We start from the raw sequence: 72089 nt of genomic DNA, 5'->3' as shown, positions 1-72089 counted from the left end.
ATCCTCTCGCACGTGCGCCCAGAGGCCAGACAGCAAAACGGCTCTGTCTTATCCAGCCAATACTTGACCGAGGTGCAACCGTTGCCACAGACGATGTTGGCAGCTTTAAAGCTGATTCACGTGAACCTGGGGAGCGTGACCAACGACACCGGTCTGTTGAGACAGTACGCGAACCAGTACGGAAAGTACGGCGTGTACGTCGGCAGTGCACTGATACAGCACGGGAAGTCCGCGATCGGAAATATCACAGAGTACGTGAATGGAACCAACCTCGACACTATGAGCAAATACATCCGTGTCAGCGTTGCGCTCGATCCCCTCAAGAAGGCGTACGACTCCGTCCGTCGCGTTTTCCTTCCCGGCAGCCACGGGTCCCCGCCAGTCGGGGTAAGCGCCCAGGATGTGAAGTATCTCGAAGAACTGGGCGCTGCCGGTAATTTCTCGAAGGTCACTTCAAGCAAAATTGGCAGTTCTAATGGACTTTCGGAGCCATCTTCGACCGAGGCACCTCTCGTTAGCCCGGGGCACGTCACGCCACGTCCAACTGTCAACTTTTCCCGCCACACAACTCCAAGGAAACCCCAGATCGAAAGTTATCAGACACAGTTCGATCGGGCACCGAGTGCTGATCCCATCGTTATACGGCCAGCGAGCCATGTTTCAAGACCGCTTTCCAAGCTGGCCGCCGTTCAAGCTCGACCAGGATACCACGCTCCAGCTCCGCCGAGAAGGCAGGCTGATGCTGGCCAGAAAGTCAAGCTAACCACCGCAACACCGCTTCTCAGCAAGCAGCGTGTTTCAATTTCACCCGGTGACCGCATCACCGCTGACGAAGTAGCCCGCGCCATCACCCAGTCGCCGCCTTTGAGCGAGCCCGCTGCCGTTCCCTCCTATAAGAAGCCACCACAGGTGAGACCAATTCCGCGCCCAGAGGTGAAGCAAGCGAGCTCGTCCCAACATGATTATGCGAAGTTCTACGAGCAGCTTTACAAAGACATGAACCGAGACAGACCAGCGTCGCAGAACTTCGGCCAGCTTCCCGGCCTATCCCTGAGCTACGGTTACCAGCCGGTGATGAGCTGCTGCGGGCCCGATCATCCCATGATGATGACTGACTTTGATGACATGCGGTACGCTCACCCATGGGTCCCCCCCTTCGGCCAGTTTTGAAGCATCGCATCTCCCAGAAGAGTAGAAAACATGACTCTCCTAATTTCAAAGTTTAATCAATTGCCTCTCTTATAGATAGAATCAGGAGCGCGTGTTTACCGTTCCCGTCTGTTGCGTTTGTATATGCTTTGTGTACTTTTGCTGTCAGGCAATGGCATGCATTTTTTCCATGGTCCACCCACCCATGAGCAGTGGATTAAAATAAGGTTTATTGGGTATTACGGGACATTAATATTAGTTCAAAACAAACAAAACAGTCTAGGTGTGAACTTGTACTGTCGAAAATAAAAACAAAACAGAAATCTTTCAGCCTTTCCATTCTAGCGAAGAAGGAAGAGCAGCAAAGCTGTACTGTGTGCCGCCGTCGCTCATAGATGGCGGTAGCTGTCCAGAGGATTGTGTCGAGATTTATTTGTCCACGGACACGAAAATGGAAAACTTTAACAAATCCGCCATAAAAAAAGAAAAAAGAAAAAGAGACGAAGTTTTTTTATTTTATTTTATAATTGTTTCTAAACGTTTTACTCGGGAGATCCTTAATCTTCAAGTATTTTTCGAGTGCAACCTGTTTCAGCCGTGTAAGATGTATACTTGAAGAAAACAATGTGTGTGATCTTTTTTTATCAAAGGGCGCTTGAAACCCCGCGAGTGTTTGTAACCTGTCTGCTCTTCAGACTCACTTTTTTTTTTTTAATATGAATAGTCGCAAGTTAGCAGATGAAACCCGTCATACGGGCACGTTAAAGTCCTTCATAACAGACTCATTTAAAGAATCGGCGAACCAGCTGGTGATTTTTGCGCCTGTCAATGCAGGGGCAATAAACCACCTTGTGCTATAGTCTATTGATGGTCATGTTTAAATATATTGGCTCTAAGCATTCAAAGAAAAGAAAACAACTACATTACAAATGGGTATCAAAGATCGATAACCTCGGAACTATTACGAACACTAGAGTGCGCCGTCGAACGAGAAGTAAGGAGAAGGGCTTCTCGTCTCACGGCGCCCTCAAATGCCTGCGATGGTTCCGAGGTAAGCGATCTTTGATATCCATTTTAATAGCGAAATCAGTCACGCATGAATGTAATGTTTGTTTCTTTAGAATGCTTAGAACCGATAGATTGAGTTATGACCGTTTGCTATCGCAGAAAGTGGTTTAGTGCTCCTTTGACGGGTGTATAACAATGCTACATCGCATAGTTAAAAAAAAAAAAAAAATCGTTCAAAGTTATTTTACTTGTAAGCGTTTACACTTGGTGGCACCGATTATCCCTCCTTTTGTTAGTTGAGCCAACATTATGTACAAAAAGGAGTTCCACGTTACTTTAGCCAAACTTTAAAAATATTTTGGTGCATCTGAGGAAGACGATACCAAAGGAAAAAGGTTGTTGATTCTTTGGAGCAAGTCAGGCTATTTTTGTATTTTCTCAATTAACTAATTAATTAGTTAATTAACTTTTGTAATATTCAAATTACAGCAAACGTTTCAAGGACAAAGTTGTAAAGCGTGCTCAGGAACATCAAATTCAGTAAACGCGAATTGAAAAATAAAAAAATAGGATGACAAAAAAAAAAAAAGAAAAAAGAAAAAAAACGTGAATTTGTCAACAGTGCTCTATTCAGCATGTGGGCCTAGTTTATTCGAGCCACGGCTGAGAGCGCTGCAATCGCAAAGTCACGCGTTTTCTTTGTTTTTTGTTGTTTTTTTTTTCTTAATTGGCAGGCTTTTTTTGAAGTCCAGAAAAAAAGAACTGTGGTAAGGTTTCTTGATAAAAACCGCTGAATTGGATGTTTCTGAGGACGCTCTACAACTTTGTCATTATAACGTTTGCTCTAAATTGAATATTTCAAAAGTTCATTAATAAATATTAATCAGTTAATTCGGCAAACTACAAAAAAAATAGCCTGACTTATTCCAAACAATGAGCAAAGTTATTAATTTGGTTTATTTGGTTTCGTCTCTCTAAAATACACCGAAATTGTTTTAAAGCTTGGCTACTGTTAAGTGGAACACCCTGTATATACCCTTAAATGAGCAAACATGAAGGGATGATTTCAATTAGAATCCTGCTGAGTATCATAATCTTGTTAAGAGTTATAGAGATAAAAAGAGAGATGATGGGCCTCCTCTAAAGTCGCCGCTCGGCTTGGGAGGGGGGAAAAGCCAAAGGCGTCTAAAAGGAACATGTACGAAGCTTCGGCAGAAGTGGGGTGCACTTTCAACGTATTGCGGCTTGAGGTAAGTTAGAGAAGACGGGCAAATACCCCATTCACTCGGGCAGCCTAAAGGACCTGTAGCTTAGGTCCCTTAGATAAAGGTACTTGTATCAAAAGGCGTTCGGGATCATACGCCGAATAAACGGGCGGTTTAGGGTTGATGTTTATTGCACCGGGCATAATCCGGCTAAACTGAGAGGCGAACGAGCAATATATTATTTTTTTTTTTATTGTAACCAGGCTTGAGACACATTCTTTACTTCATTAGAAGTGAAATATGTCGTTTTAAAGCGAATTAATAATTGTTTTATTTAATTTATTGCATGGTGCAAGTAAAAAATCAGCTTTTCCTTAGAATGTCTCACTGGTGTGGCCAAATTGCCCGCACTGTTATCTAATCCGAGGGAGCACTGGCAGAGATCAGTGGTGCGAAACATGATCGACAACTTTCCGTGTTTCCCCGAGTTTGCTTTGCTACTCCTTTGTGTCTGCCTCCAGGTCTTTTCAATAGAGAGCCCCTCAAGACCGAGGCGAATCGTCTTGTTCACTCCAGCGTTCCTCCTTCGTCGCAGGAGTTCGCCGATGCATGCATGTTGTCCTCCCAGAGACGAATTAGTGACCATGTCTCCGCCTCGGACCAGTGAACCCGAGGGGCTTTCTTACTGGTGCCGCTAGTGCTGGCACCCGAGTTCACAGGTCCACCAGGCGAAATCATGGTCACAAAAATGTTCTGGGCAGGTGAAGCGGACGAGTCGTCGTCGCTACTCAAAGTAGGGTATACTCACTACTCAAAGCATGTATACAGCCACCATTGCGTTCGGGAAACCGCTGCTGCCAGCTTTCGCGAGTATAAATTATCTCTCTTCCATCTAGTTTGTGCTCACATTTACTTTATAATCTTTGCCTCGCAAATATTCTTTTTATAACAGCGCAATAAACAAAGCAGAAGCATATATGCTAGATTTTTATTTGGAATTCATGGGTCCGCGGGCAGCCGTGAAGGTAGGTCTGCGAGCTCCGTTTATTCTAAACCCTCCTTTAGCGAAAGGGACCTTTGTGCGCCGTGTGAATACGAATTCCATTTCTCTTTACGATAGGGACCTATGCTGAAGGTACCTTCCTGTATCCGCCAAAGTCCATGAGGTCCTCACAAATTCCGGGTTCGCCGTCGTGGACGGTGCATCTGGGATGAGGGAAGCTCTGGAAAAGTGGAACAGCGATGTGATGAGGCGAGGCCTCGTGATGTATAACATAGGTGGTATTCACTGAGCCTGCAGGTTCGAGTTTGCCAGGGAGCGCCACCGTCAATCCGCCATCTTCGAGGTCGCGGTTTGTCTTGCTTGGGTAGCTTGGGTACGCGGTCGTCCGTTGGTAGTGTGTGTCAATTTCATACCGTTGAAAAAGCTTCCTCGATCAGGAGGAAAAAAAGTTTATCTCGGGGGCGGGCAGTTTTAATTTCCTTGTTGCCGCCGAGTACCGTGTGTAAAGGCTGATGAACCGCATGTAAGCGATTTAGCGAGCGACGAGGCGAGACGAGCGACGGCGACCCGCTTCACTGTCGCTCGGTCACCCGCGTGGCGAGGCAAACTGCATGAAAGCGACGGGAGCAAACGACCAAGGCGATGAGCGACGATTTCTAGAAATCCGAAAATCGAGAGACGCGACGAGCGACCGTGAGAAATCTCCGTCGCTCATCGCTTACCCCCGTCACTGTCGCCGTCGCTCGCTAAATCGCTTACATGCGGTTCACCCTTCACTGTCGCTCATCGCGTAGCTCAGGTTTTGGATTTCTAGGAAACTTATCTCATCGTCTTGGTCGTTTGCTCCCGTCGCTTTCATGCGGTTTGCCTCGTCGCACGAGCGACCGAGCGAGAGCGAAGCGGGTCGCCGTCGCTTGTTTCGTCGTGTGTTCTAACCACAAGTAGAAAAAGCGTTTTGACGAAACCTTTGCGAAAGTGATCTTGTTTCTCTCCCCAAACGTGGTGACTAACCAGAGTGAGAGGACGGCAGCTTCATAACTTCGAAGAGGCACCGCGGGAACAGCTGACGACCTCCTGCGCATGTTGCAGTGGTTGCAGGAGTACGCGCAGTGCAGATCGCTTCCGGTCACAACGGACGCAGTCGCTGTGACCGCTAGAAACATACCGTGCGGCTCAACGAGCCGCACGGTATGTTTCTGCACAGGAACGAACACCGAAGGCACGATGTACGACACGGAGGCGATGGAGCTACACGGTTACACGGCCGGCCGTGCTAAAAAAAAAAAAAAAAGGTTAGTCAAACAAGACAAAAAGCAATCACACCGTGCTACAAAAGCACCAAAGTAGAAAAATCTCAGTTTTTGCTAGATCTACCGCCGGGGGTACGGCGCACGACACGGAGCGCTGCATGGAGGCGACGAAGCAACGCGGTCGCGGTGGACAACTCCGATAGCGACAAAAACGAACTAAGAAACACACACACAAATATTCCTCTGACGCTTGCAAAGCACCAAAGTATAAAAATAACCCCTAGTTTCGACCCTAAAAGATCTTTTAAAGTAGTAAAATGCTGCTAAACCACGCTGAAAGGTCCGGCCAGACGACACCTGACACCTACGTGGGATAGGAAGAGACCTCGAAGATAACGACCGTGGTGGCCGATGCCAGCACAACTAGAGAGTGACGTCAAGTGAATGTCACCTATATGACATACGCTATAACAAACTTCTTTTCTTTTTTTATTTATGTTCCACACTTCATATGGCCCACATTGAGAGACGCATTATCTTCCGAATAAATAAATCAATAAAATACGAGAAGCCCGTGATCGATGCCTTCTCGTTCTCCGTCACATGGCCCATTGGAGTTCGCGCGCAGCAGATCTTCCGTTCGCGCTGTTTTAAAAGGCACTTTACATAGAAGTAACTCATACACTCCATTTCACAAGTCTGAGCGAAGCGGACTTTACTATCAACTGGAGTCAATCAGGCAACGCCAGAAGTGCATCGTCACGCTGCTCGTCATTTTTGCGCCTTGGATAGATGAAGGGGCGGTAGCTTGCGCCACCTAACCAAAGCCTATAAAGACAAACGCACGATTCCTCCCACCCTTCTAATCCCCTCCTCCCTCCCCCACCAATCACCAGGCAGTGTGAGATATCACAAGAATAACCTTTGTGAAATCGGACAAAAAAAAAGCACATTTAGTCTTTTTATTTATTTTTTTTCCGGTTAACACAGTTTACAACCAAGCCCGCGTTTGCCCACACCGGGTATGGGAACTGCGCGAGTGCTGAAACCAGATTCGCCCATCTGCGCATGCGCAGTGCCGACATGCACGTCACCGCTAACGCCGTAAAGTCCAAACACGGGCGCCGTGACGATGCACTTTTGGTGCGGCTTGATGGGCTCCAACGGAGAGTAGCATCGGCCGTACTCGAACTTAAAATATGTACTGACAGGGTATTTATATGCTCGCCAAGGTTTTCGTTTGTATGTAGTACATGACGTTTTTGCCACTCGAAATTCGTTCTCTTTCCGCACGAAAACCGCCGATCGAGAACTGGCCTGTTTGGGTCACGCTCATTCTCTTCTCCGTAGTCACGTGCAGTTCTCTATGGTTTAGACACAACCATCAAATATACGACGAACGTCATTCTTGTCCAGCTCGCTTGCACCTTTGCATTAATTGCACTATCACCAAATATAATCGAAGTCCTGGGTCATCGAAGGCACACACTCAATATTAAAAATAGAAGAAAAAAAAACCCACATGATATCTATTTTTGTAGCTTCTGCACATACGCTGATTGAAAAAAAAAAAAAAAGTTGAGCAGAGAATTGGAAGCATTCTGTGCATTCTCTCCGTAATTCTCAACATGGCGTCGTATTGCGGGAGTCGCGGGCTAGACGACTGAACGAAGCTGACAAAGCGATGGCAGCGGACGACGGGCGTGGGACTTCTACTTCAGAACTGTTGTTAGCGCTACCGGCTAATCTGTCTAGTTTCGAGAGAAAAATTATTCTGTACGACAGGTTCGACCACCGAGCTGATTCGCACGAAGACGTCGCTGAGTCGTTGTCCCTTCTACTGGCTGAAGACATCGCTCGTCTTACGAACACAAATTAACCTTTTTCCAGTAAGCTTCTGCGCATGCGTACACTCCCGCTGTCACCATTTTAGCAGGATACCGGGACGCGGTGCCCTGCGAAAATGGCGACCGCAACGTTATCTTCGCGCGTATTTAGTCTATTTTGACGCTTTGTTTTTAGTATCGGCAGTATGGGATATAAAAAGCACTGAAAACCGATTCAACGGCACAATGCCAACGTGTTTTCACGGGCGGAGGCATGTTGGGCTGCTCTTCTATTATAGTTCGCAGACAACGCCCCAGACGGCGCTTTTTACTCGAAAAAGGCCCATTGGTAAAGTCTCATTCAATAATAATAACTTTATTTTCCGAATGAATTGGAGGAACAAAAGGGAAAAAGCCTCCAGTGGAGGCTTGACGAGTCCGAAGCCCCATACGCTGACAAGCGCAGCAGTACAAGAAAAAAAAAAAAAAAAAAAAGAGAGAAGCGCACACAAGCATATACATAAAAAAGACAAAAAAAGAATATCAGAACTATTATAAACACTACACAGTAGACACTGTTATAGCCCTAAAAATAACCTTATACAGTTCAAACAAACAAGTAGATAATAGGTAACATAGTAGGCATCGATGAAGAATCACAAGCGCAATTAGAATGAACGCAAATCTTTATTTGATATGGAGTCTATACAAGTTTTGTTGCTGGCGAGGTAGTTGAGCAATATAGGTATAGTGTAACGTAGAGTTTGAGTAGCATAGTTTGTCTTACTGCCGGTAACCTTCCAATATTCCATGTGTCGGGTTAAATAGACGTGATCGTTCGGCACTAACTCGGATAACTCAGATAAGAAACGCGTTTTTTTTCTTTCTCGAGTTGTAAGCTGATGCTTAATTTATAGTCATGGAGGTTAAGAATTTTTAGCATTCTGAACTTTCGAAACAAACCCTCACTATGGTAATCATAAGGCACATTACAAATAATTCTCAATATTCGTTATTGCAATAAATGTAGTTTCTGCAAGTTTGTGAACTGCCCCATTTTCACACTGCTCCATTTTCTTACGTTAAGTTACGTTACATGTAAATCACTAAAACATTCGTGTCTCGAATGTCGCGTGTCATGCTTTCTCCTTGAACTTGTAGCCTCGCTTAATATGAAACACGGAGGTCCCGGTGACTTCAACGTCCATATTCCGTAACTTAACGTAACTTAATTGGGGCAGTGTGAACCAGCCTTAAAATGGCACTGAAGTCGATTCTGGGGAGGTCGTTCTTTTGTGGTGACAACTCAATTTAGACGCTCTAAGCATCCCAACAAACCCGAAATCACAATCGTGCGTAGCTTAATTCCTCGTTAAAAACGTGTTCAAAGATCGCGACACGCCCTTTTAGGAAAGAATTTTCTTCCGAGTGAAGTGGTCGACGAAGGGCGCTTGTCGGCGAGTTGCAAGCGATGGCTTCGCCTGTGTAGAAAAAGAGGAGTCTTATCCGAATGTGTACCTATCAAACTCTCTTCGAAACGAGTTATAATAAAATCATTCGGAATCTGCGCGTACTGTAGGGTTTTCTTTGGTGCGCACAATGTAGTCCGCAAGAAAAAACGAGTCCACATGTTTTTCTATTGGACTGATATGAATAGGCAGTTTTGTAATATAGGCGACTTGGTATATGTGGAAACTAGCACATTTTTAACAATATAAGATCAAAAACGACATTTTTCAAAAATGACTTTAGTGCCCCTTTAAGAGCTTGAAAAACGCGCAAACGTCAAAAGCACTTGGTGCTTGACTTTGGCGTTTTTCATGCGGTGTGCTAATTATTTGTCTGCCTCACCCGACCAAAACAAAATCGCGGTTTGGCAAGTTGCGTCACTTCCGGAAACTCTCTGCTCCTCAACATTTCTTCCTCCCCAGTCCAGTTTCGGTTTCGAGCAGTTGCGCTTTTTACTTCATTAAAAATATACGTGACGCTGTAGCAAAATATTGATTGGGTAGTCTTCTGACAACATAATATCTCGCCTAACAAAAAATAACAAACACATTTTTTTTTTGGGGGGGGGGGGAGGGGGGGGGAAGGGGGGGAGGGGGTGTCAGTGTTTTTTTAAGGGTGAAATTGAGTATAAAAATATTTTAGGCGCGTATAGAGTTTTTCTGTCTACCAGTGGTATGGGAAAACCGGCTCGAATCGAACAGCACTGCGTCATTCATAACATTTATAATGGAAGGGAAAGCCACGACAACCGTTTTTAATTCTTAACAGTGTTAATGTAGAATAACACTCCCCACCACCACTACCACCACCACCACCACCACCCCCCCCCCCCCCCCCAAAAAAAAAAAGAATCTCAATGCGCAATTGTGGTTTTGGTTTTTGGAAACGCAATTAATGGCACGTAGCTTTAGATATAGTCAGCGGTCAAGAGGACACTGAAACCACCGCAGAGTGTTCAAATTTGGCACTTTTCGGGAGGCGTTAAGAAACTGCACGTGTCCTAAAGCCCGAGGATGCCCTGCAAGGCTGTAACTGAAACTATTTCTCCCGAAAAACCCAGAACAAATTTTCGCTGTCTAGATCCTATCTGAATATTAGGTATATTAAAACTATTTCTCTGCCTGCGATCTGGATTTCAGGTTTAAGCCGGGGTCACACTGCTTATATTCACGTTAGGAAGCTCACTAGGGACGCTTCTGTTTTCCTCACTATGGGCAGTGCATGTGCAACCAACGCGGCTATGTCTTAATTTTCATAGTGCATAGCAGCTTGGCATTGCACGGACTTGCACCAGCAGAGGAAGTGGAAGTATCCTCACTCTGGGTTGTGAAAAAAACCACTAGGCGGCGATACCTAAACGTCTCGCCGCGCATTCATCATCCAAAAGAGAGTCTGCATACAGATTCGAACGCGAGTCGCCGCGAGATCGGTGCTTCGAATACCGCATGGGAATGAGTTCAAGGAGAAGCTTGGAACGCATCATTCCAACCACGAACGGATATTGTGCTGACTCGTGTTTGCAGACTGTTTGCCGAGTCCCACTAGAGCGACAGACAGAAACAAACGAAAACGACAAGCTTTAAACCAGTGTCTTTTGCGATTCGAAAGGCTTTGTAGAATAAAGAAGGCTATGCTCAAACACGAGCATCAGGCAAGCGAGGGTGTCTTTGGCAGGCTTGCAATCACTCGTGCTTACTTCGTGAGTACCGAACGACTAAACGCCTGCCAAAGATACCATCGCGAGCATACTGCATGGGTTGGAGGCTAGTCGCTGTCGTTTGTTTCTGTTTGTCGCTCTAGTAGGGACTTGGGCAGTTCCATAATCCCGATAGTGAAAATTTATACTGCGTTTTTCGGTAGGGATATTACTATCTCAGCTAAATTAGACGTTAAATTAGAGGAAAGAGAACAGGGACTTTGGCTAATGTCCAATTTGTATCGTATTTTTTGGAAACACTGAATCACAGCGAGATCCGTGCTTCGAAGTTCGAATGCTGCATGGCAATGGGTTCAAAACCATGGATATTGATGTGGCTCGTGTTTGCAGATTATCTTTTATATGATGTATAAGCAGTGTGACCCCGGCTTTAGATCACGGGTCAGACGACGGTAACCGCATCGTAGCGCAAATGTTCCTCGAACTGACAAAATGACAGTGGTAGAAGTTCCGACAAACGAACCAGAGCGTAGCGTCTATTTAAACCTTCGAACAATATTTAAGCGAGAAAATTGATCACTTTCCAAGAATCGCCGAGAATAACGTTCATTTGCTCATTGGAAGCCGCGTATTCAACGAGGCGTTTCCGAAAGTAGTCATAATAAGCACGCTTGACCGAACCGGCCAAGTGCGCCTTTTTCTCCACACAGTCGCGATCCGAAGAAAGTGAAAAAGCTCAATCGCCTTTCTCTTCACTTAGGTTGGGTGGGCAACCCGGAAAGATATAAGGCCGGCCCTTGCGTCACACTTGCTCCGTGAATTGCGTTCCGCGGAGGGGATGACTGGCCAAGCGTGGCGCCGTCGCCACCAGACTCCTTCGCGGAAACGCGCCCAATGTTTCCTTAATCACCAGAGGCCTCCGAGCGAAATTCGGTCGCTTGACCACGTCGGCTCTCCAAGGGCACACGTGTTGATGTTGGGGGCCGGCCTTGCCTCCAGGCTTCTCCTGGTGCATCTTTTCCCCTCCTCCGATTATTCACGCACACTTTGACGTCAAAGAGGGAGAAAGATAGAGAGGGTGATGGAGGGAACCGGTCTGCGAGCGGGCCGCGGTGGTGGTGTCGAGCCCGCGCAGTTCGGTCGGTGTTCAGTCGTTCTCCCGATCACGAGAAGAAGCAGAAGTCACACCATGCGTGTCCTGGCGCTTGCATTCCTGGCCGCCGGGGTGGCCGTCGCTCTCGGAGCTCCCGCCGCCGAAGAAGGGCCCGTCCCCGAGTCCTCGCCGAGGCACCTGGGCAGGAAGCCATTCGACCTGGGCATCGACATTCCGCGCATCTTCAACATGAAGCTGCTCACAGGGGCCGGAGGCACGGGTCTGGGCATCAACATCCCGGCCATCTTGGACCTTCGCCTGGACCGGCGCAGTCAGCTGCCAGGCAGTCTTCTAATCGACCTGTTCGGCGGCTCCGGACGCAGAGGACCCGGGGTCATCAGGCCGCCTCCCAGGGACGACGAAGACAACGTCGTCGAGAGGCCCTAGGAACCACTCGGTCTGCGACCGTCAGCTCCGGGAGACAACGACAGCCGTACCGTCCGGTTGACTACGAGACACGCCGACCTCTGCGATGCGACTGCCGCTAGTTGTAAAGCGCAACATGCACGTGAGGCTCGTAGATGTGTTCGATCACTCGCGCTCGCGGTGCATGGCATCGTACGACGGACGGCTCCTCTTAGTCGGTTTATGAGAACACTTGGCTGCGTTCTTCCGCTCGAGCCACTTAGTACTAACTTAATTTTTCGATGGAACCGTACTGGTATTTTTCTGGCAACTCGTACGGAATAGAATTTTATTTTCCCCCCTTTTGGGGTTAGTGAAATCTGTTTAGGATTCCCGTAATTTGATACTCATGCGACCCTTGTATATCTTACGAGACGCTCGGTTTTGTTCTTGACGAAATAAATTGGATTTTTCAATCACCGGAGACTTGTTCACCAACTTACTATAGTCAATGACAGCTAAGAATCGCGGAGCGTGGTGAGTCCCGGTTATCTTATTGTCTCTCTGCAGCCGATGAGATAACGGGAGTAGGAGATCAAAATGCCGAAGGGTGAATCACCGTAGCAAGACGCGCTAAATAATAAATCACGCCCCGCGTTTTTTAACCTGTCGGCGACTACAGCGTAAAAGTAGACGAGTCTTCCAATGCAGACCGCTTAACAAATATCGATGTTGTAACGGATAACAATCACGTGATAATTAGATGTGTCGCCCTCTCACGCGAGTCAATTATTTCACGTGGAAAGGCTGCAGGTGAGCTTCCAAATTGGATCAATTTAAAACGATCACGGTTGGAGCGGCCAAAACCTAAGCACCGATTGCTAGCGAATGTTTGCGCTGCTCTACAGCCCTCAGTTCGACGAGTTACGGTACCTTACGCGTGCTAATTGAATGCGCCTCAAATGCGCATTTTATATTTTCTTTCGGCTTTTGCCCCGTGTGCAACACGGAAGCCGAAATCAGGGTGGCAGCAGCTTCCATAATTGGTTTCCGTAGTCGGAAACCGAGTTCCATTTCCTACGGAAGAGTGCGGGCGAACCGTTGCGAGTCACGCCGCTTGAAGCCCAACAATCTGTACAATTATGAGAGAGGGCGACGATACTTTGAACTCACAATGAACAATGAGCGGTTGTACTGGCGTGTTTTATCTACAGCTTGAGACAAGCCAGACGCCCACTGAGGCGGACAAACTTCCGGCTGTAGAAGCATACACGCAACATTATTATTAACTTAATTATGTGCTGTCCTTTCGTGCTTTTTCTTCAGTACGGGTGTTCATTAAAGCATTCGGGATTTGACCGGTAGAAGTGTGTCAAATAAACTCTTACGTTCTGTCATCGTCAAGCTCAAAAGCGCGCTTCCCAGCGGTTTTGCCACATAATTGCACTTTGGCAGTGGATTAGAAGTCCAATCACACCAAGAAAACACTCGCACGAATCGGAAATTTTCCGAGCTAGATAAGCCCGTCATCGGGGATTCCCACCCTACCCCTTCTATGTCGCCCACAGATAGCCCGTGGGGCAGCTTACTCGCCGGGGTAGCCCCGATATACGCTGAAAAAGAAGGTAAGGCGATTCCAAAAGCGGTGGCCTGAGCAGGTTCGCGAGAAAGAAGCCTGGCCACCTGCCTGGCTGTACGAGTGACTGAAAGCAGCAACAAGTAGACAAAAAAGCGAAATTACCTGTGTCCCAGAAGTTTAGCCGGCTTGCTAAAAATAGCGTAGACTGGGGGAAAAAAGGCACTGCCAAAGCCAGCGCACGAGCTGAGCGAGACACAAACCGCGTCTCAAGACGCTCGCGCGCCCCAGCCTTTGCAGTGCTTTCTTTCACCCAGTCTCAGCTGAGACGCTGTTCTATACTCTTTCACCTTGTGTTGTACCGCAGGAGAGGCTACAAGCGCGAGCTCCTTGCTCTGGGGTAGATCTCGGCGGCACAAGCTCTCGTGCATCAAGGGCAGCTGTTAACGCTATGAGCTCGCGCTTCCAGCCTTCGCTGCGGTACAACATAAGGTGAAACGGAGTATAGACAACGTTACTATAAAAAAAAAAAAAAAAATCTCTGTTTCATTCTTATTGTGCAACGCTGTCAAAGCTTTTGGCGCGAGCATGGGGCTTATTATTGACCTGGTTGATCATTTGCACGCGTTCTCGCGCAAACAAAACCATAGATGAAGCCACGCGCTCGCGCCAGTAGCTTTGACAGCGTTGCACGCTAAGTATGAAACGTAGTATAGAATTACTCATTTGGGAAATTGCCATGGAGACGGCTTTGAAAAAGTAGCACCAATCTGTACTCGAGAACCGAGCTAATGGCGATCGCCACGCCGCCCTTTCTCCCGCAGCGGCCACTCAGGGAAGTGCTCCCAAACTAACAAAACTGGGACGCGCCCAGGTCGGGATGCGCTACCTGAAACCATCGGTGAGATATGGTTGTTTAAAAACAGTATTAATTGTGCCGCAAGATCTTGGAAACTAAGGATTTTAGAGGACATTCCGCACCTGCCATTACGCACTAATCTTCAATAAACGTTCCTACTGAAAGAGCCCTTTCCGTTTGTTTTTACGCAAAAATATGCTTTCTAAAAGCTCACGGTGACCATAGCAAAGAAACAAGATTGAGCCGCCGTCTGGGCACCTCGAGCCTGGAGTTTCGGAACTTTGCGAACATTCAGTGACTCTAGCAGGTTTCAACTCGTCGCTAAAGGGCTGCGCTGTTATCGTATTTAGCTCGGTATCGGTGGACGCCAGCGGCCCAGGTCTCAAGCAACGTTGGTTCTAGAAAGCCGGCCTTAGAATCTCCAGGCGTCCAAACTAAAGTCCCTCCATGTTTCAAAAGTAGCGCAAGGTTCGTCGATGCACAAGGCACGTGCAACGTGCAGCCCTTGGAAATATCATGGCGGCACAACGCAGCACCGAGCTAAATTTCAGAGGCCATGAATTTCCCAGAAGGGGCGCGCGGCACGTACCTCGAGCATTTCTACAACAATGAATGGCGCCACTTTTCCCAGGATAGAGGGGCTCTAGTCCAAACGGCTGGGGTGTTTCGTTTTTACTGAGAAAAAAGGTATTTAGATTTTTCATCCCGCATTTCTATATTATGCATTAAAATTATTTAGAATACATGCTATTTAAGGATCTTATCGAAAGGGCTTACACAGCGAAATTATAAGAAATGCCGCAACGACGGGAAGCGTACGGGGAAATGTTCTAGGATTGAGAATCATCTGTCTACAGCTGCTTCTTCCCGAAGCACTGCTCGTTTCTGTTATATTCGGAAGGAAGATCTTGAAAGAAATGTTCCACTCACAGAATAACCATAGCTCAAAATATTCGACACGACATACGAACACCGGAATACCAACTTATTTGAGTGCATATCGAACTCGTTCAGCTCAAGTTCGGACTCAGCTGCGCTACGATGTAATGGATTATGGGACCAATCAAGCAGCTTCAAAGGTGCAAGTTACTAGGCCTCTTTTGTTTATGATTGGTTACGCGATGATAGAACACGTACAGAAATATGAGGAACACCATGACGAACGCCATCTGATTCATCCCGTCAGTTCGTAGAGTCGGCTGGGTCTGGCGAAGCATATACTATATATAAGAGGCTTCAAACAGCGAAAATAATTCGTCGATGACTCGCCGTCAGGGCATGGGCGTATGAATTCCGGTTATCGATTAGTCGTCTCATTATGTTCAGTCAAGAGAATGAATGCACTTTTGTATTCACGCACTTCGTCTTTTGCGGCGATTCATTTCGAGCATCGGTCGTATGGGTCAAACAAAATCAATGAAAACCGATAAAACGGCACGATGCCGAATGTGTTATGACGGGTGGATGAACGTCGGTTTGCCCCTTCATCTGTCTCTTCTCTCCTCCCCTCCCCTCCCCCCCCCCCCCCCTCCCCCGCCCCCCTTTTTACTTCAGGCGGCATGTTACTCGATAAAGGTCAACTTCAGTATCGCCGGGGAGCGATCTCTCCGGTTTGTAGAGTATTCCGTGCTGTGAGAAAACCTGGTGCAAACAGCTACCCTCGTCTTTGACATCCTGGACGAGACTCGAGGTACAGCGACGCCCGTGAAACATGCCAAGCGCTTTAAGGTACTTATTCAATTCCCTAACCGGACGGCGGCACTTAAACCCTCTACACTGGCGGCGTAGTGAGCACTTCATACCAGGATTGATTTACATTCTACTGCAAGTTACCACCAAGACTGCTCTTCCCTCAAAAGTGAAGTAATGTGCGGCAGTTTTGTTTGTTTGTGTTTTGTTGATGTTTATTGTTAGCCCACCTTTATGAAAATTATTTTTGACTTTTTAATGAGAACGTGTTGACTTCTTGTTGACTCTGATTACGTTCTTTTAACTTTGACTTCCTGCTGACGTGGTCAACAAAAAGTTTGCTGGTTTTACGTTGAACATTTTCTGCTGATATTCTTCAGCTTGAGTCAAAAGAAAAGCTGTAGACCTTCGGTTAACTCTACGTTAATTTTTTTTTCTGCTGATTTCCTGTTGACAGTGTCATCAGAAAGACTGCAGACGCTCTGTTTACTTCGTGTAGAAAATATTCTGTTGACTCCCTGTAGCCAATGTCAATAGACACTTTATCTTGCATTCTTTTTACCAATGTACACCTCGACTAGATGTCAAAAGTCACTAAGTTTCTCAATAGTCTCTGACAAAGTGAGACCGGTAGGGAGGAGCTTCAGTTGTCCAGCCTCCAGCGCGTGCCGATCTTACCCTTTACAACGCTTCAGCGTGCCACACACCTCGGCGAGTGCGCGCAGTCAAAGCACGGCGGGAGGCATGGAGCGCTTGCTGGAGGCCAGGCGTTCCAAAGTTACGCCCTGCCGTTCTCACTCTGTCAGTGACTTTATTGGCTCAATTAAACTAGTCAACTAGTCAAGAAAAGCAAAAGAACGATTTTAAAGCGGAGAAATTGCCTTGACTCGGTCGTCCTGACTGCACCGCTCAGGACGCGAAGCGATAACATTTATTTTAGGTGCCGTTCTTGTGGATGTTGTTTTAGCGACTGCGCCGAATTATTATTAGTTGTACCAATGCTTTTTAGTAAGAGATATCGTCCACGAACATCGGAGCACTGTTTTCCGTTCGAGAGACTCCTGAGAAAAATATCGGTTTTAATAAATGCTGATGTGGTCACCGGCCAAATGATTACCTTTCATATGTAGGCTACATATAAGGTTCTGGAGCAGTCAACGGGAGTGTGATTCAGGTGTTGAGCGCTTCGTGGTGTTTGTGTTCGTTTCTTATGTGTATTAGGAGGATGTATGTAGTGGGCTCATATAGGAGAGGGACACAATAGCCCAACAAAATTCCAAATTAAAAAAAAAACAAAAAAAAAACTATTGAGGTTCTATTTTTAACGTTATTTTGCGGCAGAGCGGAGTGAAAAGCCGTAATAACCTCCAAAACTTTGTTGAATAAATAGTTAAGGTCTAAAGATTTTTTTTTTTTTTTTTTTTTAATGCTGCTGCCTTTAAAGGTGCTGTAAGAAAGCAACAGCAAAAACAACACCCCCAGCCAAGCATAAAACATCTTGGAGGCGACAGATTGTCTCTTGACATTCTATTACCAAAGTGGGCCAATATTTAAAAGAAAATCACTAGAAAAACTAGAGAAAGTCAGATAAAAAGCTGTTGACATACTATATCCTTATCCTCTGATGACTTTTTCAACAGCCCTGCAATAAAAAAGCAACGTTATTTTTTTTTTTTTTTTTTTTGTAAGGGTAGGCGTGAATCCGCGAGGCTTGCGTTCGCATTGCTCAATCAGTTTTTCATCTACCTTGTCACGCTGGACTTGAACAACCCAGGAAACTTTCCGACGGCCTGACAACCGCCTTATCCCCCTCCCCCCCACCCACTTTCCCTTATGGCTAGTGCACAGATTATTAGCGTTATTATAGACCACCACCGGCAAAGCATTGCGTCATTCACCGCGGGGAACGCTCCTCCTCACTGTTGTGCGAGGCCGTCTCTCTCTCTCTCTCTCTTTCCAATAACTGCCTAGCAAGTCACGGGGGATTTGATTCAGCTCCTCTCGTTGTGCCTGCATTAGAAGTAATGCAGGGAAGTTCCTCGGTTGTCCCGTCTCCAGCACGCGTCCATGCGTAGCCAAAGCACGGCAGAAAGGAATGAGCGGGTGCCGGAGACTGGGCATTGGAACGAGACGCCCAGACGTTCTCTGCCTTTCAGCAGCATGAAACGAGAGTTAACGCCTAATTGTAATCAAGTACCCTTTAGAGAAACACGAAATAAAAGTTTAACGCGCAATTGTAATCAATTATCCTTTAGAGTAACAAGAAATAGAAGACAAAGAGGCATTCTAGTCAGGATGGAGAGTAAAAATCAATACGACTTAAAATCGTGATTAAAATCATGATTTAAATGAGACCAGTTTTACAATGATGATTTAAATTAAACCTTTACCGCAAAAATAACAACGAAAATATACTTTCTATGAACTTTTATCCATCAATTGATGATTTATTTCTGCGTGCATTTGTTCACATTAAAATCAAATAATAATCGAGAAAAAAAATATTTATACCAGGCTGAACATGAGGAAAAAGCAGTGCTCTTCTCAGCATTCAGAGCGTTAAAGGGGCCCCGCAACGATACTCGCTTGGAAAATGTTTTACAGCTTTCCCGAGGATCGTTTACCCCGCAAAAAAATGTCGACACAAAACTCTGGACAGCTACCGCCATCTATATGAGCGACGGCGGGGACCAGACAACCGGCTTGCCGGCCTCGCACATAGATGGCGGCAGCCTTTCCACTCTGGTTTTCACCGGAGTGAAAAGGCTGAGTTTGTCTAGGCGTCGTCCTAGATGTCGTCCTTGACGTCGTCCTAGAAGTCGTCCTTGAGGTTGTCCGAGAGGTCGTGATAGAAGTCGTCCTTCAGGTAATTATGTAATTATTTTATCACCGACGCCTTGAGGTCTACCCACTAGTTTTTCCCGGGGTTCTGACATTATCACAACCCCTGCGCAAGAAGCATACGAAATTTCGCATAAAATAGTAAAAAAAGAGGAACTCTGCGCCACGACTTCGTCCGAGCAAAGTACTTTCGAAAGCAATCCATTTGTGTCTCTCACAAAACATAACAGTGCAAAATCTTTTAAAACATCCAACAAATATCCAGTAACGGGGTGCTGGTTCGTCTCTATCCCGCAGCGCACTCTACCGTGCAATGGTAAGCACGCTTTCCAGGCGAAGGGCGCGCACATGAGCGGCAGCGGTTGCCGCTTCCCGTGATGAAAGTGGCATTTGACCTTTTGTAACAGGTTTTGTAGCAGGCAAAACATTGGTTTGTGGCAGCCACTGACGCTATTGGACCAGATGAACGTCTGTTAGCAAATAACCTTAAAATACACAAAACTGACTAATGAATTATTTTTTTCATAATGATTGACGGTTCCTTTTTAAAGCATATTCCATATTATTGTTCGTAATCAAAATGGGAAGAAAAAAAAAAAACGACCACAAAAGCGCTTTTTTTGAAAATAAAGCTCAGGTCAGAATAGGTTCAATTTACAACGGGCATTAATTTCTTTTTCGCCTCAGTTGAGATAAAGCCTCTCTCCCCCTCCCCCTCTTACACTCGATAGTTTACTTAACCTTCAAATATAATTCCTCTAAAATCCCAGCAAAAAACCAGCACATCCGCTAAAGTACGTCTGTCAATAAAAATACGTCCCCCCAAGTTTTATGAACCTACCATACCTAATATTCTAACACCATAAAGTGCAAAAAGAAAAAAATGAAAGCCGCTTACAACTCCCTGTAACGCCGGATTAGAGCGCAGCTCTTGAGGAGGAGGAGGGAAGGGCACTAGGGGGGGGGGGTTAAACTAACCAGGGGGGGGGGTCACGTGACCCCCAATGCCGATGATGTCATCACTGACGTCACTGGTGACGTCATCAGTGACAATGGCGATGCGGGTACCGATGACGTCATTAGTGACGTCACTGATGACTTCACCAGTGATGATGACGATGACGATGCGAATGTCGGTGACGTCATCAGTGACGTCGTTGATGACGTCATCAGTGATAATGACGATGACGATGCGGATGCCGGTGACGACATCAGTGACGTCACTGATGACGTCATCAGTGATGATGACGATGACAATGCGGATGTCGGTAACGTCATTAGTGATAATGACGATGACGATGCGGATGCCGGGGACGTCATCAGTGATGATGAAGATGACGATGTGGATGCCGGTGACGTCATCAGTGATGATGACGATGACGATGTGGATGCCGGTGACGTCATCAGTGATGATGACGATGACGATGTGGATGCCGGTGACGTCATCAGCGATGATGACGATGACGATGCGGATGCCGGTGACGTCATCAGTGATGATGACGATGACGATGTGGATGCCGGTGACGTCATCAGTGATGATGACGATGACGATGTGGATGCCGGTGACGTCATCAGTGATGATGACGATGACGATGCGGATGCCGGCGACGTCATCATTGATGATGACGATGACGATGTGGATGCCGGTGACGCCATCAGTGATGATGACAATGTGGATGCCGGTGACGCCATCAGTGATGATGACGATGTGGATGCCGGTGACGTCATCAGTGATGATGACGATGACGATGTGGATGCCGGTGACGTCATCAGTGACGATGACGTCATCGGGGGGTCACGCGACATCGGCGGGGGTCACGTGACCTCGAGGAGGGGGTCACGTGACCTTAGGGGAGTCACGTGACCTCGGGGGGTCACGTGACCTCGGGGGGTCACGTGACCCCCCACGAGGTCACGTGACCCCGGTGGGGGGTTCGCGCGGTGCATTATGGGACATTTCCCATGATGCACCGCGCGGTTACGCCGACGGCGACGGCGACGGCGACGGCGACGGCGACGCCGCTCAAGCCGGAAACGGGCCCCTAAGAGCTGCGCTCTAAAAGAAAATGTTATGAAAACCTATAGCTGTGGTTTAAAAGTGACATTGCGTTTAGCGGCGCTGGAACTAGAGTCAAGTCAAAGTTGGCTGCCTTCGACTGCTCAAATATAGACCCGCTTTTGTTTCTTTATTTGTCTCCTTTCTGGGCACAGCAGAGATCGACGACCTAGAGTCAAGGCCAAAGAAGGTTGACTTGTGGTAATAGTACACAGCATAATAATTCCGACCCAACCGCGCTAACCCAGGCGCTCCACCATGTCGATTGCTGCTCCTAGCACTCCGATGCAAAGCGGTGAAGCTCGACGCGAGCGCCCTCGTGTGAGGCGATGAATGTTGAAGTGCAGCGAGTGCCGCGCTGCACTCCGACTGTGGTTAGAGCACGAAGAAATGTGACAGACATAATATTCAAGTAATATCACAAAAACAAAAAAGAACCTTGGTTCAGTATTTCTTTTTTTTTTTACCGGTTTTTTGCGACTTTTCGCTTCTGGCTTTGCCGACATCGTCTGGAAATTCAGGTGTGGTTAACGAGCAATCTCGACGCTACGAGCCAATGGGATCAAACTACAAACAGCATTAAAAGCGCGACATTGTGACATTTGTAATCGCGCGTGTCCTTTCATCAGCTACTAACCGCCGAATTCAGAAACCTCACTCGAACTACACTCAAACTGAAGGGCCCCTCCACTTCCTCGAGGAAGGCGCGAGGGCCGGCGCTGGCCAATCGCGACGGCGGATCCGTCCTCGCGATTGGCCAGCGCCGGCCCTCGCGCCTTCCTTGAGGAAGTGGAGGGGCCCCTCAGTTTGAGTGTAGTTCGAGTGAGGTTTCTGAATTCGGCGGTAAATCAATTAAGGGCAGCGATTCCCCCTTGACTTGAGCTTTTAGTGAATGTGCTCGTGGTTGTATGCTTTCGAACCTTCGACTGTGCTCTAAGCTAAGGTGAACGGAGTGAGTAGAGACGCCGCGAAATACATATTTGTACCATTTTCCTCTTCTTCTACTTTTAAGATCATCTTAGCGCAGGTGTGGAGCAACTCTTAAGCAAAAATGGCATTTTGCCGTAAGATGTAGCTTAACATCGTTCAAGGCGCAATTTGACGCAAACGGCGCAGCACGTCCATCACTGCCGTTTCGACTTCCTTTCAAACGAGATATCATATAAGACAGTGGCACATTTTTCTTGAGAAAAAATAGTCTAATTGACGAAATTATTCTTAACTGAAGATGGGATATATGCTAAAAAAAATTAAATAATCCCAACATTTTTTTAATTTTTTTTTTCAAATTTGTTTTGAAGTGAATTATATATTAGAGAGCAGACCACTTACAATATTTAATGCCACTTCGTGCCACAACGACAACATTTTTTTTTTCTATCGCGAGAGCATGTTGGTATCGCAGAAAAGCCGGCGTCGGTGGCACGAGAAAATCCTGATTGGTCTTTATGACGTCACAGCCACCCGACCTCGCGCAGCAACTTCAAACAACATACAACGCTCACTTGAAAGGTGACGTCACGCGTGCATAATGAAAGTGATTAAAACATGACATGTAATGCGAATTAAAGGTCACCACATCTCTCAAATGATTTTTCTTTATAAAGTAAATAATTTTCCCTAAAGAAAAAATAAAGAAAAGAACTTCAGGTGCGATTCCAACCCACAACCCTTCGGTTGCGAGCCAAACGCTACTGACTAGGTTACGCAGACACCCTTACACGGCTGTCCTGTAATTTTTCGCCATGCAGCTCCTTCTCGAGTCTCTTTTCAGCTTCGATGGTGACAACGAAACTCCGGTCTGCATGAAGAGCCTACCCGAATAAAGCCGACATCCAAGTGCTTGGAGGGGGCCGAAAGCGTGCCAACCGATTCATTGGATGCGTATCCAAGATAGATGATGACGCTGCACATGTCATTCAAATTGTGCATCGCTAGCACGAATCCTGTTCCTAGAAGGAACAGGATTCGTGCTAGCTGTTTGGGTACGCGCATGTCGTCAACTTCTTCATCAGCCACTATATACTTCGTTTCAACTTAAAGGGATACTACAACGAAATTTCGGTGCTTATTTTTTGGTCTATATCTGTTCAAAGGAGCAGTATCACATCGAACACACCAATATCTACTTAACTAAGTCACGAAAACGAATTTTAAAACAAATTAAACGATTAGCAAAGAGTACCTGCTGGATGTCGCTAACGCCTCGTTTGTAATGCACGTCTAGGAAACTTGTCTCGACTCCGGCCACGACGAGAGAAGAGGGGAAGGAGGAACTCCCTCTTCCCGAGAACCCCTTTTGTGTGAACCAGAAGTCGCTATTGTCCCTCTACAATTTTATAGAGGATTAACCCGTCACTCAAAATTCGTACAAAAGCAGCCGCTTCGGTGGGTGGAACGACTAGGCCATCCTTTCGACGTCAGCCTCGCCGTAGCCTTGCTCGTCCCGAGACGAACTACGTCACGATTGCAGTGGATGTCACATGCTCTACGCTGGCTGTTCTCAGAGCGCTTGCCAGAGTGGGCCGCTTAAAACGAAAAATACAGCCACCAGGCTCAAAATACAAACGTGCGATTGTCATTTACGGATATTGTGGATCATATTCAACCTATTTTTGAACACGACGGGTATATTTCAAATTTCGTTGAAGTATCCCTTTAAATCAGAGCACAGCTGATGCTACGAACTGATGGGGTCAATCAAGCAGTGCCAAAAGTGCAACATCATTCAGGATTGGAACGCAAACATCTTAGACAGAAGTCTGTCTTGCTGGGTGGAAATATATACAGGACGTGGTTTCATTTGAAATCGAACACGCGTGTCGGGGTGGGTATTTTGATTTGCCTCGAAAATGATAGATTATATTATAGCCCCATTTTCACAACAGACAAAACCACCTTTTATTTTTTAATTATTTTTATTCGCAAAAATTGTGAAGTGGAACGATATGAAATGCTACGTTTAGGATGCTTGAGTTTTGTACCCAGTTCTGTCAGTTATAAATGGGTAAAAACGAAAACCCTCGCGGGTAATTTTGATTGTAAATGTATGACGCATGGCCTATTTTTTTTTCTTTCAAACTAAACCGCTTTGGCATATCTAATAAAAAAAAAACAAAGCTAAACATAGTATTTTTGACGTTTTGGTGACATATTTGGATCCTTGTATTTTTAAATTTATTCTACATTTTATTTATCACATACTATATGCCTGCAGGCCTATACATGCGCTAATGACTGGTACCACATTAGTTTAATTTAATTTCACGAAATAAGTTATATAATTGTTTTTAACTTCATCAGAAAGTAAATTTAGATATAATTTCAGCCTGCATTAATAAAAAAAGGCAATTTTTTCTTTCTTATTATTTTTTATATCGTTCCCAATGATGTTAACTTTCTGAACACATAATGAAATTCCTTTTTTTTTTTTGTATTTTCTGTAGAAGTGCTAAAACATGCATACACCCGAATCGACAAAAGGATAGCTTCGCAAGTTGGCTTTACTGCAAGGTTTTTTAGCCTTATAATTCAAAGGGCAGGGGGTCGGACAATTTCGGGAGGTGAAAGGGCGACGGAGTGAGCGAGCTACAACATGTAATTATTTTTATCAAAGAATCCCCTGCCCTGGCCGAGTCATTATGAGGCTAAAGGGCTACAGTGGTTGGGGTAGGTGATTATGTCAAGACAAGACGAGGTGGTGGGTTTCATGTCTTATGTAATTCACCAGTAAATCGAGGACAGCTTTCCTGTGTTCGGATAAGCCATGGCCAGGCCAGAGCCTTGGTCGGGCCCACTGGTCTAGTGTCCTCAGCCTGTCATCTTTTTTTTTTTTTAAATGGTAGTGGAGAGGGGTCACCTACCCCCATTAGAAGAAAAAATGTCTGCCCCTACCCCTCTACTGTTCTGGCGTTACTGGTAAAGCATGCTTTTTATATTACTGTTATTAAATGCTCGAGCTGAGGTGCATATTGCCGCCCGCAGGGTCGATAAATATTAATACGCTATCGGACGATCTCGGGGACATAAATATTAATACGCTATCGGACGATCACCACGCGAGAGAATTCTGAGACGTCATTCATCAGTATACATGTAGCAATATAATAACAGTACCAACCAGAGTCACTCCAGACACTGCAACAGCCCTTGACATCTGCCTCACGAACGTAGATATAAATCATGTTACGGCCGGTGCTATTTTATACGACAACAGTGACCATCTACCCATATTCTGCATAAGGTATTTTACAAATTGGAAACAAAATCGTTGTATGAAAAAGTTTTGGTACCGCATAATAAACGAAGAAACGCTTAGTACTTTTGGCTACCTAATAGAGCGGGAAAGTTGGGTCGACGTCTTTAGAGAATGCAATCCTACAGTTGCCTATAAAAGCTTCTTGACGAAATTTAAACACTGTTATGATGCTGCTTTTCCTTTCCGGGAAAGTAAGCAAGGGCCTACAAAGATTAGAAAACCGTGGATAGCTGGCAAACTGTATAAAAGAATACGAAAAAAAAAACTGCTTGTATCATGCTTTTATAAAAAATCGTGATCCCGCTCTATTGAATGACTTCAAAAAGTTTAGAAACAAATTGAACTCCGACCTAAAAAAAGCAAAGTGTGAATATTATCAAAATAAATTTCTGCATATTCACAATGACCACAAGAAAGTGTGGGAGACGATTAACTATGCAACGAGAAGGAAGCAAACACGCAGCAGCGTGAAGGACATGTTGATAAATAACAAGACTGCTGTCTGTACAGAACTTGTTGACGAAATGAATCGGCACTTTACTAGCATAGGCACGTGCGCGGGAAAATATGCAAGCTCAGATAACTGCATGCTGGCAGGAAATCAAATGGAATCTATCATGCTTTTTCCAACGACATCAACTGAGATTGATAAGATAATTGGTAGTCTAAAAATGACGTTGCAGCTGGCGACGATGAAATAAAAGTGCTACCAATTAAGTACACCGCGAACATAATAGGTCCTATATTATCCCACATAATAAATATAATGCTTAACTGCGGTAGTTTTCCTGATGAATTAAAGGTCGCGAAAGTAACTTCTGTCTACAAGGGTGGCGGAGAGACCTTAATTAATAATTATAGGCCCATTTCAGTACTCCCGGTTTTCTCCAAGATTTTCGAGCGTGTAATCAACGACAGGAAAAGTTTTTTTTTTTTTTTTTTAATATCATATAATAACTTCTGCTTATTATTGTTTCCAGAAGGAAAAGTCTGCAGAATCCGCGCTAATCGACATAAATAAAATTGCGGAAAACATTGAAAACAGATTGGTCACACTGGAATTCTTTTTGGATTTAAAAAAGGCGTTCGACACTGTGCAACAACACGATATTTTACTTAAAAAAACTTAATATATATGGTATACGAGGAATAGCGCTAAAATTAATTAAAAGCTATCTAAATGAACGCTACCAATATGTATGCTTAAATAATGGGTCACCCAGAAAAATGAAAATAAAACATGCTTTCCGTTATATAAACGATATAATGGAAATACCTGGCTCCCCTCAGTTAATAATGTATACGCAGACGACACAGATGTATTTTTTTGCTGGTGAGTCAAAACAGATCGTAGAAAAATTAGTCAATGATAATCTTTTAAAACTCTCAAAATGGTTAGAAACAAATCGCTTAGGTCTAAATACCAGTAAAACAAAATATGTTATTTTTAAGCCGATAAACAAACGCGATCACGGTACTATCAACATGACATTTGAAGGTACGTTGCTGGAGCAAGCTACGGAGCAAAAAGTTTTGGGGGTGTGGTTTACTGAGGACCTTTCTTGGTCAACTCATGTTAATATGCTCAAGGCTGAACTGTCCCGAGTTACTGGTAGCATATACAAAGTGCACAGTTTACTACCGACCTGGCTTAAACAAACATTATACTACTCTCTATTTTACTCAAAAATGAGCTATGGCATCTTGGTGTGGGAACTACGACATAAACTAATTACAACAAACTAATTATCTTGCAGAAAAAAATCTTGCGTATGTATGAAAATTATGAAGGAGACAGAAGAAATTTAAGCATGCAACCACTTTTTAATAAATATAATATGCTAAAAGCAGATCAAGTATTCTATTTCATATTATTACAATTGATACACAGAAACAAGCTCCACACTACACCAACATACAATCTGAGCACGTACAATATTCGAAACCCAGTAAGGAAGATGCCGGCAATAAGAACTAACTATGGCCGACAAAGGCTAAATTTCCAGATAAATACTCTGAATAGAAAAGGCATGTCCGTAGATTTCCATAAACCTTTTAATAGCTTTAAATGTGCTTGTAGAAGGATGCTCGTGGCAAGTGAAATTACTTTTTCATCTTTGTTAGTGCCGTAAACTTCATGAGTGTTATAAATATGTCTTATTTTTGTGCGTATTTCCATTCCTTGTTTCTTGATGTTTAAGTGTGAGAGAAAAACCTTTTATTGATTTTTTTATTAATACCACTGTGTTGTGGCAAATTTCAATGTGATGTATCGTATACTTGTATTTTTTACAGTCTACAACGGAAGCATGTCTTTGTTCCTGGTCGTTTTCGATGATCAGTGTCTTTTTATTTTTTAATTTCATTTCTCATGGTGTATGAAACTAATTTTGTATATATTTTTAGAATGTTGCACAAATGCTTCGGTCTATTTACTCCTAACAGACCGGGTTGGCAAATGGCGCATTTTGTTTCTCTGATGTATTTTCCACTGTGTTCTTGTACTGCACTGCTGAACTGTACCGGGGGGGGGGGGGGGGGGGGGGGGGGGGGGGGGCAGAAGCCCTGTCAGGCACAAAGCTCCCACGCGGAACTTACCGCGAAACAAATAAAACAAAAACAAAAAATCGGACCAGGGAGAAGAAATGTATAAGTGACACGTCCCTATCTTTATAAGTGAATTTTAATTTTTGAAACGCGGGCTGAGCAGATAGGGTAAACCGTGTGAAGTTTCAATAAACTGCAGTTGGGAGTGCGCCTTGTCCTATTTCCCTTCGTCTGTGTCCATGTATTTTTTTCCGCGCTTTTTGTTTGCAATGAACCAACTGGCCCAAATCTCCACTTTACTATGCTACAAGCACCAGCCTTTGGTCCCGACCAGCGCGCGTGCTTGGACGCTGAAAGCCCGGAGTTCGCTTTTTTAGTTTCATGCGCTCACACTTACAGTGTAACGAAGTATCGAGTTGAGAACTTCACATTTCAAAAGAAAACCGAACTGTTTAACATAGTTTGCACGTATATATGCGAGTGGTCAGAGATTTCTCTTTGCTGAGAAAATCAAACCCCGAGGTGCAAAATGTACGCTGCAGAAGGTTCGCGCTCAGTGCTACTCATGTTTTCAGAAACTAAAATGATTCTTTCTTGGTGCAGCGTGGTGAGGAACGGCGCGAGCGCCTGGCACCACGAAAACGCGCTTTCTGGCAGGAGTGATTTTGCGAACGAAGTAGCTTTGCGGGATCACGCTGTCTGCTCTGTGCCGAAGAAGCGGAGCGGAGGAACCTCTACAACACAGTAGGTTTTTAACCCCGCCCCCCCCCCCCCCCCCCCCCCCCCTTCTTTTTTTTTAAATCGGACGACGCTCCTTTAGAGAATACTTTTTATTTCTGAGGGACTCCCTCCTTTGTTTGGGGGTGCCAATTCGACAATTATATTTCTGCCATTTGTTAGCAGTAATTCTCCATTTCGTTTATTTTGCATCCAAAAACTGTGAAGTGTAAACAAAACTACGAGAATTTGAGCGGCTGCCGACTTTCGGCTGTTCCTCAAAGGCCATTAGAATCTTTCTTTTTAGGTATCCCTGCCATACACACTTGTAGTTCTATTTATCGTCAGATTAATAAGCCATATTTAGTCTTTTCAATGCTTCTATTCTCGTGGACAACTTTCTCAGACAGTTCAGCAATAATGAAAACATGTTTGAGTGCCTCCAATGATGTGTACATGTAAAATCGTTCATGCAACAGTTTTTGCACTTTCCGCAAATACCACTAAGAGGTAATCCCTGACGTTGTTAGCTTGCAAAAACACACAATAGTTTTCCTTTCTGCTCAATGGCAGAAGCACAAAAAATAAAGAAACAGCTTTCCCTTCCTCAACTCGTTATTAGAACAGGCGGCAATGTGATCTGACGCTAATTGTACCTATATTGCCAGTGTTCATCATAGTCATGCGCTGGGGTTGGCAAAGAATAAAGCATTGGTTAAAATCTAGGCTTTATTAGAATTCGGCTATTCTCATCTTTGATTGAACACGAGCAAACACGAATGGTTGGCGACGCTGATTGTCAAGAACCCGAGCACTCGGCTCAGGCCAGTGGGGTAAAGGTGGGTGAGGAGGAGTGGCAAATCCCGTGCGCCGACACCCGGGGTCCCGAGTGAACGATCGCAAAAGAGAGCGACAGAACACGAGAGAAAGAAAGCAACGTTGCCATGGTAAACGCGAAGAGTGAAAACTCTCAGCAATATAAACAGTGGTAATTTAACGTTGTAAACTAAATTCTGAGCTATTCTAACGCTTATAAAAAGCAATAAAGTCATTACGCTGCATTAACTTCCCTTCTGTCGAAATCTCGGAAATCTGGTGGTTGCGCAGTTTCGTATTCCTCAACCGCGCCCAGCCGCGCCCCACCCGCCCCACCGGCGAAGCCGGGTATATGGTTTAGTTTAGCGTTAACGCGAGGCCGTACATCTGCGCGCTATGCAAAAAGAAAGCTTCGAAAGGAACGCGAATATCTTTCCACCGGTAAGTTCGTGGATTGTTGAAGTTCACGAAACTGCTCTGATGATGTAACTGTGTTTGGGACCCCGAGGGTCTGCCTGCATGATCCGCCGCTTGCGGCAGCCAGAATGTATGGGAAAATGGCGGACCTTTTCCTCTAGAGTTAGTATGTATGATCTCTATGGCTCAGGCTCATGACAACCGAGTACGTCACGGTGTCGCACGACTCGCGGTGAAAAATTGTGATGGCTAATGCCCCTGAATAAAAAAGGTACACGACATATTCTCCCTCCTCCTATGACGCGCGACTTTTTTTTACACCCGCGCGTCGACTGGAGCGCCGCCAGGTTCCAAAAAACACTCGACCCCAGAGGCCACAAATCGTTTCCGAGCCCAGTCACCGAGTTTGAGGCTAGACTCTCACCGGCGTCCCTCCTAACCCTAACCGAGTGGACTGTGATTTCAATAGGCGCAGCCTGCGTAGGCGCAGTTTCAAACGCTGCTGGCGGCGGCTAAATTCTCGTCTTTTCCCGCTATATTTTGTGCTTCGTGGTCTATGTATTTTCCCGAGGACATTGAGAAAGCATTGTGCCACATTTTGAAAAAAAAAAAAATTATTTTTGTTGGGTACGCGCGACAGAAGGAATGCGACTGGAATGTATAGTTCTAGTTATTTGGTTTTTTCTTACGATAAGTTTTGACGGCGCCGCGGGATTCGCCGCATGTGAAACGACAAAGCGCTTTGCTGTCGAAAATAAATTGCAACAGAAGAGGGCCGAAAGGCACGCATTTTTCACGCTCACAAATAACGTGTTTACCGATGGACAGGACAAGGACATACAATTGAGGAAGTGTTAACATTCAAACAATATATCGTACGTACCACACATGCAGCATTATCCGAAAATAATTTATTTGAGAAAGATCTCAAATAACACAGTCACAGTCGACGACAGTCACATCTTGATGATCGGACGGAATCCAAGCCGACTTCGTCTTGGGGCACGTTTCGGAGAGAGCTTCCTTTTTTCACAACAGAACCCGGGCAAAGAAACAAACGCGACTGACCCGTTTCTCACCCCAACCCGGACAACTATTTTTGGAGATGACTGAGGATTCTACGCGGATTATCTCTGGGAGGGGGGAGAACAATGTTCGCAAAATCGCGTCGAGGGTCGGGTACTGACGAGGGTCGTTCGACGTCCTTCACCTCCTTCGTTTCCCGTGAATGTCGAGCAGAAAAGCTTGAATGGCAGGCACTTACCAGCCTTATTTCTCACAATGGAAGATAACACAAAAAGGGTACGCAGCACGCATAAAAAAAAATTAAGTGGAAACTTTCAAGAGGGGCGAGAAAACGTTGAATGCAAAACCGCAAAAACGTAGGTAAAGAACCGCGCTGAGCGGGTCTTCACAGTACCAGAGAGTGGCAGAAAATTTCTAGCTGATAGAGGGCGCGAGAGTCGCACCAGCCGCATCAGCATCAGCAACATGGCGGCGGCCTAGGAGCGTTTTTTGGAAAGGTGTATAGGGAGCGTGCGACACCTAAAGGAGGCGCACCGATCCAACTGATGTTCCCGCCAAACGACTCTGTTGGGAGCCGCACCGCGGCGGCAGTGTCTTGTCGCACGCTTCTCATTATCACTTCGCAGCCAATCAGATTTCGGCGTTACTTATTATGGAGGCCGAAGAAGGAATCGGGCAGCGCTTGAACATTATAAGCCCTGCAGTTCTTTGTCAGAGAGAACGGCAGGGCATATTATGTTCATGCTCTGCCCGATTCCTTACTCGGACCTCATTATTAGTAACGCCACAATCGGATTGGCTGCGGAGTGATAATGAGAAGCGTGCGACACCTAAGGGAGCGCGTCGATCCAACTGTTGTTCTCGCCAAACGACTCAGCTGGGAGCTGCACCGCGACGCCACTGTCTTGTCGCACGCTCCCTATACTTGTGTCAGAGCGCAGTCAAAGGCTGAAAGACACGCAAATACATACACACACGCTAAAAGCGCACTGTCAATGTCTACCAGCCTCAAAGGATGGTCTCAAAGAAAGACGATGAGAGCCGTGACGTTGCACAGTCGGTTTTATTTGATTAGTTACATGAGCTCATAGCATGCACTGCACTCCGACAGCATAGGCATTCCTTCTTCCTCCTCCTCTTACGAGCACACCTTTTAGCTTTACGTCTTGCTTTTTTATACCCTCGCGTCGACGGTACGTCCGCCTGGTTTGGCCCAAGATTGCAGGCGGCCTTCTTCAAAGGATGTCGCTACTTTTCTGTATAAATGGGCCTTAGTGATGGCATGTTACATCACGGTGTCAACAACGCTAACAGATCCATATTCCGTTGCAACTGAGGAAGGTAGGGCGAGGGAAAAGAAGGCCGGGGAGGAAGAAGCAGGCGAAACGTTAGAAGTAGACTTGACGCGGCGAGTAATGCGACTATGCCACGGGGTCACGGGACGTGACATTATATGACAGCATGTCTTGAAACCATGACGTCACGTGACGACGTGACACACGATTAATCGTGCCAATACAAAAGCGCTACGAAAACCCACAATTTCTTTATATTGCAATTCTGTTTATGACAATCTGATCACTACATAGCAATGCAGCTGCCAATTTTTACTTCTAAAACACTCATTTTGTAATTAAAAAAAAAATATCGTGAACCGTTTTGAACCGGTTACCGTTAAATTTTTTTCCGGTTCAGTTCCAAGATGGCGGCGAAGATTTCGGTTCAGTTCAGTTCCGGTTCGGCTAAAAATAAGGGTTCTGCTCCGGTTTTTGCTTCGGTTCGGTTCCGGTTCGACACTCTGCTGCCTGGTGATAGTTAAGGGGAAAAAATTGGTCTTAGGAGGGTGGGAGGTATATATTTGTTTTTTATATTTAGGCTGGGTGGTGCAAGCTACCGCCTGTTACAAAGGGTAATGACATTAACATCCAGCCATACAAACACCGACGAGCACAGCTGCTCGCGGTCAGTCATCGTTTACCGTCACCAGGCGGCGGGTCGTCTCTTCTCTCGGCGGGTGCCTCGACTCCATGTCCGAGATCCCGGCCGATCGTGACACTTAGTTTGCGATTGTACGTCTTCTAACGCTTGGTTGCACTATTACAGTGGGACAAAGCATAAAAGGGTGCCATTAGCATGCTGCAGATGCCATTGTCTTACTCCTGAGTTACAATATTTGGCAATTTGAAGAGAAATCTTCAACCTAAGCTTGGTATCCGACACATGCAAAGAAAAAAGTAACTTTATTGGTGCTAAGGTGCCCCTAGTCCAGAGCTCCTGACACATCTTGGCACATGCAAAGGTGTGCCAAGATTTTGCGAACACCATCTGCTAATCTTGGCAATAGTTCAAAACATGATTATGTAAAAACTATCTCTGGTCAGAACACATTCCTAAAAGTATACACCATAAAAAGTTACAAACATGCATGACTGTTTTCTTGAATTCGCGTTCCCGAAGATAGGCATGTTTTTGGATTATCACAGATGAATTCATAACTATCAAAACAATAGCTTGAAGCATGATGAAACATTAATTTTTATTATACTGTGCAATAGTATTTCTCTAGGAGCATCCACTACTTTTTATTGTTGGGGAGCTTTAGCAGATAGTTCCAATAGCTCCGATAACAATACCCAATGCTGCTCCAGTGCCTTTGCACATTCATTGTATCATTATCAGGTATTGTTATCAGTTATCGGAATAATCTATTAAAACTTCCTATTTCCATCTAAAAGTGAACATGTGAGGCCACAGCAGGAGCGGTACATAAAAAGACACAGACAGCACCCATTGCTGTTTACAAACAGGAACTGCCGCTTGCATCCCAAATGAATTCCGGTTGCTCAGTCTTTGCAAGCCTGTTGAGCTTGCTTGTGTCACCAGTGCTAGAAAGCATAAATGCTACACGGACAACAAAGTTGGAGAATTAACGAGGGCCTTCGGTTGTACAATTTAACGTCTTGGAGGGGGCAAGTTGGCTTACAAGAATATTCAAAAATTTTTTAACAGATCTTGCGCTTCTGATCCTTTTGGCGTTCACCTAGAAAATTGGTTGGTTAAACATTTCATCGACATTTCAAACAGCAATGTTAAGGTGGGCAATGTTCGTTCTTTTTATGAACCGTAAGTTCTCTGGGACGTCAAAGACTGGAGCACATCCTGGTGGTCTATACTGCAGCGTATCACAGTGCAAAACACCCAGAAGTTCCTACGTGCTTCTTCTTCCCACAACAACCGCTGACATACTGACTTATAAGAAATAAACTATCACAGGTTTTGCAGTCATTTACGATAGACATACAAGCTCTGGCAATATAGGTCCTAACAAACTGCACAAGCTGACTCTTCCATAATGTTGGTTCATGTCTGATTTGAATCCAGTTCCACTTTGTATAATGGGAGGATGAGGTGCACATCATAATCAGGTTATGGAAGAAATTCAAAGACAACATGAAATCAAGTGCCTCACCAACAAATAAATACATAAAAAAAAAAAAAAAAAAAAAAAAAAAAAACAGAACTGAAACAAGTCGTTTGAAGACCAGAGGTTGGTCAAATACTAAAACATTTGTAATGCCAGAAAAAAATATCCGGAAGCCTGCGTCACCAGTCGAAAGTGCCACCCTTTGCCTGTGTTGCTGGAGTTGACTCCTTCCCAAGAGCAGCAAACTGGAAAGAGCAAGAGCATCATAACATATCTGACAGTATCCTCTGGTCTCATTACATCTTTCCAGTCAAACGAAGCAAATGGAAAGAAACAACTTAGGAGGTCAGCTTATCTGTGGATTCCCATTAGTGAAAGACAGCAAACACAATGAATTTGTAAATGTTAACATTATATTCATCAAAATTAAGGTAAAGTTTCTTTCAAGTGTTTACATTCTAGCAGAGCATGTAGGGGCCAATTATGGATATCAGAGGAAAGGGTTCAGCGAAAGACATTACAATGAGTACAACATTCACATGGTCCAACTCAGAATAACAGAAATTTGACTTTTATGGCTGAACACTATTGACGTCTTATCATTCACTGTTCTCCTTCCATAAAGCAAAACAATTGGATCTATCTCTGCTCTGCTGGAAGGTTGGAGTGTTGTCTTTGCTCATTAAAGGAACCACCAAGGTGTCTGAAGTCAAGTTTTACAAACTGCATGTCGTGAAACGTAACAAAAACTCAACAATCTATAAAAAAAAAAAAAATCTTTTTATTTTTAATGTTTATTACTGATTTTGCAAGCCCCAAAGGATGACATTTTAATGCGGCTCATGGAATGGATATAAGAACTGCATCACTGTCTGGCATGCGTTTGGGTGCCCTCAGTGAATGCCTAGTTGTGCTGGCAAAGATTTAGGTTCGCGTTCGTGACTAATCACTGTGGTGACATGATTAGAGCATTGCACACTCAGGTGCATGGTTGTGATGAGTATTGGCAGCACAAACCTGCAGCAAATGCATAGCAGCAAGCTCTTACAACAGGTTAAGAAGGCTAATAAGGATTCTTTTTCTCCTATGTTTTGTGTGCCACTTAGCGCACAGAGCGAAAACATACAAGTGTACCGGATTACTACAAGGACTATTACGAACATTAAGGATTAGTAAGTCTAAAAAGTACTTAGCTAAAGTGAAAAAAATAATTTCATTGCTCAACCTAATTTCAAACCTCGACCTAATTTGTGATAAATACATGGTCTCTAAAAATTGAGTAATGAAATATAAATATGAAGCCTTCAAAGATTAGTGAAGCTAGCTGTTGAAGGTTTAAAAGTCTTCTGAAAAGGAGTACCTATGACATACTTTTCGAAATCTTCCTACCAGCTTTGACTGATTTCAGATTTTACCTCAGTCTTTCAAAAGCATCAAATGAGATTAATTCACCATCTAGAGTGCATTACAGGAGGGGGTATGTATAAAAAGTAATAGCAGCACTTCAGTAGAAGTAATCCTTGGCACTAACAAAGAGGACATTCTGGACTGCTTTATTGAACTTGGATGACACAATCTCCTCACCCTGGCCCTGTCCTTGGAGCTTTTTCCCACTCCCAGCCTGGGCACACCTCGGTTGAGGCCCTCCAGCATGACACACGCCTTGCACACCTCCTGGCTCGAGATGTAGCCACATCGGCTGCACACGCCTGACACCAGGGAGAGAGAGAGAGAGAGAACAACAGATCGGTCAGACAGTTCTCACAATCCTCTCTGCCACTGTTAGAAACCTGACATGACCCTACATGACATAGCTTGACACCACATTGGTGGCTTCACAACTTGTGAGGCAAAGCAGCTCCAACTGCCTTCATACATAATGTCACGAATGACAAATGACGAGGCGAAGAATAACTGAAGAAACTACACGTATAATGAGGCGAACTTGTGCCCAAAACAAAATAGAAGTAAGTTAGCGTCGCAGGCGTCGATGTTGGCAAAACAGCAGGATCGAGCACTGGAGCGAGACTGACTCCGCTCGCCATGCGGAGTCTCTTGTACCCTTGTGAGACAAGAATGCTCTCGAGCTTACGACAACGCCAAGTTGAAAAAAATAAATAAAAGAACATTCTGCTCCCTGGAATGAAGCCCATGTCCTGCACGCGACAGCCAAGAGCGGTAACCATTCAGCCACGTACGCGCTCGCTCAGCGACGCACATGGCAATATATGGCATCATACACATGCTACATGAACTAGCACTGTTCGGATACAAGACACTTGCAGTTACTTTTAGATACACAGCTCACAGAGTAACTCATTTAAATCTCTAAAAGACATCCAGTGAATGACAAAGCATAAGAATGTCTGTTTTCAAAGATGTGATTTGTACATGAACCCATTTCAGATGAGACCATCTTCTCTGTTTGATCATTTACAAGGCTTATTTTGAAGATTACAGTGACTATTGTCGAAGACAGGTTAAGAGTTCAGGGAAAGCTCCTTTCATCTCGTTCCACTTTAGCAAAGAGAACGCTTGAGAGGGGGTGACCCCCTCTCCAGTATTCGCTCCGCTAAAGTGAAAAGAGGTGAAAGGAGCTTTCCCTGAACTCTTAACCTGTCACTGTCTGCACGGAAAGTTGGTGTGCAGGCCATGTTCAAAAAAAGTATGAATTATAGCGAAGAAAATGCATTATACAGTGAAGCTTCTCCCACTTAGATACAGATGGTGTATGCTTGAACTATTTAAGTCAGAGAGAGGTCCAAGTTTCAGAGGTGCTTATTGTGGAATATGTGGTTTGTGATATCTCTGATCCTGTCCTACTGCAGGCGGTGTGTGCTTAATGCTATGCGGAGAGCAAGTCGTCTGTTTTTTGCACAGGAGTGGCAGTGACGTCAGAATGATGTAGAGCTCTGATTGGCATTGATTGAAAGGATAGGGGGTAGACCTCAATGCTAGATGCATTGAAGTATACCCCCTATTTTTTCACTCAGCCAATAAGAGCTCCGCATTCTGACATCATCACAACCCCTGCGCAAGAAGCAGACAAACCTGCGCTCCACAGAGTTATGATTCTGCATTCACAAATAAATTCTGAGAAATGCGAGAGACTCTCAAGTAAATATTCACACAATTCTGATTTAGCTTGAAAGTTGATATTTTCACAATCCTGGTTCTGGAAAATAAAGTTTTATTTCTCTCTCCTAAAAATGGTCAGTAAAATTTTCGATATCATCCTGTTATCACAGATTTTCCTAATGTACAATGTGATAACAAATTAGGCTTGTCTTAGGAAGTCCACAATCCTGTACCTTGAGAAGCTGGAAATCTTATGACTTACTGTGACTGGTGTTACAACACATATTAAGAAGCTGTAATGGACCTTTTCCGAGAAGCGTTCTGCACACGCGCGAGTGCCCGATGCCAAGCGGCGGAAGTCGGAACGAAAAATCGAGGAAATTCAGGAAGAGGCTGTATATCAGCGAGTAGAACACGTAACTGCAGCATATATATAATTATTTTACACAAAAAAAGAACGTCGACGGAAAGGAAAACACAACGTTTGGGTGGACGCCACGGATGCCTCTCTTTAAAGTCGCATTGGGAAGGCGCCGCTGCTCAGAGAGCAAGGAAACTGGTAGCATAGCTCCCATTATCAATTGGTAGCGCAGGTAGGTCACTTCCTCGATTTTTAGTCCGTGAAGCCACTGCCTGGTGCCGTCGGTATGTGGAAAAGGTCCATTGAAAAGTAATGCCTATCTGGAATTTGAGACTCTGGCTTCCATATATATTGTCACGAATGACAAGTGAAGAAACTATGTCAAAACTGATGAAATTAAAGATTTAATGTGGTGACTTTGTGCCAAAACAAAAGGTACAATAACGGGCTTTGTGGGCGTCGAGGTTGGTGTAGCAGCAAGATTCAGCGCAGGTGAAAAGCCGACTTGGTGCTGCATGCTACGGCTGTTTCTGCAGTCTGTTCCTGAAGGCTCTTTCCCAGAAGATACCATAACCAATGAGAATGCGCTGGAACTTTCCAGCAAGGCAACGAAAGGTAAAATGCAAAATGCAACATGAGATTTGAACCGGGTTCATCTGCGTGGGAGCTGTGTGCACTGCCCGCTCGGACATGCACGTGGCAATATTGCATTTACTCGAGTAATCAAAGCATTATTGTGGGAACCGTGCGTTTTCCCATCTTCCTATCTAGGCCTAGTACATGCAGGCCATCGGGACTACCATAGCGACGGCTTCCTGGATACGAAGGAAGGACGCATTCTTCGAAGAGGGCGGAATCTCCCTCACCCTCTAGGGTGCATGTACCACAGGCACCTTGGGAATGATAGTGGATGCGACCCATATCCGGGTGAACCTACATCTGGCAGCCCCCATTTCCCACAGGTTATATAAGCCGGCCCCCAAAACTCCAAACGGGGGAGGGGGATGAGGGGGGGAGACTTGCTGAAGGAGGCTCTGGCCATCAAAGCCTCTATTTTTTTTTTTTTTTAGGGGCGAAGCTTTTTAGGGTGTAGCCTTGTCCGTCCGGCTTCCATGCTCAGATCGATCTTGCTGGTGCCCATGAAGTCACGTGCTCGTGTAGAAAAAAAAAATGATGAAAAAAAAAATTGTTTGTGCAGTCGACAGGATTTGAACCTGTGCGGGGAGACCCCAATGGATTTCTAGTCCATTGCCTTAAAGGGTAACTGCAAAGAAAAAAAAGCTGTTTTTTAAACAGCCTAATTGGGACAAGCATGTCAAAAAACAATTTTTCCGTGAGAAAAAAAAATTTTTACAGCAATATTTATTGCGTGAAACTGATTTTAGTTTGCGGCTATTTCGCCCGTTTTAAATCGCGCGCCACGAAGTTGGAATTCTGTGACGTTGCATCCCAATCGGCTGCTATACTTCTCATTTGCTAAGAGTTTGATTGACAGCTTAGATCTTGGTTATTAAACCTTTGTTATAAGTTGCAATTTCCTTTTGAGCGGCATATTTTTACGTTTAAAGAATAACCGATGTGATGAGAGTTATTATTCTTTACAAAAGGTTTACAAGACGGGCACTTCCGTTTGGATTTATACCATAACAAACAAAAGCTTCGCCATTCTTTCATGGCCGCTGAAGTCTCTGCTTCCGCCTGTCTCGCCTACCTCGACTAATCGTTTCGCCAAAGTGATCAGTGTTTCGTGCTAACCCAGGTGCTTGAGTGAGACTTCTTGAAGTGAAGTAGTGTGTGTTTAGCAGCTGTCGCAGGTGTTAGTGATAGGAAGCGACGCGGGGTTTTGGCTTTCATAGCGCGGTTCTTTCGTTTTCCTCTTTGCTTGCTTAGCGTGCTTTTTTTTGTGTGTGTTTTGCTTGTTTGCGCGTGCAAATGTTGACTTTTCAGAGATGTCAGATGCGTGATCCCAACAGTGAGCCTTCCAGCAGCCATGTCGCCCGAAAGGAATGCTAATTGGCTGGAGGCAATCGGGCGCTCGCGTAGCGACAAACGTGACCAGTTACGTTCTCGTCATATCGCTCCGGAGGCCATCGAGATTCGCACCAGGTGCACCTAACGTCCACAACTAGACACACAAAATAAAAAAAGCACCACGTTCACTATGTAAAAAGTGGTCTCAGTTCATGCATCTGTAGACAGGTATGAAATCTTGCCCAAATTTATTCACACCGTACGACGAGCGCAACAAGTCGCTGTGCAAATGCAGTCCAACAACACGAAGCATAAAAACGGCAGATTTAGGACAACAATTCGGAGTCCATTGTTCAATTAAAACGACGTAATTTATTTGAAAACGCTCGCAGCTTTTTATTCACGCTATGCGTCCTGGACAAGAATGACGAGTGCTCCACCTGTAATGGAGAGGTCCCGGGTTCGATACCCGGACCAGGCGGATTTTTTCGGTTGCGCACCGGTCACCTAGCTGTGTTTGGAGATTTCTGTTTGTCCTTTGTCCCTCTTGCTCCCTTTCTCCAGGGATTATTTTCGTCAAACAGAACGAGATTGCCGAAACCAATGCAGCGCTGTCGTGAACCTTGGCTTGTGTTGCGCACTCGTGGATTCTGTGACTCCCTTCGCTTTCAAAACACGCACGACGATTACGAATGATACTTTCCGTCTTCCAGGAACATCATAGGGGCACTTCTCCGGTCATGTCTTCGCTACATGTGCTCGCAAACCGCGTCAAACCAAAACAATACCGCGGCCTGGCATAGTTGCCAGATCTTACCGGAAGTCGAGACGCTGCGTCGTTCAACTCCGCAACGTAAGGAGAGTGGAGGGCGGGGCGTACTTCTCCTCCGCAGGAGTCGAAAAAGCGAAAGTTCCAAACGTGGAGAGGTTCTGATTCGACAAAATTACGTCCTGTGGCATAAATATTGATAAAAAAAATTATTTTTTTCGCCGAACATTTGTTTTGTGACATGCTTGTCCCAATTAGGCTGTTTAAAAAACTTTTTTTCTTTGCAGTTACCCTTTAACAAGAATGAGACCCTGCCAACTGCAAGCCATGACCGATGATTGTTTTGCGATCCGAAGACTGTTGCATACCCCGAGCTTGAAAAAGTGATTGCAGAGTTCATTGAGGAGAAAAAAGAATGATGTAGTGCTATGCAATTTCAACAGGCATTTGCACCCTCCTAATAATTAGTTTCCCAAACAAAAGGCTCAGGGTACATTTAAGCCCTGCTTATGAGTTGTGAATGCAAAAGCATGCGTGCCGTTTTTCCGCTCCCGTGTTTCGTAAGCGGAGCATTTGCGTCGGCCGTGCGAGCGCTCTTCCAGCTCTCCTCGCAGCTCTGACCTTGGATGCTTTGTGTTACAGGCACACTCGCGGCACGGACACGCAGCACCATGAGGCGGTTGTCGTTGAAACTGACGCGTGCAGCAGCCAATGGGAGCCTCGTCGACGCGCCAGCCAATGGGACTGAAGGCGAAATCTATCAGCTTTACTTCGCTCCATGGGACAGTTAATGCTTTCGCATTAAGAATGACTTGGATGAAAAGTGGCAGGTGGTGCTGCCATTGGATCCTCCACTTGCCTGTCTGTGCTCTATTCATGTGTCGAAATAGGACTTACTTTTCTCGTCATTCATATTTCTGGCAAGAAGGAGCAGCATTTGCATGATCGTAACCAGGGATGGGCAAAATACATGCAAATATATATTGAAATACAAATACAAAATCCTTCGTCAAAAATGTATTTAATTACAAATCTAATTACATTTCCAAAAAAAAGCATTTAAGTACAAGATACAAATACAACCAAATGTATTTGGTCTCCTCCGAATACTTTTCCAAATACATTCCTCAAAATTTGCGTCAGCGACTTCAGGGCACCTCCAACGGGTTTCTTGGTATCTCATGTTAATTTTGCATTGCACGCTCCGGAGTTAGTGTGCGAGGCTCTAGTAACGTAATAGAAATATAATCACAAAAAAATGTAATCAGCTTGGACGTAATAGGTGAAAAAAGTACGGAGCTTCAAGCAGCTTTTTTGTCGATTACATTTTGGTATAGACCAACAAAGAACCGAGACGACCAAGACGCGCAGCACTAGCTAGAGAATGTTTTATTGTCGCAACTGGCACCAGTTACGAGAATCTGGACGACCCGCGCATTTAGAATGTTCCAGGCAAAAATATGAATGGAAATCAGGCTGGAAAGCATCACAAGTTGTCACAGGCACTTATTTAGCCAGTCTGCCTGTGAACGTTGATTTCGTCACTATTCTTGCCCTGGACTAGCACCGTAATCACAAAGTCACTAAACGCTTGTGCTTGATCGAGAGACACTGCATTCGGTGCAGAACATAAGTTTCTTCCTGCTCTGGACAGTGCATTTAATGTATTTTCGCCCACAAAATTGTATTTAATTACAATTTTATTTGAAATACCCACGTTTTAGTATCTAAATACACACGTCAAATACATTACCTAATCTGTAATTAAATACAATTTCAAAATACACAAAGTATTTGAAATACGTATTTCAAATACTTGTATTTGAAATACTGCTATCCCTGATTGTAACAAAGCTGACATGAAGTTATCTGAACAAAATTTGCGAAGATAGGCAATGACTCATACAGATGCACATGCTATGCCAGATAGTTCAGTGAATGTTTCCTTTGTCCTTTTCCCTTGCAGGTTGATACAAATCAAAAACCACAGTGGAAAGGTTACCCACCTTGTTGTGGAAGCTTGATGCCCTCCTTGACAGCCATGCACTCTCCAGAATGGATGATGTCTGTACACAAGTATATGTATGAGCTGTTAGTTCAGGCTCCTAACAGCTCTTTTAGCTACATATTGTAGGGATTTCTACTGGGCAGCATTTCTGAAGACTACATTATTCTGTCACTAATCTTGCTCTGCCTGAAATGAAAACCACAAATACTTTTTCGTGACTTCATTCTTTTTTCATGTTGGTCCTGCAGAACCATCAGGCATTATCGCAGGGGGTGAATAAACATGAGAAAAACAGCTCAGCATTTGCGGCCCAAACAATTTCGCAAGACAAGGCATTCCAGTCCTTAATGGATTTTACAAGAATATTTTCACCAACTTCCGTCCTGGTGCGAAGTTCCTGTATTTTATGTATACGTATGTGATCATTTATTTTGGATAGATAATTTGGAAGTAAATAGATAAGATGAACTCTTAATGCCTGTTGTATTATTATTAGTGATGGACCAAATCTGCCGAACTTCAGATTTGGCAAAGTTCGGCAAAGATTCGGCAAATGTCTGCGCACGTGTGAGAACGCGACGGGTCCATGGATTGCAAATGGACGCCGTGCGGTCGTGCGATTACCATCGGACAGTGTAGTACCTCCAGTGGTTACAATGAGGTGTGGAGTAGGCAATATGGTAACTGCGCGTTTGTTAGCCTTTGCTAGTGTGGTTCTCTTCAATATTGAGTGCCTCAAGAACAGAAGATCAACCAATAATTTACGCAGTCCACTGCGCAAGTGACAAATGATTCGGTACATTCTCGATAACGCGACATTTCATTTTACCTCTCCAATGATGCAACGAGGTAGTTGAAACATTGACTGACAATTACTTTAAAGCACTCCTCGCAATTGAAACCATCCTGTTTTCGGCTCACGAAGTAGTTTGTGCCAAAACAAAATAATATTGCTTTTTAATTAGTGTTATTTGGTGGATTTCATGTATCCGCATAAAATTAAACAGAACTATCATGCTCGATGTTGCACATCCGACATTAGTAACTCTTCCCACCTTCGTAAATGTCTGTATGTGTCCTAATATTGAAAACTGGCATTTTAAAGGTTAAAAACGAGACGTTGCGGATATGGGACGCACACTTTCGTGCAAACCCGACGTCAAGTGACCCAGATCGAAAAACATGCATACAGTCGAACCTCGATGTAACGAAGTTCAATGTAACGAAATCCTCGATTTAACGAAGTATTTTATTTTTCATAATTTCTTGCCCATAGACCCCATGTATTTTTAGTCTCTATATAACGAAGTCTATTTTGCTGCTATTTCAATATAACGAAGCGCCATTGCCATAGAAGGCAATAAATAAATAAACTCTAAAAAACAACTTCGCAAAAAAATTGTGGTTAAAAAAAACATTATGCGCAAACGCGAGCGCTTGATAGGTTACTTCACGGGGACAGGCCTTCCAACGTTCCTAGGCTGCCCGAGGATGCGGCGCCGGTAGCGCCGGCGAGGCATCCTCGGGCAGCCTAGGAACGTTGGAGATTGGTGGCTAGAAGGAATGCAGACAAAGACGGCTCTGGAAAGCTATAGATTAAACAAAAGAGTTATTGCCAAAGAAAGCATTTATGACAATTCTAGGGGAAGCTCATTGCTGTTTGAGGCAAGAACGGGTGTTCTGCGAACCAGAACATACAGAGTGAAGTACCAGGAAATTGATACAGTGTGCACTGCTTGTGGAGAGGAGGACGAGACGGCTGAGCACTTGATACTCTACTGTAAAGGGCTTCACCCTATGCCTACCGAAGACAACATAGATTTAATAAAGTCATTGGGTTTTAGAGACAGCGAAGGGAGAGTGGATTTCAAGACTGTAGAGATTACCAAGCAAAGATTAAGTGAATGGTGGCAGAAATCGAGAGAAAACTAGGTATTTTCTTATCCACTGATGGCAAGGGGGTTTCATAGCCTCACTTTCTTTGCACTGCGGAGTGAATATAGATTTCACATTTAAATATTCTAAGCTTAAATGGTAAAACAAAATGGCTAGGTGGCGTAAGCTACCGCCCGATCCAAAGGGCTCAGCCGTATTCATCCATCCATCCATCCATCCATCCAGGCATGCGGCAAAGCGGATTCCGTGGGGCTAGCCAGAAAATGCCGAGCAAAAAGTTAACACGGGCATCACCACTGACAACCACAGATCATCACATCATAGTCCACTGTATCGCGGGTAGCGCGGGAGCCAACTTCAGCGGGGAGCGACGTGATGGCGCAACCGCGCGACCGCACGGGCAGTGCTATCTAGGAGAAGACCTAGAAGACCGATTATCGTCTTGCGAGCGTGATGTAAAGCTAAGGCGCAAGCACACTGTGGGCGCAAGGGGGCAAGTAAACTGTGCGGTCAAGAGTGCTGTGTATATTGGAAACATTGGCACCGCCTAAACTAAACAGCTTTATTTTTTAACCGGGCAATTCACTCACGTGCTTGCTGCCATAAGGAAACGTAAAGTTCTTTCTTTGGATGAGAAAGCAAACGTTTTGGACGCCATCCTGAAGAAACTGCCGAGATCCCGAGGAAGTGCTCGACGCAATGGACGTACTGAGGAGGTACACGGCGTCGCATGGGCAGCAAGATGCCGTGCAAGCGCTCTGGGCGCTCGAACGCCGTATGACGCCGCTGCTACTGTCCAACAAGGCGGCAAGCAAAACTCGCGGACTACTTTGCCCCTAAATAAATGCCATTTTCGGTGAGTTTTCATACCCGTAAAATGTGTCGGAATTTTTTTTTTTTTGCATGCTAAAGCCAAATTTTGATTTAGCGAAATTTCAATGTAACGAAGTAAATTGCGAATTTTACCGACTTCGTTACATCGAGGTTTAACTGTATTTACAGTCATATTGTTATCTCTTCTGGTGAAGGCTCAGCAACCTTCGCATTCGTTTTCACACACGAAACGACGACTCCCAGAGAAAGTAAGAACGCAGTGTTATTGTGTGTATTTTCAAAATGCACACACGCTTGAAGGCTTGTGCTGATGAGGCCTCAAGATCGAAACTCTCATATCGCGATTCGTGGCTGTGCCTGCTACTATGCTACCTCGTTGTCATGCTTGATTAAAAGAGCACGAAAAGATGAAAGACTGGATGAAGGAAGACATAGACAGTGCTCTGCCTGTGTCTTCCTTCATCCAGTCCATCATGTTTTTGCGCTGTTTTAATCTTTTAAGCATGTCATACCAACCCGCCCAAGCTTCAACTTAAGCTACATTTATTTCATTGTCACCCCACTTCTGCAAGAAGTCACTGTAAAATGGCAAGTAAACATACAAAAACGACACGGATACAATTATCTTGTAGAATATCAACTTATTTAGTAATAATTGCGTCAATATGCATTATATGTTGCATTATATGTTGCATTTCAATTAAGGAAAAAACAGCATCAATCTTCTTTCACCAGGAAAAACTAAATAGCAACAGTAAGTCTGGTAACAATGTATTTTTGCCGAATCTTAAAAAAAGTTTGGCAATCGGCGCTGAATTTTGGACTCGGCAAAAGTTCGGCCCATCACTAATTATTATTATAGGTACTGTATGAAGACTTCAGGCGCAAATTTTTTTTGTTGTTACGCCAATGGATACCATCTATTGGCACAACGGTACGTGGGGATACATGAACCGGTGCCGACACTTTGCCCTACCCAAGTTGAATGGTGAGGTAAACATGCTATTTTAGGTAGTACTGTTGAAGAAAAAGAGCTTACCCAAGATGGCAGTGGGGCGAATGGCCTCAAGGTCCTTCAAGTATGCCCTTGCATGACCTCTGAAAGTGTAAATAATGTACCACTCAATAGAGGTAAAAAAAATTTAGCCTCAATTTGCAATCTACCAAGTTTTGAACAATGAATAGCCTGAAAATCGCAGTCAGATATCAGAATCATGTAAGTATTTCCAGTACTCTTTGGACATAGTTTACTAGAATTTAATAACTAATAAACTATGAATGCCTCCTCATAATAGCTTTTAATCATGAAATGTTTGTGTGCACAAACATGACAGTCTATGTTTCCTTGAAGAAATATGTTCTGCATTTCAGCATTTTTGCTAGTGCAAAGCCTACATGTATATTATACATGTAGGCTTCACACAAGTACAAGTATATAAAAAACATACAAGTATATAAAAAACAACAACAATAAAGACAAGCCACTTTCTACTTGATATAAATGGCAAACCACCTGTTATTTCAAGATGTAAGCTTAATTCCAGCAATGACTGGAAATACCGTATTTTCTCGCGTATTACCCGCATCAAAACTTTAAAGAAATCCAAGGCATAGTAGGGGTGCAGGCAATACGTGAATTTGGACGCGAGTGTGGCTTCACGGCAGCATGCGCCGAGCCGCACGGTCGGTAGGGACGTAAATTTCTCAGAATCCCTCTTAGCCGTTGCTTCCTAGGTACTTTCTCCCGTCTCTCCTTGTTTATCTTCTTTTTTGGAGTTGCCATCTTTGCATTGTCTGCGCGCCAAAACGCTGGACTGGCCGCGTACCCACGACGGGAGAACGAAGCGAGAAACGTCAATCTTGCAGTCTTGGTTGTCCCGTTCTGTTCGACATGAGCTGTGCTCGGCGGCAGTCCTTTACGGCGGAGCAGAAACTGAAAATAATCAGCGTTGCCGAAGAGATCGGGAACCGTGAGGCAGGCCGAAAGTATGATGTCAACGAATCCTGTGTACGCGAGTGGAGGGCAAAGAAGCAGGACCTTCAAAGTGCAAGCCGTGACCACAGGTCCTTCCGCGGTCCCAAGACCGGAGCCTAACCCCAGATCAAAGCCAAGCTGGTGGAGTTCACTGAGGAGAAGAGAGGCCGTGGCCACGCCATATCAACAGAGACGGCTCAGATCGAAGCTCTGAGGCTGGCAAGAGAAGACGGCATACTGCGCGACCAGTTTCGTGCCAGCTGCGGGTGGTTTCACCCATTCATGAAACGTCAAGGATTTTCCATCCGGAGGCGGACGACCTTATGCCAACAACTTCCTGACACCTACGAGGACACCGGGAAGTGCAAGACTATTCCCACTGATTTGCCCTTCGGGATAATAATGCGTGCGGAGGACAACTCCTGGATGAACAGTCACCTTGTCGTCGACCCGTTGAAAACTGTGTGGGAGAACAGGCCGGGCGGGATGTTAGTGCGGAGGTCCATGCTAGTGCTGGACGTGTTCCGGGGCCACAACACCAAGGAAGTGAAGACCCGTCTCGCGGATGACAAGATGGACCTCGTCATGATCCCAGGCGGGATGACGTCCGTGCTTCAGCCGATAGATGTTTGCTTACACAAGCTGTTTAAGGCGCACATAAGCGCATGTACACGGAGTGGATTGCCGAGGAGCAGTACGACTTCACGCCGACGGGCCGTGTCCGCAAACCTGACATAGCAGTACTTTGCAAGTGGATTATCAACGCGTGGAAGGCGATTCCTGCAGAGATGATTTGCAAGAGTTTTAGAATGTGCTGTATCAGCAATTGCCTGGACGGCATGGATGACGACACTCTCTGGGACAATGAAGATTCTTCAACTGATAGCTGCAGCGACTGCAGCGATGAGTAATGTTCCAATAAAGGTACTGTTTTTGGTGACTTTGACATTGCTTTCCGTTTCTATTTTCTAACAGTCGTAGGTTGGGGGTGCAGGTTATATGCAGGGGCGGGCAATACGCGCGAAAATACGGTAGTCATAACGCAATATGAAAGTGTCTTGTCCAAGATTTTTACTTGCATATGTATATAATCAAGCCCAAACAGTATTACCGAGAGCTCTGCAAACATACCTGTAAGCATTAGGAGAGTAAATGCATTCTGTCGAAAAATAGTCCAACTTCTTGAAGTGGGCATACCTGAAAAAATATTTAATATCTTTGTATTCTTGAAAAGATGATAAAAAAACAATTTATCTAAAATATTTTCAGAATGAGTAAGGTCAAACATAGGGCCTAAAAGCAACTGCTCCCTGCTGTCCTCTTCCCTGCCTGACATCGAAGAGAGCACTACTTCGAGTGCATGTGAAAGCCTTTAGAATACTATGTGCCAAGCTGAAAAAGGCTGACTGGGAACTGGCTGAAACCTGTGGACTTTCCAGATTGTGCACTGAAATTCAGTGCATACAGGACTTTTGATATGATGTCATGCTGGAGTGCAATTTATAGGGCTTCAACACCCCATACGTCTGAATCGGGAGAGCCGGCCACTACTGCCAAAACAAAACCGACCGTCGCATGCACAGAGCATCTCATTTCGCAATTATCAATAGCCCCAAAAACAAAATATACAGCAGAACCTCCCGGGGGGCACACGGTCTTGCGTTTAGGTGGAAACTTTCATATATGTAACCAATGTTGTACATGTATGGCAGAGACCCTCAAAGGGTGACAGGATTCAATGTGCAAGCAAGCCGGCAGTAGTCAAGCATATTATAATTTCAAAGGATAGCTTGGGTTGCATCTGAACCACGTAAGAATGCTGACAGTCCCTCTAAGTTTTGCGCAGTTCTTCCCTTGTTTAATATTGCCCTTGCGATCTAAAACATGAATGTAAAAAGATAAAAAGTAGCCGGTGTCCACGAGGCACAACAACAAATAAACATCCCACTCACATTACAATCTCCTTCTCGTAGGTGTACTTGAATGGTTTGGAACGAGGGATGGCTCCTTCAGATCCCTGTGAGACCAAAGCAACCGAGAAAAGTGAAATGAGAAAGCAAACAATGACTGCCAGAAGTACTATTCTTTCGTGAACGCCTCAAGGTCACATTTCCCAGCAGACACATTGATGTAAGTAGAGCCTGCTATATATGTGGATTGGCACCCCCTCGAGTTTCACCAGGAGTCAACGAGCAGATCTAGTATCTAACACCCCAGTGTACGGCATACAGTAATCCCTCGTGATAACGAAGTCAACAGGATGGCAGAAAAATTCGGTATAAGTGGTAATTCAATAAAACCAACAGAGTCAAACAGCGCCAGCAGCCTTGAAGGTGGATGGGAACACTGTGGAACACTCTGACCGTATATAATATCAAACAAACTTTGGGTATGAACCACAAACGACAGCTTTACTGAGTAAAAAAATATTCAAGTGGAGTTTGCTGATAATTTTATCCGGGTACCAGTTCTCAAACTGCTCCAGGCATTGCATAAGAGGTGGACCAGTGGTTAAAAAAAGCCGCGTTAAATCCGGTCCCGCACTTTAAGCGGTTACGTTATAAGTGTGTGCTTCATTATTTTCTGGCCTCTCCAATATAACGATGATTGACTATACACATGCTGTATGTGAAAGTAGGCACTTGCATTGTGTTCCACTAACCATGTGAGGCAAACGACTACTCACCGTAGTGATAGCCGTGCACCTCTGCAGCCGTGCAATGTCTCCCCTTAGAACTGCAAAAGACGAAAAAGAGCTACACTACAAGTATGCCAAAGCTTCTCAAACCAAGCATTATGCAGGGACCTGCCTATCATTTACTAAAGTATGCCTCTGTGCAGGTTGTCAATGACCAAGAAGAAACCAGAGTGTCAACTTAGTTTTGTTACTACCCAGTAAAGATACAAAATGGCCCAATATACAATAGACTTAGAGGGCAACTCTGCTTCATTTTTGTTTTTGAAAAAACAACAACAATGCAGTCCACTTCAGTATCTCCTAGGAAGACCACACATGAAATATTACTACCTAGTTTTGTCTAAATAATTTTTAAACGGTTCGGCAAACTTTGGAACGCTCCAAGTTGCCGAAATCAGCCGACTCTAACGGGTGAACTGAGGCACAATCAACGGCGCAGTCAAGGCTACTGTGTTGGCATAGCCAACATTGAGTTAAACGTCATCACCATTGCTACTTTTTGTTTGCTTTTACTTCTCCGGGCAAGCGTAACAGGTGACGTCAGCAGCATCTCCTTTCGGCGCTCAGCGGTGTACGTGATTGGCGTAACGTGCCTGTGCAGCGCGCTTCTCAGCCTTGGGAGCTGTCCGGCCGTCCTGTTGTCACTGCCGTCCCCCGTGTCACGGCCGCCGTCATCGTCTCGCCGTTTGTGATTATTGTCTCGTAGAGTTTCGTTCACATTACGTGAACTGGGTGACGCCGCAGTTCTGCAGACGTCATCGGATATCGTAGACACCAAAACATAGAGAAGACTGCAGTCCAAATGACACCTCTGCCTTGCACACGCCTGCCCCAACGGTAACCCACCCAGATCCTGCCTGTCGTTGTGTAGACGATCACGTGACTGCTCGTCGTACCACATGTTATTCATGTTTTTGACGGCCTGAGGCCAATGTTGCCTGACAGAGCCGAAGTTTCAATTTCTGCTCATGTTTAAAGTAAGATTTTACAAAATATATCCCATTTTTCACGAAGCAATCGACGTAGTGCCTTTGATTAGTGATTTTTAATGTGAAACCACTCATAATCTTGAAACTTGGCAGAGTTGCCCTTTAAGGGATTAAGCTTGAAGACCTGTTGAAAGGTTTAGGAACTTTTCAACAGGTCTTAATTGCCAAGAAAGGTTCATAAACACATGAACAAAGTCAGAGAATGCAAAGAAGGCAAACAGCTAAACATCATGATCGACGGACAGTTCAGAGACTTACGAGACAGAGATAAATAAGGTCCTCAAGCAAAACTTCTATCTGCTGAGATAGCATTTTTGAAGAGAATAATTTTTTCAACCTTGTTATTTACAACGTTTCTTCAATAAAACATAATGATTAGATATGTGTGTATGCTGCTGGAAAGTAGATTGCTGGACCACGCTCATAAACGGTGCATCTATTACTCAAGGAAATACGGCAGTATAAACTGGCAATTTGGACTCTCCAAGAGAGCTCGACCATGCTACATAAATAATCTTGCATAAAGGGAATATTCCAATAACTGCAATCATATGGCACTATGTTGGAAAATGCAGAGTTTTTCCAGTTAAGCATGATGGATGGATGAAAACCTAAAGCAGAATGGGTGCAGCAGCAAACATTATTGAGGCATTGCATACTGTCTCAGACTTACCGTAAAATACCGAGGGAGCGCCCAACCCATTTTCACTGAAAACTAAGTTAATCTAGACATGGGCGCTTGTCCAGTCAAATCGGCAGTTAAAGTATAATTCGCAGAATTCCCAAGTTTGGGAAATGTTAATAGTGGGCGCTTGAACGAAGTGAGCACTTCTGCGGTATTTTACGGTAATCTGCCTAAAGCAGCAAAGTCCTCACTCATCTGTTTTCACCTGTAACTTGAAGTGGAACACAATATCAGTTGTCACAATACATGTTATGGAACCAACCGGTGCTGCTCCAAAACACACATTTAAATTTTGATGTCAAATACAACGAAGGGAATAGACTATGACCATGAGATAAGATCAGTGAAAACTGCCAACTGCAATCCTTACTCATTAACTTGTGCCAGTAATTTCTTCCTTTTTTTTTTGTGTGTGTGTACAAGTTGAATTTATTTAACTTCCTTCAAGACTGGCAAAACATAATATGAATCCACATAGACTCTGAGCGTTACAAACTAGCTGTGTCGGTAAGCATGCCAAGGTTTACATACCATTCATCACCACAGTCTCTGCGATGTCGTCTGCATTATGCCCTAAGATAAGAGAACAGCAAGAGATAGTTTCATAACCCAAGGTATATGTATACATCAGAAGCTTTATCTCATCAGAGAATTATTTCACACTCCTCGTAACACCAGTGATGCCATTAACACTAAATGTTAATAAAGTCGATATAGCTCCAAATATAATCCTCTTGTAGCTAAATTGACTAAAACTAGCATAGGAAGAAGCTACTAAAAGTAAATTATTATGCATAAAAATATGAAAAACTACATTGTAAAGTACCATTCTAGCCAAGCTACTAGTAATGTCGAAAGTGCTTATTTTTAAAGCAAAACACAATTTGTTATGCCAGTTCAATGGCAATCCTGACATTAGGTGTAACCAGTGCATAAGTACAGGGTGTCACAAAAGAAATTTACGCAGTCTTTTTAACCGCAAAAATAAACTAAGCATCGCCGAACGCTCATTCTCCGCCCAAAGGTAGAGCTAGAGGTCACAACCAGATGCCAAAGTTTCAGCCCGATCCGATAACTTAATCAAAAGTTATAAGTGATTTTCTGAAAATTTCAATGGGAAAATGGCGGCCGAAGGAGTTTTCAAACACATGGTGCTCTATGGCACCAGAAACCGAAAACGGGCAAAATTGGGCTCCATTTTCCCATTGAAATTTTAAGAAAATCACTTATAACTTTTGATTAAGTTATCGGATCGGGCTGAAACTTTGGCATCTGGTTGTGACCTCTAGCTCTACCTTTGCGCGGAGAATGAGCGTTTGGCAATGCCTAGTTTATTTTTGCAGTTAAAAAGACCGTGTAAATTTTCATTTGTGACACCCTGTACATATGTTGCTTTTTAAGCAAAGGTTTAGAATAAAGATAGACTGTGCTGCTCTAAACACTTCCCCGACTTTAAGCGAGTCTCTATAAAAGATAATTACTCATAATGCAAGAATAGAACGATTGCTCATAATTCTCACTCTGAAGTGCCCCAACAGAGGCATTCAGATATTCGCAGTAGATGACACACTAGAAATAGCATCACCCCAACACCTTGACGAGCGTGTCCACCACGTGATGACATCTTCCTGTCCCAAGCGCACCAACCCCCATGGCGCACTATAAGTTAGTAAAATTACTAGTTCAACTCAGTTGACAAACTTCGAGGGAGGGATGTCTCCTATCTCCCAGTATTCATAGCCATGAGTGCATAATTAGAGAGCATCTCGCGCATGCCAAAATCGGGGCCCTTCAATTGAACTCCAGCAAACAAAAGAAGGGGGGGTTCAGTTCCTACAATCAAATGTCCATAGGATCAACTGACAGTACACCAGAACCGCTCCATAGTTAAATCAGTTTTTTCTGGAAAAATATTCACTAAAGAAATGTCACCACCCAACAAGTACATCAAACACATGCACCCTTGCTTTGCTATATCAATGTCTTTGAAATATCAGTATGTTTAATGAAGACATTTTATCTAAGTAGCATTGCTAGCAAATGAAGGACTTGAGTAGGGTTCACCCACCTGTGACCATCTTGTTGACACCCAATTTTGAGGCCCCCCTGTCCAAGGCCTGTCGCCTAAACACCCCACAGAAGGTGCCTGTGTAAGGGAAAGATTGACTCCACTGATACACAAAACATCCGGGCTGCTCAATCCTGAAAAAGCCTGTGTTATGCTCATAAGAATGTGTGGCCAATGGCCTACATTCACTCCCAATTCTTTTCCAAAAGCCACTACTGAAAATAGGTTCTAGAAACTAGAAAAGGGGTAAAGCTGAAATCTGGGAATACAAGTACTAGAGAGAGGTGCGAAAAATACTAGCCATCCACGTGGCCAACTCTTCTATCTCTCTTCTGCATATCCTCTACCACAGGAATTGTCAAGCTTTTCGACCTCAAGGAACTCCTATCTCCCTCCATGATTAGCCGAGGAACCCTTTCCGACCTTGGCATTGATGCAATAATGCAATGCAGAAGCCTATAAACCCTGTAATCAACAATGCCCATGCTAAGGTACATTTGGCCCATAGTTACCTATGAATCAATGGGTGGTTCAGATCTGCTAAAATACTAATTAAACTGAAAAAAATGAAAGCCGTTTACAATCCCCTGTAACGCTGAATTAGAGCGTAGCTCTTGAGGAGGGGCAGGGAAGGGTACTGAGGGGAGAAGGCGGAATGTCCCCCACTACTAACATGGGTGTAGATCGATGTGTGCTTAACACAAGTCGCAGAAAATGCACATCTTTGGTGACAGCATCGCATGTAAATTTGGCAGGAGTTTAGCGGGACAATTTTTTTGCCTAACTTTAGCGGGGAATTTTTTCCACTAGATTTAGCGGGGAAATTTTTTCCGCTAAATTCAGCGGGGAATTTTTTCTGCTAGATTTAGCAGGGAAATTTTTTCCGCTAGTGACATCACACGTGACGTCACTGATGACATCATCACTGACGATGCCAATGCCGTCACTGAGGACATCATCAGTGACGTCGCGTGTCCCCTAATGCACCGTGCAATTAAGCCGACGGCAAAGGCGACGGTGACGCCGCTCAAGCCGGAAACGGGCGCCTAAGGGCAGCGCTCTAAAACTCTTTATTCAGGAGAAGGGTAACCCAGGGAAGTTTTGAAGTTTGGGGAACCCATAAGAGTACTCTGAGAAACCTACCTGTTCCTAGAAACCCAGTTTGAGATTCCTTACTTTACCCCTCCAAAAAGAAGCCGCATCTCCACGTGATTGTCTCAGGTCATGACAATTTGGCGAAGAAAGTGAATGGAAAAATTCTGAAGAACTGATACTTTACAACTTTTTTTTCAAAATCATCACTAAATGACATGATTACAAAATGCCTCACCACCTCACTAGCACAAACTGTTTTCATGACAAATGCCAAAGATGCAGGCTTAAGAATCAAGGCAGCAGCAGGCTTCCATAAGGAGAGTATAGAAAAAATTTGTGCCACAACATAAAGAATGGCTTAACAGCAAAAAAAATTGCATAAAAGGGTAAATTAATAATGCAAAATCCCATAAAAATAACAGATTTCACCAACAATCTTGCATGTTCCTTATTTCCAGATGGAATCTACTCTCTAGATGTGTATAACTAGAGCCCTGCATATCTGCGGATATCTGCAGTAAATTGACGAATGCAGATAAAAATTAGACAAATTTTGGCGGATTGCGGATCGGATGTCAGGGGCTGTGGATGCGGATATCCACGGATTCGGATCTAAATTTTTGCCCGGTGGCATTCAGTTCATCGACTGACGTTTCACCTACAGATCGTTTTGTCGACATGCGACGTTTCATCGAAAGGCTTCTCGTGTTCGTCTCGACAAAAAGCCCGAGACATTTCGTCGCACACAACCCTGCTATTTTTGTAACAAACTTTTTGCGTCTCGCCTGGATTAAAGGGGGGAGGGGGGCATGGTTTGGTTAAGTTTGCCTTTGTGAATCGCGTGCTAGCTTTTAGCGGCTTAGTGAACAAATGCGTTGTCAACACAACGTTGCAGGGGCATGTGCCCACAAAACTAACAGCGTCGACGAACCGTGTGTGCATGAAATGTATGTCCATGAAAAGTTGTCTACGAAACATATTTACACCAAACAACTTTCAAAGAAACTATAGGGATCTTAAGAAAGATGCGATTCTCACTGAAAATCGCTTCAGTTAGTGCACTGCCTCTCGTCAAAAATCCTATCTATAGAAAAAGTAAAGATTGCAGGGCATCAATCGTCCTGAGAAAGCTAGTACATTGGCAGGAAAAGAGCAGAAACTTTCTCCGGGCAAAGAAAACCTCAAACGTACAAGTCACAAGGAAGTAGAAGAAACGTCCCCATCTCTGCAAAGAGTAGTGAGGTCACGACTCAAAAAAGAAGTGCCCCGACATCCTTTTTGGGCACTTCTTCTGGGCAAAGTGTCGCGGACTCCTAGGACGATCACATAACTGAGATAATTTTTTACTTCGATGTTCAGTGTCTCGGGAAGGCTCATCACTTTTAATATAAATATGATGAAACTGATAATGATAAAATGACATCCCCTTTGAATGGTGACCCGAAGATTTCTTGGAACAAAGATAAGCAAACAACTTAAAAAGTGTATGATATATAATGAATGCCTGTATTGTGAGTCGGGTCTGGTTCCACATTTTGCGGATGTGGTTCGGATACGGATACAAAGTATGCAGATGTGGATCGGATATGGATACAAAGTATGCAGATGCGGTTTGGATACAATAATGTAAAAAGTTTGCGGATGCGGTTCGGATACAAAGTCTGCGGATTCGGATCACATGCGGATAATCAAACTTATCCGCGCAGGGGTCTATGTATAATACAGTTGAACCTCTTTATAGTGAATCATCCAATATAGCGAATCATCCGATCTAGCAAACTAATCCCGAAGTTTGGTTGGTCACGCTTCATTTGAGTAATAAGTTCTAGTAATATAACGAAACCGAAACCGTGACATCTGACAAGCACCAGTTATAGCGAAGCAATTCCTGCCTTTTTTGCATCACAAATACTATGAAAGTTATTAAAAGGTATAAAAAACATAAGAAACATGAATTAAAAACAAAAACTTCAGAAAATTCAGATCACCTAATGTGAAAAAAAATGTGCGTTTCAGGAGGTAGCACCACCTATGAATTGAACAAATAACGGCGGAGGCGCTGCTGCTGGCCTCTATGTGTGGCATCAGGAGCCAGTGCAGACCAACCGCCAACCATGCCTCTCGTAGCGGAGCTGCAAATGGCGACGAAGCGGAAAGCCGTCTCTCTGGAGACAAAAGTGAAGGTTTTGAGGTCAGCGGACAACGGCTGGAAGAAAAACAGACATCGCTGTGGACTTTGAGCTTGCACCAGGCACAATATCTACCATCCTGAGTCATGCAATGATGTGAGACAGTCGACAATAAGCAACTGTTTTGTGAACGCAGGCTTCGTTCCACCCGCTGATGAGGTTCAGCCCGAAGACCTGAAGACGAGGCTACCTGGCATTGGTTGACGCTGGCGAATGTCTCATTTGAGGGTTTTGTTTGTGCCAATAACAACTTAGTTCTGGCGCCAAAGCTTAGTGATCAAGAAATTGTGGATTGTGTAGTGTTGCCCAAAGATGACAGCAGCAGCGACAGCAATGATGACGAGATTGAAGACGACACTGAAGAACCGCCGGCAACTAGCGCGGACGCCGCAGGCATGGTCCGGAAGCTGCACAATTATTTGGAGAGGCTCCCCACTGCCAAAAACTGTCAAGTGGAGAAGGCACTCTCGTGTATGGCCACTGTGGAGAACTTCATTCTTCAAAATGCTGTGCAAAGGTACCAGCCCAAAATCACATCTTTCTTCAAATAAATGAAATCATGGATTCAGCTAACGTTGTTTCTCGTGTTGCAAATTAATATTGTCATGTTCCGATCTATTTTTTTAATGCTGCTCAGTGACAGGTAAGGATCACAAGGTCTGCAATAGCACATTTGTATATCGTAGTGCTGTGCACGTTCTTGCACGGGCTCGATTGTGGGAACGTTCGCGTCAATTGAAAGGCACCTTGCAGGCACCTATGTTTATGCGTTCACAGTCCTGCACCATTGATTTATTGCTCCGCAATGTAGTCGTTAAGTACCAGTAGACTCACAGTTATTCTTGCGGCCGATTTGTGACACAATGGCATCCATTGTCCATCCATAGAGATCCTACGAAAAAGATGCAAACTGAATACTAAGCCGACAATTCAATCATGCGATTTTCATAAAACATTTGGTGAATTTTCTTTAACAAAACCAAACAACAAAAAAAAAAACTCATACACAAATTCTTGTAGCATCCATCTCAATAAGATGTCAATCACAAGAGGTCTGAACAATAATTTTCTTAAAACTCAACAACAAGAGATGGGATCACTTTGCAGAGAATAAGTGCTACTACTATAAACATCTGCTTTTCAAGTTTTCTCTAACCCTTTTTTTCAGATGCATCCCACCTATATATCCCATGTGTTCAATCACTACACTCAGTAACTGGCAAGGATTCAATGCAAGGCTTCCTGCTTCATGAAGGCTTTACGAAACATGACCTTTTGGTCATGTTTCGTAACCTAAAGTACTGTGGTAGTAAATACATGGATAGACATTTGTGCGATGCATGCCCACACTGAGACTGGCTGGAGTGGAATCTGAAGGCCAAAATGTATGATTTTGTAGCTCGAGCTTGTTCTTAACACACTCGGCCACCAATACCCATTTTGGACAGAACATTACAGTCTTCTGTTAGTAATAAACCTGAGAAGTCAAACAAACTGAGATAATTAGGTTAAACTTTATGCATGTCACTTTTCACTAACACTGGGATGAACATATGCCTAGAAGCATAATGTTCTGGCAAGTAGCAAGAGAGATCTACGCGGACTCGGGAAAGCCTGAAAACCTGAACTCGACCTGATGGTCGTGTTGGGCTCGGGCCAATATATGGGTGCCCTCTTCGGGCTCGTGTTGGGATCAAACCTCTTTAATTCAAGGTCCGTTGGACCTATGTCGGGCCTGGATTGCCAAGTAAAGACCCAGCAACCCAAACATGCCAAATCTAGAAAATCAATTTTAAGAACTGCAGTAATCCCCATGACATATTTGAACATGCAAAAAGCGGCGGAAAGCGAGAGCAAATTTAAAGATTTTTTTTCCCCTAAAACATTACTTGAATGTAAAATAAATGACTGTGTGAGGTTAGACTCCTCTTTTTTATTCACTAGAGGTGGTATTATTTCGTAAACTAACAGACAGCTTCCCAAACACGAAGCTCCTCACTATGGCAAAGTTCACGCAATGCATGCAGGGAACTAGTTGGTCATGGAGTTTCGGTTCCGATTGTTGGACATGTAAGGCGGCGTGGCCGTGTGCCATGTGGAGTCGTTAGCATTGCGTACAACTGCAATCCATGTGAGGGTAGCATTCTTTTTATTTTATTTTAAATTTTTGTTTTCATTACTTACCGATCGTGTCTGTACTTAGTGTCACTATGTCACTAGAGAGTTTTAATAGATTGTGTTTCCAGGCGACGCTATGTGTAGGAGCTCATGCTGTCGCTGGAGCTTGTGTTGCCACTTCGAAGCATGCTCTGAAGCGTGCGCCCAGAGCCATAGCGGGCCTCTGAAAACAATCTACTAAAACTCACTATTTTAATATGGTCTAAGCGCAAAAGCTACAAGCGTGAGCAGATAGCATTGAAAGGTGGCCCAGCTGCTCGAGCGCTCGTGCAGCTGAGCCGCCGTTCAACTCGAGGAGCTTGCACTCGTAACCTTTACTCTTCCCACAAAAAGATGACACGAAGTATAAATTTGCAATGCATAATAGGGTGTTTTAGTAGATTGTGTAATCAGGCAACACTATGTGTAGCTTGAGCTCTCGCTGCTACTTCGAAGCACACTCTGAAGCGCACGTCGGGAGCGATGGGGGGCCTCTGAAAACGATCTGAAACTCACTATTAAGTGCTTAAACTACGAGGTTCAAATAGGGGGTTGCAATGCAACAGGAAATGCGATTGTATGCACACCATCCTATCAATCACGGCTCTTTGCACACTGCTTGGGAGATCAAAAGCGGCCGCTACAGTGTCAACCTAAGTTTTACAGAAAATCTACGCTGCAGCTGGCAAGATAGTGTCATCAGAGGGAAACATTTTGGCACAAGTGTATGTTGTTGCCATGTACGCGTACAAACGCTAAAGGCACTGATCTCCACGTGAAATGAAGATTTCAATCGGTTCCGAACAGACTTTGTTCTTTGAATTTCACTGAAATGCCATTACCCCGGTAGTCAGATCATTCACACAGCATAGCTTGGTACCGAGCATTTGAAGGGGTACTTACTGCATCAGAATGCAACATAATCGGCACATTGCGTACGGTTCGCCGTCAGCGCTGTACGCGTCAAATGCAATGACCCAAACCAAAACCACTTCGCCCGCTCCTGGCCAACTAGTTTGCAACATGCAATGCTTGCGCGGTGTTGCCAGTGTTGCATGCAGCGATTTTCGAAAGAAGCCTATCGAGTCTTCTAATATCCACGTTATTATAATAGACAGGGTTCCCGAGTGCAAATACAATGTGGCTTTATTGGCATTTTTGTGAAATAACCCCATAAATATCAGCGTAAAAAAACATTTTTGCAGTGAATGGTGCCATGTAAATCAAAGTTAGATCTAGCGAAATATTAGAGGTCGAGTGCGAGAACGTTTCCCGCACTATTGTGGCTAAATTGCCCACGCTACCAGTGGTAGTGCACCAGCAAAATTTCTCATATACAAGCCCGATGCCCATTTAAGCTAACTTTTCGCTCTCAAAACATACATGCAACACAATTCCAACACGGAATGTGTTGTTTCGAACATCAGCCGAGGACTGAATCATGGGACCACTATAACCCGCTCAATAGTCCAACTTTCATCGTCCCTCCACAAGCTATGCGCACGCTTACTAAATGCGATAAAAAATAATAACCCTCCTTTCAAAATCTTTGTGGAAAGCTCAGTTTTTTAGCGTCAGATTCACAACGCAGGGATAACAGTTCCGGTCTCCAACAAACGCTTCCTTGCAGTGTTGTTTTTTTGTTTTTTTTTGTTTGACGTATTTTTTGTCCCTTAAGATAACATACTTCCATTTAAAAAAATCCTAGGAGCCGGCCATACAATTCCTTTGGAAGGGGCTCGGGTTGGGCTCAAGTTAAAAGTAACAGTTAAGCTTGGGCCGGAGTTCAAGCCAAAGTACTCATCGGTCAGGTTAAGCTCGGGCCAACGTTCACAAACAGGAGTCAAACACGGGCCAAGTTCGAGTCAGGCCTCTATATTTCGGCCCGATTTGATCTCTAAGCACCAATCCTCTAAAAGTCTACAACTTAAAAAATCTCACAGTGGAAGTTAAAAAATGTGAAGCAAAGAGACAGCATGTTCTTAGTAAATTGCCGAAGATATCTTACCTGGTAGGACAGAATTTTTAAAGGAATTCCATACTGTTCTTGATTCAGCTGCACCATCTGCAATAAACGAAAGTACCTTAAGTCATTCAGGGAAAATGTAGTTACCTCTTAAAAGAGGAACTATTCTTCAGTCAGCCCCTAAAATCTGCACATTATATGGTCCGATGGAAGGAATGATTTACTGTGGTAGATGATTCTTACAATCATATCCATTTCTTAGTGTCATTTATGTCCCATCATACAACTACATTATGGTAATTCCCGATACCCATATAAAAAGGTATTCCAGCTTAAAGCGCCGTTCACACACTTGCAATCGAGTAAGACAGAGAGAGACAAGACCGGTTTTAAGCCTCTTGTGATGGCGGCGAACCTGGTCCGCAGCAGCACATCCGGTCTTCCACCGTCACAAGAGGCTTAAAAACCGGTCTTGTCTCTCTCGGTATTACTCGGCTACAAGTGTGTGAATGGCGCTTAATAGAGATACTGCTGCAAAATCTTACCATAATGTTTTAAATCTGCTATTACAAATTATACTCAACTAACCCCTTGAGACGAAGGCTTTGACGAGTCAGTAGCATGTACCATTAAAAGATGCACAGCGCAAAAGGACAAGAAACAAACAGAAAGGAATGCACGATAGCACCGACTATTATCTGCATTGTCTATTGACGCCCCGGCACTTATACCAGCAGCCACAATGATTAAATTTCAGTGTAAGGCAGCGCTGTGGTGTGATCCTTTCTGTTTTCATCTCATTTCTTTGCACTGTACATCTGGAAATAGTTAACTAAAGGCCCATTTGCACACTTGCGACTGCTTATGACTGAGCGCTTTGAAACCTCTTGTAATCTTTTACAACGAGAGAACAAACTGGCGCCATTTATTGGGTGGCCGCAGGACACTTTCTGTGTCAGCATATTTACTTTTTTCTTTCGTGCATCATTCTTTCCTTTTTGGCTCGAAAAACTGTTGACAATGTTATAAACAATCATTTCTCATAGATAGTGTGTACATCTGATCTTGCAAATAGTAATGTAAAACCTTCATTTTAGTGAAATGAAGTTTAGGGATCGCCTCATAGATGGTGCCAGCATGCCAACTCGTCCCAAGAGATTTTAAGGCACAACGTTCAAAGAAAATGTAAGCGTGTGAAAGGGCTTTTAGACCACTCATCTCATACAATTTAAAAAGTGAGTTTCTGATCAATAGATTCTCAACTGTTCGAGGAAGTAAAATTTCTGGGTTTTACGATCCAGACAAATGAAGGGATCTGGCAGGTCAGAGCAGAGGACTGAGGGCTAATTTTGAGCAGCTGGGGACTTGCTGACGTGGAACCAAAATCTTGGTTACATGGCGCCTGCTCCACAATAAGCCTCCGTCTGGCTGCGGGGCAATTCTTCTGGGATTTGAACCCGCCCACTGAGGATCCATATGCCGGCTGTTTGTTTCGAAGCCACCGAGGCGGCTTCAACTATGTGCATGGCTGCAGATATCTATATGTGATGTCACTACAGCATCCATTACAAACAATGCAGGCACCAATGGCATGGGATCGCAATGTTTTTGAAGTGCCATACCCTCGCTAAGCCTTAGTACTTTTTCTTAATGTCATTAACATTATTATCGTGGTCCTGTTGCTGCATAGCATTTAAGTTAGCGAGAAAAAGGTTGTCTTTTTCATTAAGTTGTCACCAAGATGCTAGAACTATACAATACTCACAGAAGGGAATCAAATGATCGCCTTCTCAAGCCAATGAGCAACAGGAATGCGCTGCCCCGAGAGAAGGGCGTCCAGTGTAGGAACTGTGGAAAAAATGGCACTGACCTTGAGTGAGTCGTCCCTGTAGCCTGCTATGCCTTCGTCAATGGAGAGGAGCACTAGCTTCAGTCCATAGCCATGCCTGTCATTCAGCAGTTTCATCATATAAGCGAGTACAGTGGAGTCTGAAGGAGGAACAAAGGCGGCAGTCTCAGAGCACGCAACCAGAAAGGACGCAAGCTGCTTACCCTTTCCTCCCGATGCAGCAATTGCCACAAAGTCGCCAGGTGAAAAGAGTTTGGCCCTTGAGATTGTTTCATGGACTTCGGTCTCAAAGGCGAGGAAGAAGCAGTCTTTGCAGAGCGCATCACCCTGTACAAATATGCAATACCTTTTAGTTTGTCCTTCATAGATTCATGGTCCAAGAAAAGGCATCCCATTAATATGCCATGATCATTATGATGTACATCTCCTTAATGTTTCCTTCTGTCACAAATAAAGGTTAGACCCAGTGATGAAAGCAGTCACTACATATGTACAGAGGACAGTTTTACGTGGGTGCAGCCTTCTTTCACAAGCTGTCGACAATATGAGTGTAGACAGAAATGTTGGCCAAAGTGCAAAAATATCTGGCTTATTTTTTTATTTTTATTTTTTAACAAGGGTTACAAAACTTAAAGGGACCACGAAACAACCTTTTCACTTTGGCCAACCAGTGCTCAGAACAAACATGTCAAAAATAATCTCATGGGAGGATTAGATTGGAAAACCTTTATTGTTGGCTAGAGTTACAGGTGGGTATGCTGATCTTGCTAGGTGGCCGTCAATGGAGACTGGCGGCGACCTCTTGGGCTCTAGTCACGGCCTGGACTTGGGTTTCCAGGTTGGAGCTGAGCAGCAAGTTCTCCCACGGGCCTGGGTGCGCGAGCCTCTGGAGCGATAATGGTGGGGGATCTATCGGACAGTCCCAGAAGATGTGGTCTACAGTAGCTTTGCCATCGCATTTACTGCACTCAGGTTTGAATCTATCTGGATATGCATGGCTTAAGACTGCAGGGTTAGGAAGAGTTTTAGTTTGGAGTAGTCTCCATAGTAGCTCCTGTTCTTTGGTTGCGGAGGCGGGAAAGTTAGTCTTTCGAGCCTGTAGTGTTGAGTGATCTCGTGGTAGGTGTTAAGGCCGTCTCTTGTCAATCTGCCATTCGAGGTATCATCCACAGCTAGGCTGATAGATCCCCGAGCTTTATCGTGGGCTGCCTCGTTCCCCGGGTTTGGCGAGTGAGCTGGCACCCAGATCAATTCCACGTCTTGCCTGTCTTTCAGGTAATTCTTGAGAATTCCCAAGGAGATGGGAGATATGCGGCCCTTGGTGAAATTGCCAATGGCCGCTTTTGAACCACTGACAATCACCCTCGCTGGTGGGTTTGTTAGCACCAATGCGATTGCCGCTACTTCGGCTATTTCGGAAGAGTTTGTAGGTACAGTCGCGTTTGCTACGAGTTGGCCCTCCTCAGTCACTGCGGCGATCGCGTACGCTCTTTTGGGGGTTGGGTAAGCGGCCGCGTCCAAGTAGACGACGTCCGTTCGGCCTTCTAGTCTCTTGGTTAGGGCTTGCGCCCGGGACCTGCATTTGCCCTTGCGGTGGACGGGGTGCATATTTTTCGGTAATGGTTTTAATGTGATTGTCTTTCTGACGTTAGACAAGATTTTGCAGGTGCCCACATTGAGTGGTGCCGCATTTATTCCCAGTCTTCTCAGGACCGCTCTACCCGCATTGGTGCAAGTGAGCCTGAGTTCTTGCATTCTCCGATGGGCCTCAGTCGGGTCGTCTAGCGTGTTATGTAGGCCGAGTTGCAGTAGCTTGTCGGTGGAGGTATTGATGGGTAGACCTAGGACTGCCTTGTAGGCCTGCCTGACGAGTCCTTCGATTCTGAGTTTCTCAAAGCTGTATAATTCTGGATAGGGGAGGGCGTAGGTCATTCTACTGATGACAAAGGCCTGCACCAATCGGCATAGATTGTTTTCCTTAATGCCTCTTCTCCTGTTTGCCATGCGTCGGATCAGTCTAACGGTCTGGTGGACCGAGACGTTTAGCTTTTCAATGACTTGGGTATTATTTCGGTTCTCTTGGATGATCATTCCAAGGATCCGGATGGAGTTGACTTGTTTAATGACTTTGACTTGCACGTGTACAATTATGTTGGCTGGCAAAGAGCTGGATTCTTGTCCCCTTGGAATGTCTCTTTTAATTAGGAGCTCCGATTTGGGATGAGAACATTCTAGCCCTACCGCTTTGACGTAGGCTTCTATGGTATCGACTGCCCTTCGTAGGGTCTCTTCTATCTCCCCATCATTTCCTGTAGTGATCCAGAGGGTGATATCGTCTGCATATAAAGTGTGTCTGAGATTCGGGATAGCCTTGAGTTGCTTCGGTAATTATACAGGTGCAAGATTAAATCGGAACGGCGAGAGTACCGAGCTCTGTGGGGTTCCCCGACATCCTATGAAAAAGGGATCCAAGATCGTCTCGCCGATTGATATTTCTGCCGTCCTCTCGTCCAGAAACAATCTTACATAGTTGAAGGTTCGGGATCCTGGATTTAACCTCGATAGGTTAGTGAGGATGGCCTCATGTGACACATTGTTAAAGGCCAATCCGAGGATGGCCCTCGTGTTCGAGCTTTTGGGGATCACTTCCTTGCTAAGTTGAAGCATGACGTCCTGCGTGGACAGGTGGGCTCTAAATCCCAGCATGGAGGGGGTAGGACGTTGTTATCCTCCTCATTTCCTTGCAGTCTGTTTAGAACCATGTGCTCCATGAGCTTCCCCAAGCAAGATGTAAGGGGGATAGGTCTTAGGTTTTCGGTTATTAGCTTATTGCCTGGTTTAGGTATAAAAATGATTCTGGCATGTTTTCATTCTTGGGGGATTTCACCATCCTGCCAGTACTTGTTGATTGGGTCAGTTAGGGCCATCACTGACGTAAGGTCTACATTTCTCAACATCTTGTTTGTGACGCCGTCGGGTCCCGCGGCTGATGTTGTTTTGAGTTGGCTCATGGCTTGCCATACTTCCGCTGTGCTAAATTCCTTGTCTAATTCTGCGTTTGGCTCACCCTCGTACCAGGGAAGTGGGCCGGTGGATTGCATGGTGTTTAGGCATCTATCCTTGAGTTATTTGATTAAGTTGTCTGTGTTGCCTTTATGCTGGTGTACTATTTGAGCGAGTCTATTGCGTTGAGCCGTTTTGGTCCGTGTGGGGTCGAGTAAGTGTCGTAGCAGAAGCCATGTATTTTCTTACCCAGATGCCCGTTCACGGTGTCGCATACCTGTCCCCACTGCTGTCTTTCAAGCTCGAACGCGTACGCTTTTATTTTCCTTTCTAGCTGTGTTACCCTCTTGCTGAGGGTGCGATTGTATTTTTGCTTTTTCCACCTTAGTTGTAAGCTAAGGTGGGCTTCCCACATGTGCTTCAATTTAGGGCTGGCCGTGTGTTGTGAGGGTATCGCCTCTGTTTCTTTTGTGGTGGCTTTTACATCTTCTTTTAGGGCGCCGGTCCACTCGTTCAGGTTGCCGATTTCCTTTGGAGCGGTCTTGTCCCTAATTTTACGGAAGTTGTCCCAATCCGTTAGTCCTGTTTTTAATGAAGGATGTTTAAATGGGGCCGTCTGGAAGGTCGTTTCCACTATATAGTCGTCACTTCCCAACATCAGGCCCGCATTTGTCCATGTGGCTAAGTTAAAGTTTTTACTCAGGGGAAGATCAGGGGCCGTGTCCATGCCGACGCTACTATTGCCGATCCTAGTAGGCTCTTTGACGTTGTTAAGGATCGTCATACCCACGTCTTGTATAGATTGCCAGAGCGCCGTTCCTTTGATAGGCGCTTTCCGGTAGCCCCAGGCAGGGTGGTGCGCGTTGAAATCGCCTACCACTACGAGTTGAGATTTCCCTGCAAGTTTTACGCCCTTACAGATAATGTCGGAGGTTGCTTTTGTTCTGTCCTTGGGTGAACTGTAGACGTTAAGAATGTAGACGTTTCCATCTCCCTTCTTAAGCAGCGGGATTTCCACTAGCGTGTGTTGGACCTTTGTGTCCTCGATTTCGTGTTGTATGGCTGCAATGTTGCGTTGAACAAAAGTCGCGGTGACCGAGATTGTTTTTTTTGGGTCTGTGTTCAGGGGAATGAAAGGCGTGTAACCTGTTAATTTGATCGGGTGACTGGCTTCTTGTAAAGCTATGACATCCGGTTTTTCGGATCGTTGCTGAATATGGAGCTGCAGTTTGCCGCATTTGTTTTTGTATCCCCTGCAGTTCCACTGCCAGACCTTAATCTCCTGAGGTCGAGGGGCCATATTGAGTTGTTTGAGGAAGGTTACATGGTAGTTGCTGCACGAGCATTTGCACGGTCGCTTCTAGGGCTGCGAGGCGGTCGAGTGCTGTGAGGCGTTGTTATATTTCTTGGAGGGTCTCTCCGACTAGTCCGAGACTGTCTTTTCAAGTTGATCGAACCTTTCGTTTTTGCGCATAGGTGCCCGAGAAGTGACGGTAGTCTTTGGTTCGGGCTGCGGCTGACCGTCTGGGGATGGCCCGGCTACTCTCTTAGCGTTAGCGTCTCGGTCTGTCGAGGCCTGTCTTTTTAGCGTTCCATGGTTAGCGTCCACATCCATCGCATTGTTGGTTACGGAGTGCAGCATTTTCCTCTTTCAGCTTTCTAGTTTGCTCCCGGAACTCGCGCTTCCCAGCATTCGCTTGGGAGACCCTGGAAGCCCAGCTCACCTGTTTGTCGGCATTCTGGGTGGTGCTGTTGCCTCTCAAGGAGGGAGGTTTCTTGCGCTCGTTGCTCTTGCTTCTCGAGCCGTTTCTTCCGCAGTCGTTTAGGGGCGGGTAAGAAGCAGACCTGTCTCTCGACCGACGTTTGCCGCGGCGTCGGTGCGACGACGGTGTTCTGGATCTTGAGCGCCGCCGGGGTTGTCGTCTTCTTTCAACGAGAGCAGGGAGTACCGATTTCCAGTCGGAGGCCCCTTGGCCTGGAGTTTCTTGCGTTTCTCGACGAAGCGGTGCTTGCAGTTGCGACTTCCCGTAACATGCAGACGTTCGCAGATGATGCACCTGGCCTTGCAGCTCGAAGGGCTCACCCTCCTCCGGTGGCGGGTGCTCCTCTCCGCAGCAATGGCAGCGTTGGCTTTTTTGTCAATAACACACGTCGGCTCGGTGTTCGACCGTGCGACAGTTGAGACATGTTTCAACCCGTTCTTTAAATGGATGGCAGGTGAAGAGGCCTGTTTGGAAAACCATTTCCTTCGGTGGTTTGATGCCCTCGAAAGTGATGATGACCGCTCTGGAGCATCCCATGCGGCGTGCGTTGACAATAGGGAGTTGTGGATTTTCTGTGATGCAGTAGTGGAAAATTTTGTCGGGAGTCTTGTTGCCGAGGGCTCCGGAAATCACCACCCATACGGATTATTTGGGCGTGGGGAAGTACGCCGTGACTGGGTAGTCTTGGTTGTTCATTGCAAACCCTGGCAGGCTCCGATAGGCATCTGCTCGTTCTTTCACGGGAGTGTTGATCGTGAAAGTGTTGTTGTAGGGGATGATCTGCAACCTGTCCTTCGTGAACGTTTCTTGAGGCGGGAGGTTGAGTGTCTCGCAGATTGCATTGAGCAGCTGTCCCGAGGTAGTCATGCGGAGGTTTAAGTTACTCGGCCTGACTACGACCTTGCGGTCATCTTCTGGTAGACGTGGGAGGGTGGTCTTCTACGTCTGGTTGACGGTTTGTTATGATTGATGACAAGTGAGGACTTGCCTGTCTGTTGGGCGGGTCCGGCGGTGGTCGATCCGGCCTGCGGCTGCGTTAGGCATAGCCTTTTTTTTTTCCGGATCCGGGTTTGGCGTGCTCTTCCATATTTTCCGCTGATGATACTCCATCCCTCTTCGGAGAGGACTGTGGGGGTGATCGTCTCGCCTTCCACGGCGTATTCCATCCTGGCAGCAGCTCTGGGAGCCCGCGGGCACAGCGGCGGTCCTCAGGCAAAATTATGACCTCCGATGCCAGGATGGGGTGGCTGCTTCGGAGTTTTCAGGCAGAATCGGGGGCCAGGGCGTGCCTCGCGCCAGGCTCATCTCATGGGAGAGAACTACTAAGCGGTTCCTCGACTGCCAATCTGCGTGTCACGGTCCCTCTGATCCTTTAAAGGGCCCAGGCTTTAAGAGAGAAGAACTTATGGATGTCAGTAATGCTTGCTTACTCCAGGGGTTAAAAAGTTTTGCAGAAAATTATCGTTTCAGGACTGCGCGCAGTACGAGCCACGGGACGAACCGGGTATGGAGGCCGGACGATGGCGACAGTCGATGAGTAGTGAAGTAAAGTGATCATGCTTTTATCTCGCGATAATTCTAGGTCACAATTTGTGGGTTACTTACAGTTTTGGGTCTTTTGAGAACAGCGCTAGCTGCGCAACAACGCGCACACGGTTTCATGTTTTCATCACGTTTTCATTGAGGGGATGGATTGGATTGTGTTGGATACGTATATCGTTAGTAGGCCTACAGCAAGGAGAAACTAGTGGCGCCTCTACCAGGCATCACCTGCTACTGCGGAAGAGAGGAACTATGCGTTCGAGGGTGCGGCCGTGCGGCGGTGCCGTCTGCCTTCTCGGTTTTGGTATCTCAAGAACAAGTTGAAACTTCAGGCATTCGATTCTTTTGTAGTTTTTGCACTCTACTTCTGCATGTTTCATGTCTTTTAACACCGGAATGCAGGTTGAATTGAGTTTGGAAGCTTAATAATCTCAAGCAGGGCCGTAACCAGGGGGGGGGGGGGGGGGGGGATTTAGGGGGTTCTGACCCCCCCCCCCCCCCCCCCCCCCCCCCCCGAAATTTTTTTCTGGGTACGGCCCTGGGGTGCTATGTTGCGCTTTTTGGACTCCCAGGAGACTAGGAAGAGGGAAGTGACGTCAACGACACAGCAAACGCAGATTGGATGTTGACAGAAGGAAACGAAATCAACACCCAATCTGCGTTCGCTGTGTCGTTGACGTCACTTCCCTCTCAGGGAAGTGACGTCAACGACACAGCAAACGCAGATTGGATGTTGACAGAAGAAAACGAAATCAACACCCAATCTGCGTTCGCTGTGTCGTTGACGTCACTTCCCTCTCCCTAGTCTCCTGGGAGTGCAAAAAGCGCAACATAGCCCCCCAGGTCGGTGCACTGGCAGTCAGCCGATTTTAATCTCCACCTCTGCGCACGCGCAGTGGCGCCGGTCGGCTACCGGGTACCAAACCGGGACCGGTTCTCCGGTTTGCTGTAACTCTCCATTATAGGCCACCGATGCACATGATTCATAGGCGAAAATAAGAATAAAGACACTTTCAAAATGGCCGCCGTTGTCCCCGAAACCCCCCCCCCCGAAATTTTTTTCTGGGTACGACCCTGATCTCAAGACGTTTTAGATACGAAGACGTGCTCGTGGATACCTGAGAGCACACCTTTGAGGAATTGCTGTGAGACGCCGATTCTCAGTCTTCTGCCCTTTGTTGTTTCCCACGCGCTGGTTGCAAAGACTGGGAGAACTTCATCCTCAGTCACGATCGCTTTATTCTGTTGTTTATTTAGGAATACTCGTCTGCAGCTAAACTAAGACATCGACAGAAAAGGCTGTATTCCGGTGTAGTATTGCCCGAAAGCTTTTGCTACACGAAAATTCGGGTGAATAGCAATCTAACAAAAACCGCACTAATCCCTTAGCTTAGAATATTGCGATCCCGAATAGCCATAGAGTTATTATAATGTACGCTAGAGGTTCAACTGGCGCTAGTGTGCTGCTGCAAATTGAAGCAGACAGCAACCAGTCTGAAATTGACTTCCGGTAATGCATTTCTATGGGAAAAAGCGAGTGCATTTTCTCGCTGTGCTCGATTATAAGAGCAAATATCACGAATATTCCGTACGTACTGGCACATTGGAACATTTCTCAGTCACGCAGATGAAATAATTGGTCAGTTACGGCGTTTTTATGTGAAATTCGTGGCATGAAAAACGGTGCTAAAACCGCTTCGTACATGTATTTATGTGCACTGTCGGACACTGTTAGCGCGAACACGGCATCGGCGCTTTCCACCATGGGGGATATACGTGTCAAACGAACGAAGGACATGTGGAAAACCAAGAGAGACGGCAAGAACTACGCAGTAACACTGAATAAGTAACTCGTTGTGCATGCAGGCGATCAAAATAAATTGAAAGCCACGTAATATAGTCCGATTTGCAATAAAAAAGTACTGCTTTATTCTTTCTGCTCATGAATATGTGCAGAGATGCATGTTTTGGGTTCAAATCATCAACCGCACGCTCTAAATATTTGCAAATAGGGAAAAGTCGGAAAACAGGTGCCCGATAAAAACTGCCCGGCATAGGAGATAATAAAAGGCACACCTTTCGCAGTCCACGTACTTTATTTCTTACATTCGAATGTTTTATGTTTTTTAACCGTCGTAAAGATGCACGACGGAGTCATTTTCATAGAGTGACCGGACGGGCATATTTGCTAGCGAACCTTGAACACACTCTACATTCTTTTCGATCGTTAGTTTGCTTAGAATCGTCGCTTGTCTTTACATACCTGCCATGGAACATAGGTTTGGGCCTGAAACATAGCGAAGCTTAACATCGCTCAGTGATAATGAAAAATGCTGTAATTAAAGCAATTACACTTTTACAATATTAATAGATGTACATACTATCCGGTACAACCGAAATAATAAAAGTTATTCATGTTATTTTACGGCGAAGGGACACAGGAGCACCGCAAAAGTAGTCTGGTTGCTGTCTGCTTCAATTTGCCTCCCGGAAGTCGCATAGACACTAGCGCCAGTTGAACCTCTAGCGTACATTATAATAACTCTATGCGAATAGCCTCTTCACAGAACAGACGTAACGTGTGCAGACAACGAAAGAGAGAGAGAGAGAGAAGTGTTGAAAAGAAATGAAGCCTTGAACTGCGGGCAACGATAACGCGTCTTGTTTGTGTTTGTCTGTCTCCTTGCTCTTTATTTTCTTCTTCGCCCTCCAAGTACAACTATTCCAGATTATGCATCACGCCGCGCCTTCCTACCTAAATAGTGTTTTTAATGGCAGCTCAAGAAACGCCGGGTGTTGCTACTCCCAAGCATTTCATCCTCATTTCGCAGCCAATGAGAATCGGGCATATTTGACGAGCGC

General features: G+C 45.0%; 2 protein-coding genes across 2 annotated transcripts; one reads left to right on the top strand and one right to left on the bottom strand.

Moving 5' to 3' along the window:
• Positions 1 to 11763: 11763 nt before the first annotated feature.
• LOC8040154 lies at positions 11764 to 12584 on the top strand. Its single transcript, XM_002413984.5, has one exon. The coding sequence runs from the start codon at positions 11797 to 11799 to the stop codon at positions 12145 to 12147; it is 351 nt and encodes a 116-aa protein (XP_002414029.3). The 5' UTR covers positions 11764 to 11796; the 3' UTR covers positions 12148 to 12584.
• Positions 12585 to 31947: 19363 nt separating this feature from the next.
• LOC115320516 (cytoplasmic tRNA 2-thiolation protein 1) lies at positions 31948 to 69406 on the bottom strand. Its single transcript, XM_042288756.1, has 14 exons — positions 69291 to 69406; positions 63123 to 63246; positions 62941 to 63059; positions 61113 to 61169; positions 57782 to 57839; positions 53664 to 53741; positions 52127 to 52168; positions 49910 to 49959; positions 49176 to 49240; positions 48355 to 48420; positions 46288 to 46346; positions 42517 to 42576; positions 35916 to 36040; positions 31948 to 34576 (listed from the first exon to the last, which is right to left on the bottom strand). The coding sequence occupies exons 1-14, from the start codon at positions 69345 to 69347 to the stop codon at positions 34511 to 34513; spliced, it is 1026 nt and encodes a 341-aa protein (XP_042144690.1). The 5' UTR covers positions 69348 to 69406; the 3' UTR covers positions 31948 to 34510.
• Positions 69407 to 72089: the final 2683 nt, after the last annotated feature.

The sequence above is a fragment of the Ixodes scapularis genome, unplaced genomic scaffold, assembly GCF_016920785.2.
Source record: "Ixodes scapularis isolate PalLabHiFi unplaced genomic scaffold, ASM1692078v2 PGA_scaffold0__279_contigs__length_252992795, whole genome shotgun sequence".
Classification (NCBI taxonomy): Eukaryota; Metazoa; Arthropoda; class Arachnida; order Ixodida; family Ixodidae; genus Ixodes; species Ixodes scapularis.
This window is presented reverse-complemented; position numbering and strand designations above follow the sequence as displayed.

What these genes read in the sequence shown, in the direction of transcription:
- LOC8040154 (XM_002413984.5), top strand. Translation starts at nt 11,797, where the DNA reads ATGCGTGTCCTGGCGCTTGCATTCCTGGCCGCCGGGGTGGCCGTCGCT.
- LOC115320516 (XM_042288756.1), bottom strand. Translation starts at nt 69,347, where the DNA reads ATGAAACCGTGTGCGCGTTGTTGCGCAGCTAGCGCTGTTCTCAAAAGA. An exon ending in ACAGGGACGACTCACTCAAG is followed by an intron (nt 61,170 to 62,940) that starts GTCAGTGCCATT and finishes CGTTTATTGCAG; the next exon opens with ATGGTGCAGCTGAATCAAGA. An exon ending in TCGCCCCACTGCCATCTTGG is followed by an intron (nt 42,577 to 46,287) that starts GTAAGCTCTTTT and finishes ACTTGTGTACAG; the next exon opens with ACATCATCCATTCTGGAGAG.